The 72,089-nt window shown below is 43.7% G+C and overlaps 1 protein-coding gene across 6 annotated transcripts; it reads right to left on the bottom strand.

Moving 5' to 3' along the window:
* Positions 1-758: 758 nt before the first annotated feature.
* CHST3 (carbohydrate sulfotransferase 3) lies at positions 759-58,901 on the bottom strand. Of its 6 annotated transcripts, none has more exons than XM_072628238.1 (4): positions 58,446-58,901; positions 56,892-56,993; positions 5,426-5,701; positions 759-4,466 (listed from the first exon to the last, which is right to left on the bottom strand). In XM_072628238.1, exons 3-4 carry the CDS (start codon positions 5,563-5,565, stop codon positions 3,227-3,229), a joined length of 1,380 nt encoding a protein of 459 aa, XP_072484339.1. In that variant the 5' UTR covers positions 5,566-5,701; positions 56,892-56,993; positions 58,446-58,901; the 3' UTR covers positions 759-3,226. The 6 variants fall into 6 exon arrangements, with proteins under 6 accessions (XP_072484339.1, XP_072484344.1, XP_072484340.1 ...); XM_072628243.1 differs by lacking the exon at positions 58,446-58,901 and adding an exon at positions 57,950-58,426; XM_072628239.1 differs by lacking the exon at positions 58,446-58,901 and adding an exon at positions 57,796-57,907.
* Positions 58,902-72,089: the final 13,188 nt, after the last annotated feature.

Consider the following 72,089-nt stretch of genomic DNA (forward strand, 5'->3'; position numbering starts at 1 on the left):
GTGATCCATCCAGCTCTGATCTGGTGGGATGGGAGGGGAGCAGAGGAGATGGGAACAGAAAGCAGCCAATACACTTCTTGCAAGATTTCAGGTGTGGCTGGGTGTAAAGTCAGTGGTTGGTTCCTGACCTCCTTTAGGGCCTGGAGAGTTCTCAAAGCATAACTGGTGCTTTATCTTAACTTTATTCATGGCCTTATAAGATGTTCTCCTTTCCCTCCCTACTGGATGGTCAATATATTTAGTCCCTGTATTTCATTTTTTTCCAGATTTTTTTTTTATAAGAATAGGGATTTGAACTTAATCCTAAGAATATCACTTCACTTTTTAAAAGTCCAAATGTTTCTATAAGAACTACCCATGTTTCATAAGCAGGCACAGTGATCAGTGGAAAGCTAGGGATGAGAATATGTGAAGACTTGGGTGAAGATGACAGCAGAAAACCTGGGAATTCAGACTTCTCCAACTAGTGGAACAGAAGAAGAACTGTTGATTTTCCTAAGAAAAGCTCATCCTGGGACCCATCATGGATGAGTCATCGGGGACTCATCCTGGACCAACAGTTCCTGGTATTTTCCTCATTTCTATTTTTAACTATGTGTATCTCTCTCTCTCTCTCTCTCTCTCTCTCTCTCTCTCTCTCTCTCTCTCTCTCTCTCTCTCTCTCTCTCTCCGTCTCTCTCTCTCTCTGTCTCTCTCTCTCTGTCTCTCTCTCTCTCACCCCTCAGGTTTTTTGGTGTATTTATACATATAACACAGACTCCCTGCAAATAAACTATTTTTTATTTTTCATCTTTTCACAAAATAAATAAATTAATTCAATTTGCAGTGAACAATATTCCAAAGATAGGAAACCCTTCCCTCCCAAGTTTATTCTCAATAGAGTTCTCCAAAAACCTCTGATGGGAGGAGGGAGGATGGCTGTGTGGGGAGCAGGAAGCCTGCGGCATGTGCAAGATCAGGCCCCCAGAAAGCAACACTGGAGTGGAGGTAATGTTTCCCCATCAGTCCCTGATGCTTGTGATCGGGATGCTAGTTGGAGCTGGTACCTTCCCATTCTGGGGAACCAGGAGGTAAAGGAAAGGTGAGGAAAGGGAGGATGGGGAAAGTAGTCTCCTCATTAGGAAAAAAAACCATTTCTGGTCCGGCCAGAAATGTCTTCAGCAACACCACATCCTGAGGTGAGAAGAGACTCCCAGACAGTGCTACTGGGTTCTTTGAGTCTCAGTCCAGTTTGTTCAAATTGAGGATCTCCGTTGGGGGAGGGCATTAGAGACACACTCCTGCCCTGCCCATATGTGGAATATGAAATCAAGAAAGGAGATAGCCACGCATGACTACAGCTCCCCCCAGCTAAAATAGCCCCCAACCGAGTTCTCTCTACCTAGGCTGCCTTTAGGAATGTTTTTTCCCTGTTCCCCTGAGCTATGACCAGTCCCCAAATAGAATGTCATCTTTCTCTCACCACAAATGCTGATCTGGGATAACTGGGGTCTGTGACTCTCACTTGTATATGCTGAATTGTCCAGGAGAATATAAGCTACCAGAGGGTAGGCACTGCTTTCTTGTTTTTGTCTTTGGATGCTTAGTCCCTGGTTCAGAGTTTTGGTAACTTGAAGGCACTTTAATAAATGCTGGTGGAATTAATTAACTGTGTGGAACAACTGCACTTTTTATGTGTTCATTTCTAGGCCATGGCCTGGAGGGGAGAGGGGGAGCTGGTCACTGGACCTTGTCTTTAGAACCAAAACATGCACATGGTGACTGCATTCTGAGGCCAGGATAGCTCTCTGAGGGAAGGGGAAGTACTCCAAGACTCCAAAAGATAAATAGGGCTGGTGGTAGGAGGGGAGGTAGTAGGGCTGAACAGATTCAAATTGACTCCAGCTGCCTCGTTTTGTTTCTGGGGACCCCCTGCTCCCTGGGCTAAGGGGAAACCCCAGCCTTTGGTTCCTTCGTCTCCCTCAAGGTCCCAACTGCCTTCTCTACCGACAACCTCCAACCAATACTTACTGCTGAAAAAGAAATAACAAAGGAAGAAACCAAGCCATAAATAACTTTGAAGCCCCAAATAATGGTCCCCTACCAAGTTAAAGAAAAACTGTTTCTCCCCCAAAACCTCAAGGAGGTGGGAGAAGGCAGCTTTGAGGCACTGGTTTGTCACCTTGATGGCTAATTTGTGGTCTGAAGAGGGGGTAGGAAAGGAACTAGTTTCTTCTAGAAAGGAATAGGGACTTTGGGCTGCCCTGTTCCCCTTCCCCCCTGAACCTTCTCTAGGCACTGTTCCAACTTCAGCTCTAAATCCCCTCCCCCAACCAGACAGCAGACCAAAGGGGCCCTTTATCTGTCCCCCTAGGACAAGCTTTGATCCTGCCTTCCAGAGAGAGACCTGGGCAGCCCTCAAGGAGAGAAAGGGTCCATAGGAGCCAAATGACTTTGGAAGGGGCCATTGGGGCTGGGTTGGGATGTCATAAATAAGTTGTATAAGGGTTGGTCAAAAGCCAGTTTAATGCAGCCCATCTGCCCCAAAAGTGAGGAAACTTAGAGGTAAAAGGAGGTAGCAGTGAGAACCAGGAACAGGCAGGGTCCTCACTGGGACCCGGAGTCTGCCATTTTAAATGAAGCCCTCTGGTCAGTCTTATTATCCTGGGTAGGCAGCTGGTGACGCAGGCCATGCATCTGTCTCACCTCCAGGTCCACTATCTTCAGTAACAATTATAAAAATAATGAGAGGCCTCTCTTTGGGTGTTTAGTACAGAAGTACCCAGCAGGGACAGAGAAGTACTTGTGTGGAGATGGGAGGAGGGTGCTGGAGGCAGAGTGTGCTGTCAGAGAGTGAAAGGAAGTCATCGACAGGCCCAGTCTAGCCTCAAACCCTGGGGGAGAATTCATCTTTGTTTGACGGAGATCTGAAAGTCCCAGAAGCCTTCAGGAACCTGCCCAGGTCTCTGTCTGTCCTAGGAAATCTTGGTGGCCAGAGGATAAGGAGGAAAGATAAATGGGGGTGGGGGTGGAGTGGGGATAAGGCCTACTTCTTTAGCAAGAAGGACGCGGCTGGCTCATTTAACTTCTTACTGGATGACCCTGGCCACCACATCCCCACCCTCTTCAGGCTCGCTGTCGTTGCTCTGACTTATCTGTGGCATTTCAGTTTGGCATTTGACATCAGTAGGAGGTCATAGGGCTGAGGGTGGGAGTCGTGGCTAAGGATCCAGTCCCCCTTCCACCATTACGTCACCCAGAAGGTGCCCCGGTCCTCCAGCAGACTGATGGAGCGATTGGTAAGGGTGGCTGGATCAGGGGCCAGCTTGTAGCCAAAGAGCTCCATGGCGGGGCCACAGGCCCCCTGTACCACTTGCGCCAGCTTGAAGGGGATGCTGAAGCGCCACTTGTCAAACTGCTCGGAAGAGTTCTTCTGGGTGGAGTAGATGCCGCTGCTGTCCCGCGAGGATTGGGTGTTCTTACGGATCCAGTCCTCCACTTGGGGGGTAAGGGTGATGCCAGCAAAGCGATACATCTCCCGGGCCTTCTGCAGAGGCAGGCGGGCCACATCCTCATAGCGGACCAGCATGTAGCGGCCTCTTAGCCAGGAGGGCTGGCTCAGGCCCAGCTCGGCCGAGAGGCGGATGCTCTCACAGTTGCCCCGAAGCCTCTGGACCTCGTCCTCCCGCAGGCGGGCCTCCCCTTCCGCCACCCACTTCTTCCAGGTCTCATACTTGCCAGAGAAGGCCACCATTCGGGATGCCTGCACGGCCCGAGGGTCCCGGACTAGTTGGATGATCCTCATGTCCAGGCGGGGGTCTTCAACCAGGGGGCGCAGGAACTCCAACTGGCGGATGCGCACGGCTTTGAGGGCCATGTGCTCTTTGCGCTGGCACGCGTCGGCGGCCAAGGTTAAGTTGAGAGGCCCACAGCGGCGGTTCTTACAGTGGTACTTTTCAAAGACCTTCTTGACAAAGGGCGTGCAGACTGGCTCCTCGCAGAGCGAGCGGCTGGAGCCCCTGCGGAACATGAACTGAGTCAAGTGGTCCTCGGGAAGAGGGGTGATGAAGTGTTCGAGGATGTAGAGGTCGCAGAGGAACAGCTGCTTCAGCACATCCCGATAGACCAGGGCCGAGCCGGCCGCATTGGCTCCCCCAGGCTCAAAGGTCACCGTCCGTTCGATATGCCACAGAGGTTCGAAGAGGTAGAAGATGTTGCCCTGCTGGTTAAAGAACTCCCCCACGAAGGAGGAGCCGGTCCTGGTGGTGGCCATCAGAAGCACGTGCCGCCGTGGGCCCAGGGGCAGCTCCTCTGGGGACTCGCCCAGCTGCAGGGTGATGTTTCGGAGCCGCTCTTGGAGCTGGGAGAAGGAAGAGTCCAACTCACTAAGGGATAGAAGGGACGCATTCTCTGAAAGGATCAGGGCTGGGTCGGTGCTGTTGGCATCCATTAGGGATTGTGGGATTTGCTTCAGCTTGTCGGAGACCCTGTGAGCACAAAGGAAAATAACAATAAGAGTAATAGCTAGAATTCCCATGGCATTTTAAGGTTTGTAAAGCACTTTACAAATATTATCTAATTCTTTCTAAAATAACATCACTACTAGGGTTAGTGGCTATGCAGGCAGCCAAATGCCAACACACAAGCCGTTTCCTTCAGGGAACCTCCCTGGAGCAATTCTCCCTAGTCTAGTTCAGTCCCTGACTCAGGGAAATAGAATCTGAGGATGTTAGGGCTGTTCTAACTCTCCAATTTGACAGAATAAGAAAAGTGACGACCAACAGGGTCTAGTAATTTGTCCCACTTCATACAGCTCCCCATAGCAGGGGCTGCTGGGTGATGCAGTGGAGAGAGCATGGGCCCTGGAGTCAGGAGGACCTGAGTTCAAATCTCCCCTCAGATATTTACTGTGTGACCCTGAGCAAGTCACTTAACCCCAGGTCCTCCCCTCCCAAGATAAAAATTAGTACAGGCAGGACTGGAACTCAGGTGTCTTCTAAATGATTAAAATTCCGCCCCCCCCCCCCCCCATCATCAAGCCATTTTTTCCCTTTCTTCCAATCTGCCCTTCAACCAACTGGAAAAAAAAAGAAAAAGAAAACTCATAATAAATATGTATGGCATTTGGTTTTGTCCCCCAAATGGTGAAGCAGGTGCCAATCTACATTGGCAGGAGTTTCCTCTTTGGGAGTCCATAGATAGATGATAGATAGTTAGATGATGGATGGATGGACAAATGAATGAAACGGGGTTGAAAGGGTTTTTGTGTCATTGTTTTGTCTCATCTCCCTACCAGATTACAAGCCCTATGAATAGGTCAGGGATAATATCTTAGCCAGACACTGGTCCCAGTGCCTTGAATAATGTTTCATATATAGTATGCACTTTCCTTCAATGAATGAAGGAATTTGTGCAGACAATGCATAATGGTTCCCTCATTTCTTACCTTGATATGATTTTATTTTCTTTCTCAATGAAGACAAAAACGATAACCACAAACAGCAGGAAAAGAGCATATTTGCTCCTCATTCTCAGGCTGTGTAGAAGATCCCGAGTGTCCTGAGGCCAAGAATTTCCTCTTTCCATGGGAATTAATTGGGGGAAAGAGAGGGAGGGGCTCTGGGAGCTCCTTCCCCTCCCAACAAGCTGTCCAGCCCCTAACTTTGGGTAGTTAGCTGGACTGCATCTTTGATCTTGTCATCAGGTGGAGAACACCCACGTCCTGCAGAAACAGAAAAGTGATTTCAACTAAACATCTTACATTTTGAAACAAGAAAAAAAAGATTTTGGAGCCAGGAGATGCAGGACCCCATCCTTCTAGGGGTTTATCATAACTACAGTTCCTATGAATTTCAGAAAAACCTGGAAAGACTTACATGAACTGTTGCTGAGTGAAATGAACAGAACCAGGAAAACATCGTATACAGAAACAGCAATATTGTTCAATGACCAACTTTGATAGACGTAGCTCTTCTTAGCAATACAATGATCTAAGACAATTTCAAGTGACTTAAACTGGAAAATGCTTTCCACATCCAGAGAAAGAATTATGAATCCTGAATGCAGATCGAACCTTACTATTTTCTCTTTTTTTTTTTCTTTCTTGTGGTTCTTCCCTTTTGGTCTGATTCTTCTTCCACAACATGACTAATGTGGAAATATGTTTAATATGATTGTACATGCATAGCCCATATCAGATTGCTTGTCATCTTGGATTGGGGGAGAGGAGGGAGAAAAAAATTTGTAACTCAAAATTTTATAAAAGTAAACACTGAAAACTGTCTTTACATGTAATTGGAAAAAAATACTATTAAATGGGAAAAATAATAATTACAGCCTCTATCTGTGGAAAGCCTCAAACCAAAATGAATGACATGGATTGGCTGGAATCTGAAACTGAATTGAACTCAAATATGATTTTTATTGAATATCAGACAGAAGCAACACTATCTTTTTTTTAATGTTTCAAAGAAAGCCTCATGATCTAGGCATGCAATCTAAGGAGGTCAAGGATAAAAAGAAAGGTCCCAGGAAAACCAAAACATTCCTAGTAGTGCTTATCTTAATAGCAAAGAACTGGAGAAAGGGAAGGATGCCCAATGATTCAGGGGATAGCTAAACCAGCAGCGGTAGATGAACATGATGGTACTACAACCAACCAGCTGTGTCATAAGAAATGATAACCATGGAGCCTATTAGGAAACATGGAAAGATTTTTATGAACTGATGCAAAGTGAAGTAAGCAAAATTAGGAAAGCAGTACACACAATGAGTTTAGTCATTCAGTTGTGTTCAACTCTGTGACCCCATGGACATTTCCTTCTTTAGTATGCCCCCATTTTACAGATAAGAAAACTGAGGCAAATGGGGTTGTGACTTGCCCAGGTCACACCACTAGTAAATATCTGAACTTCAGGTCTTCTGAAACATCTTCCCTAAAGAAGAGAAATGAGGATGCACCTCCCCCTCTTCTTTGCAGAGGGGGGGGGGGGTATGGAAGTAGAATACCATCAGATTTGACTGATTTCTTATCACTGTTGTTGCTTGCAAACTGTCTCTCCCCCTTTTTAAATTTTCATAAGAGAGGCCTCTATGGGTGTGGAAGGGAGGGGGAATTGACTGGGGAATGACGGTGACATAGAAACAAGAGTAATCAATACTTTTCTTTTAAGTGAACCAGTTCTGAAGGCAAAACATTTCTAAAACTAGAAAAGCCTCATATCCCCCCACATGCCCTATGCCTACCACGGACCATTCCAAATGATACAGGCACCTTTTCTCTCAGTTGGAAAGGATGACTCCTCAGTTTGTGTAGAGCCACCTCCTCTGTAAGCCCACCGTAATCCAATGCCCAGTCAGTTTCTGCTGAGGACTCCCAGGAAGTGGGAAGATGGCTGCTTCCCAAAGCCACCCATTCCTCTTGTGTTTGGAGTGAAGCATACCTGCCCTCTCAGTAGAGAGGTGGGGAATTAGAGATGTGGAGCTAAGCAGGAGTCAAGCAGGAGGGTGGGTTCTATTGAGGGTTGACTGGAAGTCACAATAATGGGGTTTTGTTTTTAGAAAAATCAGCAAATCGTTTTTAAAAAACTTTTGAAAAGTACTGCCCTCTGAGCAAGTTTGACCTTAGATGGCTTCTGAGGCTTTTAAAAAAATCACCAATCACTTAAAAAAAAAAAAAACCTGAGACAGAGGGCAGCTAGGTGACACAGTAGACAGAGCATCAGCCTTGCAGTCAGGAGTTCTTCAGTTCAAATTGTGAAAATGCCAGAGTTACACGCTAATGAGCATCTAAGGCAGAATTCAAACTCAGAGCTTCCCGACTCAGAGTCCAGCATCCTGCCTACCTGGAGGCATCAGGAAAAGAGAAATGGAACCCAGAAAGAAGGAAGCCTCTAGGAAGAGGGTGCAGTCATCATCCTCAAAAGTTGCTGAGATCAAAGAAGATGGAGATTGAGGAGAAGTATTAAAGAGATTGATCATCTTGGAAAGTCTGTGAAGTGAGAGTGAGCACTGAGGATGTCTCCAGGAAGCTGCTTCCCAGCCTCTGTCCTCAGCAAAACCCAGATGTGGTGCACATCTGGGGAGCTGGAACACAGTGCTGTTTTCCCAAAAGGTGACTATAATTTGGAATGGTCCATGAATCAAACAAGGTGTGGTTGTTTTTCTTTCTAAATGATCTTTATACTAAGAGGGGTAGATTCCTAGAAACAAATTATTACTTCCCTTAACAACCTACATCAGCGACATATTTCCCTTAGGCAAAACTAGTCTTTCCAGAGAAGCTCCCCTCCCTGGCGTTCTTCCTCTCTGGAAGCATCCTACTCACTTCCACCTGTGCAGAATACTCCATGAATTTCATGGGCTCAGGATCCTTCAACACCAGCTGTTTCCCCAGAGGATCCCTGAGGCTTTTCTAGAAACCACTGACTAAGGAAGGGGGCATCCCTATCATAGCATCCCCATGTAAGCTTCCTTCAACCGAGAACCTACAGGTCTCTGAATCCCCATCCTGTCCTGGCCTCTTAGATAGTGGCAAGGAGAACTGTGTGTGGGTGGTCAGAAATGTGGGGCAGTGGACCAGATTTCACACGGAGCTCCGCACTCTGTAGGGATAGTGTTTGCTCCTCCTAAACCTCTGTGTTCAAATATCCTCCCAGGTCACACAGCCCATTATATTTCTGGTCCCTGGAATCTAGCTTTACGGAGAAATAACTGCTCACAGAATCATAGAAATTTGGCCTCAGAAGCCATCTAAGGGCAAACCTGCTCAGGGGGGAGTACCTATTGGGCCAATATGTGATCCTTTCTTTTATCTTCTAATAGTCCCAGTTTAAATTTTTCCTACTCAGTTCTGACTAGAATCTCCCCTTTCCAACAATGGACCCTAAGGACCTTACTATCTACCCTCCTGCTACACCCTAAAGCCCACAGAGCATTTCCATGTTGTGCTGTCTCCCCCAATTAGAATGGAGGCCCTTGGAGAGCAGAGACCCTTATGTGTATCACTTTTTAATTGGTATTTCCAAACTTAAGCATAGTGATTTGCAAATAGTATCATTTAATTGCAAATAGTGTTTTTCCACTGCATTCCATCTAATCCAACCCCTCTCTGAATAAGAATCCCTCCTACCTCTCTACAAGCGAGGTAAGTAACAAGTGGTCAGCCGCCCGCTGGTCAGGCAATAAGCATTTATTAAGTGTCTACTGTGTGCCAGGCACTGTGTTGAGTACTGAGATTATAAAGAAAGGTAAAAGGCAGTCCTTGTTCTCAAGGAGCTAGGGCAGCTGCATGGCACTACGGATAGAGTGCCAGGCCTGAAGTAAAGGAAGACTCATCTTCCTGAGTTCAAATCTAGTCTCAGATACTTGCTAGTTATGTGATAATGGACAAGTCACTTCACCCCCTTTGCCTCAGTTTCCTCATCTGTCAAATGAGCTGAAGAAGGAAATGGCAAACCACTCTTTGCCAAGAAAACTCCAAATGGGATCATGAAGAGTCAGATATAACTGAAAAATGACTCAACAACAACAGTTCTCAAGGAGGTAACGTGCAATCAACAATGTACAAACAAGATATATACAGCATAGATTAGGGAGAGCCTCAGAGGGAAACCACTAAGATTAAGGAAGATTTGGAAATTCTTCTTGCAGAAGGTGACGCTTTAGATAAAACTTGAAGGAAGCCAGAGAATAGAAGAGGCAAAGATGAGGAGGGAGAGAATTCCTGGCCTGGGGGACAGCCCAGTGAAGGTGGTGAAAACTGGGAGGTGGAGTGCCTTGTGGGAGCGACAGCAAAGAAGCTGGAAGATAGATTGGCTTGGGGAAAGACCTGAGGCGGACAGATCCACCAGCACATTCTTCCAGAAATCCAAGTAGGTAAGGTGATGAGGGCCTGCACTAGAGAGGTGGCAGTGTCAGAGGTCAAAAGAGAGCATTTACAAGAGACGTTGCTAAGATAAGATCTACAGGATGTGGCAACAGATTGAACATGGGGGTGAGAGGTGGTGAGTGAGAAGTTGAGGATGAAACCTAGGACGTTCAGTTTAGAGTATGCAATAGGCAACTGGTGATGCAAAGGTGGAGGTCAGGAGACAAGTTAAGGATAAATAAAGAAAATTGAGAATCATCAGCCTAGAGATGAAAATTGAAGTCGTGGGAGATGATAAGACCACCAAGTGATGGGGATGATAAGGGAGCTCAGGACTAAGCCCTGTGGAACAGCCACTCTTAGGAGGTATGACCTAGATGAAGATTCACCAAAGGAGAATGATAAGAACAGTCAGATAAAGAGGACAAGGAGGAGGAGGAGAAGTAGGATAGAGTAGTGTCCCAGAAACCAAGAGGGCAGAGAATATCAAGGAGAAGAGGGGGATCAACCATGGCAAAGGGTACAGAGAGGACATGATGAATGAAGATTGACAAAAGGCCGTTGTCAATTAAGACATAAATTGATAATTTTGGAGAGAGAAATTTTGGTTGAATGATGATGCTGGAAGCCAGACGGAGAGAGATAAGAAGAGGGTGAGAATTGACTATACACTCACCAGCTCCCAAAGCTGTCCTTTCCACTCTTAGATGGCTCTACTTCTTCAAAAGTTTCCCCTCCTGTCTGGATTACATTGAATCATAGGACCATAGATTTTGAGCTGAAAGTGACATCGGAGGCCACCAGGCTAACCCTCTCCTTTTATAAATGAGGTAGCCAAGGCCTACCTAGGGCTTTTAGCTTGCCCAAGGTAACAAAGGCATCAGAGATTTGAACCCAGGCCCTCAGATTCCAGAGACAGTTAACTTTCTACATTTGTCTCTTTATAACTTTTACTTTGACTAGTTACCTCACTGTTCTGAGTCTGTATTTCCTTATGTGTAAAATGGGGGAGGGGAAGAAGAAATCTTGGCATTGTATATGGAGGGCCTTTTGGACTGAGTTAGGAAGACCAAGATTCAATTGCTGCCTCTAACACATACTGGCTGTGTGACTCTGGGCAAATCACTCAACCTCTTGGTGTACCTGGGCAACTCCTATGACTTGAAATTGCTGAGCAGTTGTGGATCTGTTTTGGCAGAAGGAGTTTCCTCAGAAGGTGTACTCTACATAAATGAAGTTGTAAGAGTGGGAGGAGAGACAGAAACAGAGAGAGAGGGAGTAAGGGGGAGAGAGAGGAAGGGGGGAGAAAGAGAGAGAGAGAGAGAGAGAGAGAGAGAGAGAGAGAGAGAGAGAGAGAGAGAGAGAGAGAAGGAGGGAAAGAGAGAGTTACCAATGGAAACATCTGCACTTAAGGACTAAGAAAGAACAACAGGAGTTTGAAGGAGTCAGGGAGTGGAATTCAAGCCCTCCCTCAGGAGGTGATATGAAGAGGGGAACAAGGCAAGAAAATAAATGGAACCTTCTGGGTTTTGAATGTTTTACTACTTTCCTGGAATGCAGGAGAGTCTTTGTCCTTTCCAAAGAAATATAGTTGGCTCTTTGCCTACAGAGTGAGAAGAGACCCTGTGGGAATGTAAGCTTTCCAAGTGTTAAAAACAGCTCATTGATGAATGCTAGAAAAGTGTAAGCATGGGAAGGTGGAGCTTTCCTAGATCTAGTTCCATGTGGATGCTGGCACAGCTTCTGGGCTGCAGGTAAGGGCTTGGGGGGGTGGGGTGCACCAAGCCTGGAGACTGAGACTTTAGCGGGGTTGAAGGGAGAGTGCCCCAATTTTCAGAAGTTGAAATCTATAGTAGAAGAAGCAAGGGAATGGAAGGCTACCATCTTCTACTCTAGACTTGTCCTATGATGAACACGACATGAAACCAAGACATCAACCAACAGTAGCATTGCTTGTCTCAGGATCTTCCAAGTTCAAGTTTAAGTTTCCAATTTTAAGATCACCTAAAAAAAATAGAGCAAACATTGACTTGAACGTCTGGGTGTCCCTGAGAACAGTACTAGGCTCACTTATAGGGTTATTAATAGTATAATTAGCATTGATTGAAACCAAGATGAGCCATGCCTTGCCAAAAGCAGGAGAGAATATGACTCCTGCCTGGAGGGCTCACATCCCAAATGACAGAAGTACTAAACTCAGGGTGAAAACAGGCCACACTTGCCTGAACATACCAATATGCTGTTGGTGAAACAGTGAATTGTTCCAGCAGTTCAGGAAAACAATTTGAAAATGTGTGAGAAAAGTCACTAAACTGTTCTTTGGCAAAGAGGTCTCATTAGGGGGCATATACATATGGAAGTTAAAGGCAAAAATAAAGGAAGATAGAGGAGTCGATAGAGTGCTAGGCTAGAGAAAAAAAGACCCCAAGTTCAAATCCTACCTTACTCGCTGTGGGACCCTGGGCAAGTCACTTAACTTCTGCTTGCCTTAATTTCCTCATCTGTAACATGTTAATAGTAATAGTTCCTACAGCCAGCATTGTTGGAAGGATTCAATGAATGCATATAAAATGTTTTACAAACCTTACACTGCTATATAAATGCCAGTTATTATTATCCTATACCTTGTATTTACTTATTTGTGAATATGCTGTATTCTCCCCCAATAGAGTATAAGCTCCTTGAGGGCAGGGATTGCCTCACTTGTATCTTTGTATTCCCACCACCTGGCACAGTGCCTGGCACCTAGGAAGAACCTGATATAAACCTGATATATATAATGTAGATTTATTAATGGGTTGGCTCTTGGTTGCTATCACTTGGAGTTAGGGTGTAGACATCCTTCCTCTCCCTGCTGGCCACTTCTGGTATATAGCGTCAGAGGAAGGGAAGGAGCTGTGTGAGGACAGTCTACAATTCCAAGGGAGAAGATGGGAAGGCAGAGAGAGTGCAAATGTGACATTTCTGTGACAATAGCTCTACTCAAGTAGATGTACAACCTTCCATATCATGCTTTAAGATTTGCAAAGTACTTTACAAACATTATCTCATTTTTACAGTGCCAAGCACATAGTAGAAGCTGTTAATGACTCATTCTTTATAACAATGTGAGAGGTAGGATTCTCATTTTACAGATGAGTAACCTGAGACTCAGAGAGATCGGCTTGCACATGGTCATAGAGCTACCTTATAGGTCCCTGCTAGCTTATGAGTAAGTGTGTAATGGAAGATTTGAACCCAGGTCTATCCTCACTCCCAATCTGGTGCTTTTCCCACTATATCACCTAGTTCAAGCATTCTTGGGGTCACCGTTGGGTGAAGATGTGTGGCTGGGGGCGGGGGGCTTCCCTCAGTGCTGAACTGTGTGAGGACACATTTGTCAGTCTACTCCTCTACAAACTGTCTTGGTGAAGTACAGAGACAACTGTATTCTGAGAAGACCATCTAACTTCCTTTCCTCAAAATCCCCCCCTAAAAACAGCAGTTAAAGTCACCTGGCAGGAAATCAGTAGAAAGCAGTTCCCATTAGGACATGCACACAGCACCAGTAGTACCAGCATTGTGCCTAGGGACTGTTGTTACTTCTTAGGGAGATATTTCCGCAATACCTCTGGAAACACCCTGTCAGTCAGCTCACAGGAGGCAGCATTCAGGAGGAGACCCCTAGGAGTCCAAGGTCATGTGCCAAGCAAGTTTGGGGGGGAAGTAAGGAGGAATGAGTTCCTACTTTCCTAGCAGGATAGGATCTTTAGTGTGGAAAACACATGGACTTTTTTGTTTAGTTTTCAGTATAGTGGGAATATGCCCAAAGACTGGGAAGCCAGGTGACCTTCAATCAAGCCCCATTTCTGCCATTTGCAACAGTGTGACTATGGTCGTCACCTCAGTTTCCTCATCTGTAAGATGAAGATGTTGTACTAGATGATCCTCTGACATGCCTTCTAGTCATAAAACTAGGAAACCATGTAATTGATTGAAGCAGAGTAGATCCTTCCCATCCACCTCCTTGCCCTGCCAGAAATGCCAAGGGATGGTTTGGGAGTTTTCTGTGGCTTCCCAGAGAGTAAGGAAGAGAAACATCTGGCTGGATTTTCTTGCCTCAGTGATATTTCACAGAAACATGGGACTTAGAGCTAGAAGGAATGTGAACAGTCATCCAGTCCCACCCCATCATTTTATAGATATAGAAATGTTGGCCGAACGAATTCTGGTGCAGCAAAAGAATACAGTGAATTCTTATTTCACCAGAAGAAATTACGAAAGGGACAATCTCAAAAACACTTGGAAGGTCTCATATACCGACAGGGACAGGACCAGAGAACAATTTCTGCAGGGACTACCACAGAAAAACATCTGGGAAAGACTGAGGAAGGCTGATGGGTGCAACGACTGATTCTAAATCCAGAGCACTGCAATAAAGACGCTTTCCCACCTTTCAGCACAGGGGTGCTGAGCTAGACATGCAGGCGGACACTGGCATTTGGGCCATATCCAAGGTGTGGATTTCTTTTCCATGGCTATATTTATTTGTTACAAGCTGGGGGAGGGGGGCTTTTCTTTGGAGGGGGATAACTGAGGGAAATTAAGGGGTAGAAAAATGAACAAATTGTATATAACAGAAGTTCATAGCTTCGTATATAATCTCCTTCTTTGTTTTTCTTAGCCTATGGAATGTTAAGGTTTGTTTATGTTTACTAAATTCATAATAAAAAAAGAAAAAGTAGATGTATATATAATCTGTATATTTACTTTCATATAATACAATATGCACTTATATATGTGTATGTGGAGAGAAGGGAGGAGGGAGGGAAAGAAGAAGGGGAGAGAGGGAGAGAGAGAGAAAGAGGGAGAGAGAGAGAGAAGAAAGGAAGGAGGAAGGGAGCGAGGGAGAGAGAGATCTGTTTTGGATATGGCCAGCCCGAGAGCCAGTGAATGGAGCATCCAGGTGGAAATGTCTGACAGGAGGTTAATAATCCAGAACCAGAGGTCAGGAGAGCTGGATATATGGATCTGGGAGTCACTGAGATAATCACTGACCCCACAGGAGCTGATGGATCCCTGAGAGAGATTATAAAGAAAGAAGAGGGCCTAACACAGAGCACCAGGGGTACCCACAGTTAAGGAGCCTGGTATGGATGAGAAGAAGAGGGTATAGACAAGTAAGAGGAGAAAAAACAAGATAGTTGTATTGCAGGTACCAAGTGAGTGGGATATATAAATGCCATTTACTACCATGTTGTTTCTTAAATCTATATCATGTTTCTGTTACTGCAGGGTGGCCATATATGTTTTTGATACTGCTTTTTGTTTTTTTTCTTAGCAATCTGACTCAGTCCCATGCGTGGTACAGTGGGAAGCATTCTGACTCTGAAGTCAGAGTATCTGGGAATCAAATCTTGTTTTTGACAGTATCTGTGTGACCCTGGGCAAATCACATAACCTCCACAGGCCTCAGTTTCCTCATCTGTAAAATGAGCTGGAGAAGGAAATGTCAAACCACTCCAGTATCTTTGCCAAGCAAATCCCCAATGGAGTCATGATGAGTTGGATATGATAAACGACTGAGCAAAAAACAAGTGAGATAGATTAGATGATTTCCAAAGTGCCTTCCAATTCTAGGTCTTTGATCCTATGATGAGGGTCAAGAACAAGATGAATTGAACTCTGTCTTCATTTCTGACTCATATAACAAGGACAATCCTTCCTGTCCCCATGGCTGCTTTAATTAGAGGAAGATTTCTTGGTGATGTTGTTTTGCCTTAGAAGGGAAGCAAAAGTTAGAGTAGATTTCCCTAGAGAAAAAGTGCATTCCTCTTCCTGTGACACCCTGGGAAATGGGAACAAGTTGTGCTGGGTTTTGTGATGTCACACGTGACCTATTGACAAGTAAGGGGATGATTCCCAGCAAGAGTTATGCCTCAATTCATCTGTGGATATATGGTTGTTACCAGTGTAGAAAATGGTGATTAGTTTAGAGATACAGTCTCTTTTTCTGTTACATCCTGCCCACTGTGGTGTGATGTATAAAAGGTTTGAGAGACACAGTTTCTGGGTAATTAATCATTTTATTAATAATACTAGCATGTTATTAATAAAAGATGTTAGTGGCACTCTCAAATACCAAAGACCCCTCATGGAACCCACTCAAAGCTTATGTGCCCTTGGAAGGGGGTGTTCTTGAGGGTGGCAATGGACTCTGATTGGTTAATAATTAATGAGGAAATGAATATTATAATGAGATGTGGGCTCATTTTAATGAAGGTCTTGAGGGTATGTGACATGGATCACCCAAGTCTTGGTCAAAGAGACATCAATTTCAATATCACCTGTCTGACAAAAGGGAGAATCTGCGTTATTCCAGACCTGTCTGAGTAAACAATGAGCTGGAATTCACCCATTTCTCTAAACTTAGAATTTATTTTACTGTCTGATTAGAGTTTACCCTGTGTAAATCTTTGCCCAAGATTTCCCACACTAGTTGATTTCTGGATGAAGAAGTAGAAAAGAGGAAAAAACCTTGGTTCTTATTCAATAATTAGTTATTAATAGGATTTCTTTACATTCATCCTGCTGTGGAGACCTGACTTAAGATGAGTCAGGATATATAGGAGGACAGATGACTAGACTAGGAATAAGGAAGACCTAGAGTCTAATCCTAGTTCTGCTTCCAATTAGCTATATGACCTTAGGCAAACCACATAGCTTTTCTTGGCACTATCTATAAAATTTGAAATTTGGACTAGATTCATTCATCTATTCATCCATCCATCCATCCATCCATCCATCTATCCATCCATCCATCAATGATGCTTACTGAGGACCAATATCATGCAAAAACCTATTTCACTGATATAAAGAATAAGACATGGTCTCTGTCCTCTAGAAGCTTATAGTATAACAGTAGAAATGAGGTCACATATGCAAATAATTATAATCCAGGTAGGATTACAATTTTGAAATTGTAATTATAATCAAAATCTCTCCCCAAAATGAAAGTGTAGTGGGGGCTTAGAGGAGCAGCAGAACATTTTGGGAAGAGGTACAATCGGGGAAGGATATCTGATAAACTAAAATGTCCAGAGGAAGACAGAATGGTGAAGGACCTTAAGATCACACCATAGGGAGGTCAAGTCAAGAAGTCAACAAGCATTTATAAGAGCCTACTATGTGCTGGAGTGTTTAACCTAGAGAAGAGAAACATTGGGAGGTGGGAAACATGAAGCTTCCCACAAGTATCTGAAGAACTGTCCTGTGGAAAAGAGATTAGACTTTTTCATTTTGGTCCCAGGGGCAGAACTGGTTGGAAGGAATAAGATTTAGATTTTGACAGAGTGTCAGGAAAAGCTTTCAAACCCTTAGAGCTGTCCCACAGTGGAATAGACTACTCCAGGAGGAAGTTGATTCCCCTTTACTGGGGGTTTTAAAGCAAAATTTGACTATTTGTCATGGATGTTGTTCAGGCATGAGTTAGGCTGGGAAGCACTGAGGTCCCTTCCAGTACAGAGGAAGGTGGCGATAAAAATGGTGAGAAGGGGGACAGATGCTAAGGGACTGCTTAGGTAGTCATGATAGGACTTTTTGTAAATAATTGGATGTTGGGTGAAGGGGACAAGAGAGAGGGAGGAATCAAAGATGACAGGCTCTGAGGTAAAGATACCTGAGTAATAGAGGAAATGGACATGCCACAGGCAAAAACAGAGGAATGGGGAAGATGATGAATTTGGTTTTGGACACATTGAGTGGGAAGTGACAGTGATACATTCCTTTCTTCCTTCAGGATTCAGCTCAAGCACTGACTTCTATATGAAGTTTTTCCTGACTTCCCCCATCCCCTGCCCCCAAGTGCTAGTGCTCCCTCCTGAAATATCATATATTCAATTACTTTGTGTGTGTGTGTATGTGTCTGTACATACACACACACACACACACACACACACACACACACACACACACACATATATATGTCCATATTGTCTCCTCATTAGATTGTAAGCCCCTGATGAGTAGAGATTGTTTCATTCTTTGTATCTGCATTCCCAACTCTAACCTAGTGTCTGCCATGTTCTAGGGGCTTAATAAATGCTTGTTGATTGAATGAATGATCTAGGTGGAGATGTACAGACTGTACTGGATGCACAACTATATAGATGTACAGTTGGAAATGAAAATCTGGAACTTTGGAGAGAGGTAAGGGCTAGACACACAGACTGAGATCTCTTCTGAATAAATCTGAATAGGGTGGTCATTGAAGGTCTGGGAAGGGCCAAGATCCCTGAAGGAACAAAGTGTAGAGGGAAGAGAGAACAGCACTTTCCTGTGAAAGGAGGAAGGGTGTCAACAAAGGAGAAAAGGGGAGAACCATGAGGGTGTACTCTTCCTAAATCGTGTTCTTAATCTGAAGGTCCATGAACAGAATTCAGGAGTTCCATGAACTTGGATGGAAAAAAATTACACCTTTATTTCATGAACCTTTGGATGCCTTTGTGATCTTGTGTATTTTATGTTTTCTGTTTATTTTGAAGCAGGGCACATAGACTTCACTAGGTGTCACTAGACTTCACCCCAAAAGCTTATGGCCCCCCACCCTAACTGATCCCCAAGGTTTCTGCCAGTTTTAAAATTCTATAAGGAGGTTTAGCAAGCTGGTCTAGCAGAAGAATGTTTCTCTTCTGTCTGAGCTTCCTGCCCACAGACCAAACTCCTGCCCCTTCTCCAGGGGCTGTTTCTATTTTAGACCTGGTTTCAGAATCCCCAGGATCCTTCTCCTCCCCTGGGGCAAAAATAAACTCCTTCTCAGCATTGCTTTAAAAGGAAAAACAAAAGAGAGAAAACAAGAGAGCTGGCCAACACAACCTCATCAAAACACAACTGTTTTGATGCTCTGCTCTACTGGAGAGCAGACAACCCTGACACTGAGCTGTGTCTACTTTACAAACCTGAAAGGGAAGCAGATTGAGGGACACTAAAGGGTCCAGAAGGAAACTGAAGGCTCCAGATGCCTGGAGGGAAGATAGAGGGGAACAAATGCCGTGGGTCATAGGAGACTCCAGGCCTGCGGGTCATGTGGGTGAAATGGGAACAGTACCAGGATAAGGGACCCAGCATGGAACTAAAGGGGAGGAGATGCTTAAATATTGGTGGTTTCTTCTTATGTGGAATGAGGGCAATGATTCCCAAGTAATTCCTGGGTTGCTTTAAGAGTCAAATGACACATTCACATGTGCAACACACACGTAATTATTGTTGTTCTTGTTCAAAATCTTGTACATCCAAAACTGGAAGGGACCTTAGAGGCCACGGAGTCCAACTTTATTTTACAAATGAAGAAACTGAGGCTCAACTGGGAAAAATATCTCGGTGAAAGTTACAGAGGTGACATCATAGATCTAGAAGGAAGAGGGACTTCATAAGCCATTAGATCCAACCCTTTCATCTTATAGATTTGCAAAGTGAGACCCAGAGAGAAGTGACTTGCCCAGTGTCTAAGGTGGAATTTGAACCCAGGAACTTTGACTCTATAGCAAGTGCTCTTTCTCTCTTTTTTTTCCTTTTTCCCTCCTTCCTTCCTTTCCTTCCTCCCTCCCTCTCTCCCTCCCTTCATCCCTCTGTTCCTTTCTTCCTTCCTTCCTTCCTTTATTCCTTCTTTCCTTCTTCTTTTCCTCCCTCCCTTCCTCCCTTCTTCCCTTCCTTCCTTCCTTGATTTCTTTCTCTGAAGGGCTATAAAGCATTTAGCATTTTTTCATATGAGAATAACTTACAGAGGAGAGAAAAAGGGTAGCTTGTAAACCTTCATTTTGTACCAGATGCACATTCCTCTCAACAGAGGGAAGTTTAGCAGGGAGAAGGGCAGGTGATGGGAGGGTGGTGGTGTGTCAGGCTCCTGGCAGTGAGGGACAGACAGATGAGCTGGGTATTCACACTGGGTCCTGTCCTCAGGTATGGGGTCAGGGGAACATGGGAGTCAGTGTTCTTTCCTTTGTACTACTCTAAGTGCTACTGTTATTGCTGTTTCCATCTTTCCTGCACCTCATATCATCACTCATATAATAAGCATTTATTAAGCACCTACTACTTTTAAGACACCAGGTTAATCCTTGAGGATACAAGACAAAAATTAAATAGTTTCTGCCCTTAAGGAGATAATATTGCCAGATAGTTTCCTTTGGCAGGACCAGAAAAATATCACTGGCTGGTGTTTTTCCCTCCTTTGTTTGCCTCTTCTTGTATCAGATCCCTTATAGCACAATCTACATTAGAACATTGTCTCTATGAGCCTCCCTTCTGTCCTCAGCCTTTAGGGACACAGACAAAGGCATACAAGATCTTCAGTTGGGCACAAGGCTAAGAAAGACGGCTAATACTTCAGGGGTCACAGGAAGTTTTGACAAAACCAAGATTCCAAAAAATCTCAGCAGGTTCTAAGGGAAATCACCAGGGATAAATGTCAAGTCCTGCACATGGGTTTAAAAAATTAATTGCACAAATCCCGGAGAAGGTAAATTTGATGAGGAGAAAGTTCTTGGGGGAAAGATGAGAGATTTTTTGTAGTCTACTGCAAGCTAAATATAAGTAAATACTGTGTCACAGCTGCCCCCAAAGCTAACTCAATCTTAGATCTGTTGACAGAAAGAAGCCCAGTGAGAATAGAGTTAAAGGGATAATTATTCTTCTGTACCCTTCTCTGGTCAAACTACAACTGGAGTATTGTGTTCAATTTTGGGCAACATGTTGTAAGAGGATAAGGAGGATATTGGCAAATTGGTGAAAGTCCAAGGGAAGTAAGGGGACTGGAAACTTGTCTTGTTGCTCTTACTAGACTGGAAATCTCTTGAAAGTAGAACCTTCATATCATGTATCTGAAGTGCTGAGCCAAAGGGTCTGACTCCTCAGAGGGACTCAACCACTCTTTATTGAATTACTTTTGAAAGGAGCATCTCTCACAATTCTGTTCTAATAAAAGACACATGGATAAGAATGTCAAATCCTGTAGGAAGCATAGTGAAGTGGGTGAGACATAAATGGTTTGTTTTATGACGATAACGGAAAGGAGAAAGTTGTTGGGTTAGAGTTTTATGCCTGGCCCTTCCCCTTCTAGGCTAATTGTTGCACTTTCCTCTGTTCTGACCTCTTTTTGTGAACAGGGATTGTAATATCATAGATTTAATACTGGAAAGGACCTCAAAGGTCACTTGACCTTACTATTTCATTTTACAGATGCGGGAATTGAGGACCAGAAAGGGGAAATGACTTGCCTGAGGTCATATGGTCAGTGGCAGAGTAAGGACATTGCCAGCCAAGGTCAGATGTCATTAATAATATATTAGGAGTGAAACCTACAAAATACAACCCATTAGAATATAAACTCCTTGAGGGTAGGCTGTTTTAATTTTGCATTTGTATCCCCAATGCCTGACATATATTAGGCACTTAATAAATATTTTCAGAATTGACTTAAACTCTTCCCTCCCCATTTTTCCATTTGAAAAAACCAAGACCCAGAAGTTATCGCCCCAAGATCACACAACAACCAGAAAAACAGGATTCAAACTCAGGCTCTCTGATACTAGATACAATCTTCATTCCACTAGAAGGGACAGCAGAGACCATCTAGTCCAACCACACATGAACAAGAATCCCTTCTGCCTGCATCACATCCAACTTCTCATTTCCCCATCTCTACCCTCACTCCCAGCCTGAGCCTGCAGGTACAGTTCTGTTTGTACTCATAGAGAAATTATTCGCTAATCTCTCTTTCAGTTCCTCTACCCAGATCTGCAACTCCTTCTCCAGTGCTATGTCTCCATTGTTATCTCTAGGACAGTTCAATATTTAGTCTATAAATAAGCTTATCTTCCTCTCTAACCTTCTGATTAGCTCAAACTCTTTAGTGGGCATCATTCAACCAATTCATGGCACTCCTAGTCTCCCAGGCTTGCCTTGAAGGTCATCTTTTAATTTTCTCTCTTCTTTACCACCCCATCCAGATGCTCTTCCATATCTTGACAATCATTCCTCCCTTGCAACTCTTTGATCCTAGATTCTAGTCATTTCCCTGGAGCTTGCAACATCCAATACCACAGACCTTCACGATATTCTTGTACCCAGCTGCTTCTATTGCACTTTTCTGTCTCTTGGCTTTCCTCTCACCTGACCAACCCCTCCATCTTGGTCACCTTTGCTAGGTTCAACATTGTCTCCCACTCCAGATCATACAGGTGCCCCCTCAAGGATTTGTCCTTGATCCTCTTTTCCTTATATAGTCTCTCCTTTGGTGATCTCATCAGCTCCCATTGTTTCAATGATTCCTTTTACACATATGACTCCAAAATCTATCAATCCACCCTCATTTGATTCCTTGGGCTCCGTTCCTATATCACCTTTTGGACTTCTGAAATTGTGATGTCCTGCCAGCACCTCAAATTCAACTTGTCCTGAACTTGAACTCATCATCTTTCTTCTAACTGCAGCCCTCCTTACAACTTTTTTATTTCTGTTGATGACACCATCATCCTCTCTATCATCAAGGCTAAGAAAGAAAGAGAAGAAGAAAGAGAGAGAGCAAGAAATAGAAAAAAGGAAGAAAGAGACAGAGGAAAAGAGAGAAAGAAAAGAAGAAAGTGAAAGAAAAAAGGGAGGAAGAAAGAAAGAAAAGTAAGAAAGAAAGGAAGGTAGGAAGAAAGGAAAAAAGAAGAAAAGAGGAAGAAAAAAGGAGAAAAGAGGGAAGAAATAAAAAAGGATGGCTACAAAAATGTGCATACCCTTCGACCCAGCAATATCACTTCTGGGACTGTATCCCAAAGAGATCATAGAAATGAGAAAGGGTCCCACATGTACAAAAATATTTATAGCAGTACTCTTTTTAGTTGCCAAAAACTGGAAGTCAAGGGGATGCCCATCCATTGGGGAATGGCTGAATAAATTATGGTATATGAATGTAATGGAGTACTATTGTGCCATAAGAAATGATGAACAAGAAGACTTCAGAGAGGCCTGGAAGGACTTATATGATCTGATGCTGAGTGAAAGGAGCAGAACCAGGAGAACTTTGTGCACAGCAATGACCACAGTGTGCGACAGTTTTTTCTGGTAGACTTGGAATTTTGTAAAAACACAAGAACTTATTAAAAAAAATATCCCAATGGTGGTTTTCTAAGGCAAAATGCCTTCCACACTCAGAGAAAGAAATATGGAAGTCATTCGCAGAATGTAGCAGATCATGTTCGTGTGTGTGTGTTTTTGTGTATCATGTTTTGATTTGTTACATGATTTCTTCCATTTATTTTAGTTCGACTACATAGCATGACTATAGTGAAAACGTACTCAATAGGAAAGTATATGTAGAACCTATACAGAACTGTATGCTGATATGGGGAGCAAGGGGGGGTAGTGGGAGGTAGGTGTGGGGGGGGCATAAAATCTTAATTTTATGGCAGTGGTTGTAAAACATTAAAAAATAATAATAATAAGATAAAATTTAAAAAAAAAGAAATCTTTTCCAAAAAAGAAAAAGAAAAAGAAAAAAGGATGAAGGGAGGGAGGGAAGAAGAAAGAAAGGAAAAGAAAAAAAGAAAGAGAAGAAAGTCATGTTTAGTAAAACTTCAGAGAAACCTAAAATGGTAACCAGATCAAAAGCACTTTTTTGGTTGTGTTGTTTTGTTAATGTATTTGTTTTTATTCTGATAAATAATAAGTATTTTAATTCATCTTTTGATTTTTAGATAAGTAATGAAACCTTACAATCTTGCAGTAAGGAAAATGTTTTGTCAACCTTAAAATGCTACACAAATATGAGTTATCATCATCATTATCATCATCTATCCTAATTTCTAGACTTGCTTGCTGCATATATAGATAAAATTGTAGATTTGTAGGATGAAGATTTTAATAAAAATGGAAAAGAATAAAATAAAAACATTCTATTGCTTTTTTGCATGATTATTTGAGTGTTTCGTTAATGGTTTATAAAGTTTATAACCAAAAATCTTTAAAACAAATTGGATTATATAATTGGATGCTGTCTCTGAAGGATTCCTGGCCCTTCAATCCAACACGTGGTCACTCAGCACCCAGCTCTTTAGCCAAGATTTAGTCCCCAGACTGATAAAAACAGGTGGCATAGACGCCAAAGCTACCCCTCTATCTAGGTACTCTGCCTGGTGCCAGGCTTGCATGTCACCAGGAGCCAGCTCTCTTATAGCAGAACTGGGGACAAGTTTCCCTCTCCCTTTGTACTACAAAGAAAAAAAGACTGGCTTTTTAACAGTTAGTGTATGAATGTGTCCCAGGACTCTGATAAAGTAAGAGAAACCCTGCCAGGCATTGCATCAGTCAAGAAAATTCCTCAACTCAGTCCTAAAGCCAGGAAATACATTTTAGATTTGAGTTATCAGCTGTTGTTGGCCACATGTATCTTTTCCGATGGCCTGGGAAGAAAGATTAGAGAATAGAGGGGGAAAGGGGCCAGAGGGATGATGGAGATGTGTGAGTTTCCGCAGATTCAGGGCCATGTCCATTCCACAAACACTTTCTGGGCCTGCTACAGCCCCTTTGTGAAGTCGTGGGGGAGAAATGACTTGTAGATGTGACGCTGTCCCTGCCAATCTAGTCATACTATACAATAGATATAAAAATAACTATTATGAGCTCTAGGACAAGAGGTTTTGAGTTAGAAGAAAATGAAAGTGACAAAGAAGATGAAAGTGACAATAAGAACTCAAATTTTTATAGAATTTAAGTTTGACCAAACACTTTCTTCGCTGTAAACCCTGGAAAGCTGGTAGTATTCCCTACCTTTCCTTTCATTATCCACCTAAGGATCAAAAGATTATTTACATACCTTACCTCAATTGATACTGACAATGATACTGTGACTGCTGTGAGGTATGAACTATCATTGTCCCCATTTTACAGAGGAAGAAACTGAGGAATAACAAGTTAAATGAGTTGCCCAGAGATGCACAATTAGTAAGTGTCTGGGGCAGCAGTTGCTCCCAAAGTATCTGATTTATTATATCGTGCATCTTATTTCCTATGTTACCAGAGAGAGGAAAGTTAAATGTGTCTCTTTAATACCACTGTCTGAAATGAAGTGAATGGGAATAGTACAGCCAAATGGTTTGTAAACTGAGTTAAAGACAGGGAACTCTGGCCAGAAGTGCAGCAGATAAAGTTTTGGGCCTGGAGTGAGAAGACCCAGGGTCAAACCCTGCCTCAGATACTAGCTGGGTGACCTCAGGCAAGTCATTTAGGTCACTTAACTTTTGTTTCTTTATAAAATAGTGACAATCGCAGCCTCTACCTCACAAGGATTACAGGAAATAACAAATATGAGCACTGCTTTGTGGAGAAAAAATTTTCACTCTATTAATGCTAGGAAATGAGAAATGCTCTGGGTGAGACCAGTAGTTGATCCAGCCTGAATTCTCTCTCACCTAGCAAGGGACATCTAGAGATGATTGAGGGGAAAGGCAGAATGGCTGAACTGGCTCTGTTCTCAGAACCACAGACCGGGAAGGGGGATCATTCAACCTAGCTGCCTCAGCTGGTAAATTCCTGCCTCAGAGAGAAGGAATTTACCTATGAGTAGCACACAAATACATAAGTGGCCCTAATCTGGAATAAAACCAGATCTCCTATCACCAGGGCTAACACCATGTACATTACTCCTTGCTGCCTTAAAATCTCATGGAAGATGGCCCCCTTTTGAAGAGATGGGCCCTCTGAAAGTCTCAGTTTCCCCATCTAGACAGTAGGGAGTACAAACCTTGACCTACCCATTCCTCTTAAGAAAGAATATAGCCATCATAGAGAAGCAGTTTGGAAGAGCTATAAAAGTCCCAGGTCTTTATAAGAAATGCAAGTACCTTTCATTAGGGGATGACGCTGGTAGGAGTCATCCTCTGATGAGACCTGAAGACTGGCTCTATCGGGAAAGTCAGGATGGCTGGTCTTGACCCTTGGAAACAGAGGCTGAGGGCCCCTTGGCCTTCAGTTGAGCAGAGGAAGATGAAAACTGGGACAGCTTAGAGAACCAAGTGGCTCTGAGCTCCCCAGCAAGAGTGCCTGAACTCTGGGCCTCTTCTGTGAAAGACGCTTTTCTAACTGAGACTTTGGTTTGGTTTGGGGGCAGGAGTGGGTGGGACTTTAGGGTGTCTTCTTTCTCTTTGTGGATGACATGCTAGTGGCTTCATCTGGGCCCACTCAGCTGTGGGGGTTTCACATCCTCTGTCAGCCTCAGACCTGGAACCTCAACAGACTATCTCACCACTTGCCAGGGGCCTCAAAGGTCAGGGCCTATCCTGTGATTCAAGAATTAGCAAGAGGCTAGGGGCCAGAAGGAACCTTTAGAGACCACTGAATCCAACCAGCCTCTCCGTTTGATAGATGAGAAGAGCCAGACAGACAGTTTAAGTCATTTGTTCAGAGCCACACAGCTAGTGAGTATCTAAGGTAGGATGGGAACCTGGGTCTTCTGGATTCCAGGGCCATTTCTCTATCCACTGCACCACACTGCCTCTAGCCTAACTCTCTCATTCTATAGATGGGGTAACTGGGGGCTAGAGAGGAGTATGGGTGTGAATTGCTCATGGTCACAAGGGTAGTGATTTTTCTGTAGCTAGAACTCAGTTTTCTCTCTCTCTCTCTCTCTCCCTCTCCTTTTTTTCCTCTCTCTCTCTCTCTCTCTCTCTCTCTCTCTCTCTTTCTCTCTCTTTCTCCCTCCAGCCCCCCTGTATTTCTGTCTCTCTCTGTTTCTGTCTGTCGGTCTGTCTGTCTGTCTGTCTCTGTCTCTCTCACACACACACACACACACACAACTGAGGTTAAGTGACTTGTCCAGGGTCACACAGCTAGTAAGTGTCTGAGGCCAGATTTGAACTCACATCCTCCTGAATCTAGGGCTGGTGTTCTATCCACTGAACTAATGTTTCTTGACTCTGTCTCTCCAGTTGTCTCAGTCCAGTTCTCTCTCCACTCCAATTTGTTAGTTCATCAGGTAAATTGGGATTTCTGAAAACAACACACTTTAACTATGCCATTGTAGACACAGCCCCAAACCATTCTCCATAGCCTCCTCTTTGAAGCCTTTCCTTACCAATCTAATGCAATCTAACAAATTTATTAAACACCCACTGTGTGCCAAGCATTCTGCAAGGCACTAGGAGAACAAAGACAAAATGAAAGGCCATTTCTCTCTGTAGCACACAGTGACTGTGTGGGCCTGGAATTAAGTCCCACTTTTGATACTTATTACCTATGTGATTTTAAATAACGTTTATGAAGCATTTACTATGTGCCAGGTGCTAAGAAAAGCAAAAGACAGTCTCTGTCCTCAAGGAGGGGGACAGGAGTTCAAATCCAGCCTCAGACACTTACTAGCTGGGTGACCCTGGGGAAGTCACTTTAACTCTGTTTGCCTCAGTTTCCTCATCTGTAAAATGAACTGCAGGAGGAGAAGGTGAAACACTGCAGTATCACTGCCAAGAAAACCCCAGTTGGGTCAGACATGACTGAACAACAACTGTATCACCAGGGAGCTCGGGAAGTCACTCAACGTCCCAAGCCTCTGTTTCATTGGATTGGATTCAGTTACCTCTGAGGTCTCTTCTAACAATAATAACTAACCTTTATAGAGCACCTAAATGTGATCACTCAGGGTTCTTACATGTGGCTATTATTATCCCCATTTTACAGACAAAGAAATTGAGGCTAAGAGACATTAGGGGATTTGCCCAGGGTCACCTAGCTAATAAGTATCTGAGGTAGAATTTGAACTTCTGTCCCCCTGACTCTAGTTCAGGCACTCAGTTCCCTATGCCAGAATATTGTGGCCTATCTGTTGCTCCATCTGGGCTTCTTAACCTGTTTTGTGTCATGGACCCCTTTGGGCAGCATCTGGTGAAGGCTTATGGCTCTGTTCTTAGAACTGTGTTTTTAAATGCATAAAATCGAATGTGTAGGTTTACAGAGGAAACTAATGATATTGAAATAGAGTTAGTGAAACATTAAAAAAAAAATTACCAGGTTAAGAATGAGGGGGTTGGACAAAGCGATTTCCAAGATGAAAAGCCTATGATCTGCATGGAGAATATCTCTTAAGATATCTCTATCCCCTGAGGCCATGTGATCCAGTGCTGAGAGCCCTGGTCTGGGAGCTCTCTATCACTTTGCCCAAACAATCATATGTGTTCATGCTCCTATCTGCCATTTGAGAGCCACAAGGGACCTCAAGAGAACATTGGTCCAGTTCCATGCCTTCCGATGGGTAAAATACTATGCCTCTTTTATGGGAAAGGAACTGAGACTCAGGTGGGATAGGGAACTTGCCTAAGATCACACAGTAAGTAAATAATTATAGTCAAAGGCTCCAGAGGTGGAAGGAATCTTTGAGATCAACTTAGGGCAAACCCTTCATTTTATGAATGAAGAAGCCAAGGCCCAGAAAGAGCAGAAGTGACTTTTCCAAGGTCATACAGTAACAAAACAATTGAGTGAGGATTAGAATCCAGGTCTTCTGCCTCCAAAAAGTGATCTGTATACCACACCATGATCTTTCTGTTCAGAAATATTCTGCCTTGTCACCTTCCAGCTTCACAGACATGACCATTCCTATAAAATAGCCCAAGGTTCATGTAACTAAGGGGTCAGATAAATCAATAAAGAGTGAAAAAAGGCTAAATAATGTTGATGATGATGACATCTGGTATTTATATCTTCCCTTCAGGTTTGCAAAATGCTTTACAAATTTTATCCTCGGAACAGCTATGGGAGGTAGGCACTATTATTATCCCCATTTTACCACTGAGAAAACTAAGACACACAGAAATTAAGCTACTTTCCCATGATCATACAGCTAGTGAGTGTTTGAGATAGAATTTGAAGTTAGATCTTCCTAGCTCTAGGTCTAGAGCTCTATCCACTGGGCCACCAGCTGCTTAAAGCTTGGTAAATACTCTATCTAGCAGTCCAGTGTCTTAGCCACTGAGCCACCTAGCTGGACCCTAAGTAATAAATGTACCCCAGGCAGAATCACTACTTGACCACAACAGTTTAGGTCATGGAGTGGCTGTGAGCTGACGGGTCAGGAGCCTCCCTTATCCAACGTTCACTTAACCTTCACTGCCCCATTAGGAGTCCCATTGTGGTCCCATTAGGACCACATCCACCTTCTTCCCAGACTTGGACTTTTACAGATTGCTCACAAATGACTTGAAGACCACCAGGAAAGGAATGCATAGCAAAAACTGGCTCTTACCCATGACTGCTTTGATACGACCATCCTTTCCCAGCTGGCAGTAAACCAGGGTAGTTTGGGGGGAATTCACAGAGTTCACATGGCATTCATTGGCCATATAGGGTCGAATTGATTGTGTAAGCTTGGTAAAGTACCAGCAAAAGCCAACCCATCAGACACTTGTGAGAACTCAGAGTAAACTCTCCCTTCTGACTCGTGGCAGAAGAATGAATTACACGCGGTATTCAGAATGCCAGGTCACAGTCCCCACCCTTCTGGGTTAGGAAGCTGAAATTTGGGGATTTAGGGAATGCTGCTAGTAACAGCCCCAAGACCCATATTTCCAGGTAGCCTCTGGTACTCCATTCTCACTACTCTCCTATCCCAAGAGACAATCTGGAGAGGGGGATGTCTTCCCCCTAAAGGGTTAAATGCAGTATTCTAACAAGTTCCTTCCAATAAATCCTATATCCTGTCACCTCAGTCAGTGGCTCAAAACTCTGCTGGAATCACAGAAACAGAGAAGGACAAAGGGAAACTGAAGCTTAGAGAGCCAAGATGGCTTGCCCAAAGTCACACAGGATGGAAACCAAGCCCTTTGGCTCCCAGGTCAGAGTTCTTTCCTTTGTAGTTCAAATTCAAAATTATGATACAGTGGAAAGTGACTCAGACTTCTATGACCAGGTTCAAGTCTTGACTTTAGTTCTTACTAGCTGTGTGACTTTGGACAGTCATTTAACTTTTCTGATTCTCGATATCCTCATCCACAAAATGGGAATGTTGTTCAGTTGTGTCCAACTCTTCGTGACCCTGTGGACCATACTGTCTGTGGGCTTTTCTTGGCAAAGACACCAGAGTGGTTTGCCATTTCCTTCTCCAGTAGATTAAGGGAAACAGAGATTAAGTGACTTGCCCAGGGTCACACAGCTAGTAAATGTCTGAGACTGGATTTGAACTCAGGTTTTCTTGACTCTAGCCCCAGTGCTCTACCCACTGAGCTACCTAGCTGCCTCCAAAAATGGGAATAATAAAACATAATTCTTTTTTGTACTAATAATAATGTTCAAATACCTTAGAATATAATTCAAGATCCTTTGCATCCTGGATTCTAGGTAATTACTAAGTGTTAATTGACTGATTAATGGTCTGTCTTTCCATGTCCATGTCTGTTCCTTTGCATTAATCTTCTATTTCAGTCAAACTGTATCACAAAAATGTCTTGTATGTTTCTTCACATTAGTGGCTCTTATTACACCCATTTCCCTTGCTTTTTATCATTTTACATTTACCCTTTTACCTCTACTTCACCCATCCAAATCTTACCCATTTTCAGGACTTGGCTCCTGCATGGAACCCTTCCTTACTGCCACCAGACTCCCAGATCACTGCTTTGCTGTGGACTTCATTGGCACTCATCATTTATGGGGTTTGTTTATCGTCATTTCACATGTCTGTATCTCATCTTTGTTACTAGATACTGAGATTCCCAATCTTCTATTTTCTCATATCATTTTTATTATATTTTTGCATCCCCTCTATGCTCAGCATGATCACGGAATCACAGAAGTTGTGAGTTGGAAAGGACCCCAGCATCCATCTTGTCCAGCCCCCACATGAACAGGACAGCAAGCCTCTGCTAGAACGGTGCAAGGAGGGGGAACCCAGCCCACTCCCCTTGTAGGTGGCTCTCACTGGTAAGAAGTTATGCCTGAGACCAGACTTAAATTTGAGTTTTTACAACTTCTGCCCATCGCTGCTGGCTCTTCCCTCTAGAGAACACATCTGGCTACTTTTCCATATGACAACCATTCAATGACTTTGACACGCTAGCAATACTCTTCCTGGGTTTTTTCTTTCCCAGGATCAACACGCCTAGTTATACAATTTATTAGCAAAACAGGCATAATGAACCCCGTTTGCTCCTATAGCTCGGATTGTCTCTCTAGGTTATTATTAATTAGCCACCTCAGTTTTTGGAGAGTAGAACTAGGTCAAGCCAGGATTCTGACCCCCAGGAAGAGAACCTTTCAGGAAAAAACTTTCACTGTGGGACATTCTCACTGAAGACAGAAGGTTGGACTCTTATTCTGGATCCCAGTTTCTTCCAAGCTCTGGTAAAGTTGAGGGTGTAGTTTTAGATTAAGTTTGTCCCAGGGAGTGGGGTGATTTAACTATGCCACGATCTGTACTCAAGTCCCTTCCCTCTCTTGACTACCCTTATTGGATCATTCTTCCTCCATGTCCTCTGTAAACCCTGGGACTCAGAACAGAATACAATATACCCAATGAGGGTGTCCAGTCAAGAACAGAGTACAGTTCCAAAAATCAATAAAGTAGAACTTCTAATGAGTTCTCTTTCATTATGACTGACTGGAATATCTAGACAACTTAAGCCTGCTTTGAATACTCTAATTTTTTTAAAGTAAATGCTCTAGGTCTCATGAAATACTCAACTAAAGGTATAAAGAAGATTTATGGTAACACAGATTGCCCATGACTGTTAGACTGCTTGAAACAAGAGATGGTGCACCATAAAGCAAAGATCACTGGATGTGGCAGAAGACCTGTTCAAGGCCCGGCTTTGATACTGGAACTAGACGAGTGACTGAAGGCCAGTCACTTTTCTTCCAGGTCTCAATTTCCATTTCACAGAATGGGCGCAATGATGCTTAGACATCTTCTTTTATTGAGTTGTTGTGAGGAAAAGAGGATCCCCCCAGTCAGAGGGAATCTCAGAAGCCATCAAGGCTAATTCTTCCTTGACTGATAATCAACAAGTGTTTATGAGGGACCTTCTATATGCCAGGTATTGTGCTGGGTGACACAGGATTCAAATACAAAATGGTAACTTGATGACTTAACTCATGAGTTAAATCCATGTTTCAAGATCTTTAGTAGACTTAGTTGTTGTTCAGTCCCTTTAGTTGTATCTGATTCTTTGGTACCCCGTTTTGGGTTTTCTTGGCAAAGATAGTGGAGTGGTTTGTCATTTCTTTCTCCATGATAGAAGGATAAACAGAGAGATAAAGCATTTATTAAGCCCCCTACTTATACCAGGCACTGTGCTAAGTGCTGAGGTTGCAAATAAAAGCAGGGTATTCTATACCCTTAAGGAGGTTACATTCTGATGGAGAAGAACATATATAGGGGTGCCAGAGTGAGGGCTGTGGAAGAGTAGAGGGAAAAAATGCTACAGGCAAGAAAAATGAGATGAGCCCATTGGCAGGTGAATTACATCTGGGATCCTTCTTCAAGTAGTTGAAGACAATTAACTCTGCCTCCACACTTCACTCTCCACATTCCCCATTTTATCAGTGTCCTTCCTAAAAAATGGGGCGTGAATGGAAACATCACTGAATTGAATACAAACTTCCTACAGAAAAGTCATGATCACTGAATGGTTTTTAGGAGTTCTTATAACCTACTGTGGCGTGAGCTTCATAATTCTCTACTGACAGAGATGGCCAGTGACTGTTCCAGGGACTGTGTTTCTGTCCCTGAGACAAGGAGCAGTCTCTAAGAACTGTCATCCTGTCCTTGGACACTGGAATCCCTCCCTGACTCTCCCTTGTTTCATTCTGTCGATGCTAGCCACTCTACACACTGGAAGAGCTCCACACTTGTCTGTGTATCTTAGCACTTCATTAGTGTAAGTTGTCAGCAAACTTCTCAGATAGAATGTGTGTTTGGGAAGCTGTTAGGAAGCTCTGGGATTGATGGCTTTTTGGCATTCCACCTGAGCTGGGCAGCTATCCTGAGCCCTGTTCAGCGTCTCCAACATGACTACTCAGTGTCAAAATTTTGAGACGACAGGAGACAAAAGCCAAATTGGGTAGCAATTTGGATGCTCCAGCTGGGAGGGGACCTTGTCACAGAAGTAAGAAGTCCTAACACAGTCTAGCTGGAGAGGATGGTAGAACCTATTGTACAGAGGAGAAAATGGAGTCCCAGCAACTGGAAAGGAGCGAGAAGAAATGTTGGCAGGTGATATTATGACAATGTGTTTCTTAAGGGTTTCCTTCACTATTGAACTCATTAAGAACTTAACTTTATCCCGTAGGAATTTCTATGATTTAGGCCCTGTCACTAAAAAATGAGGCCAGACAATGATTAAGTTTCGTCTGTCTAACACGAGTCATACTGTATCAAATTTGTGCATTGTATGATACCAAGTGTCAATCATAACTAATAATGACCAAACCATCAAGGTCACCCCTGCCTATACCCACACGCATCTTCCTATGGGATGATTCCTCCTACGTAGCCACATAGCCTATACCACCACCACCAAGTGGACCCTGTACCCTAGGGAGAATCATGACAATCCTTTTCCCTTACCCAAGAGAGCTACTGATGTCCCTATATCAGAACTCAGGCAGAAAAGGAGCTCCTTGCTACTTACTACCTGAGAGTTGTGAGCATCGGATCTGATACATTTCTCATGCCTCCTTTTTGGTTGGCATACCAGGCCTATCCATAGTTACTTACACCCACCTGACCAATCTTGCCTGTGCCCTCACCAAACCTATCAATCTTACTCCCTCTATAATATTTGCCTTGAGTACAGAATTTGGAGAATTAAGAAGAGCAGTATTAGAAAATAGGACTGCCCCTACTGATTATCTTTTGATCTAGGCATAACCATGGTGGTCAAGACTTTCAGGTATGTCTTACTTCAATATTGCAGATAAAAATCATCTTCCTGAAACCCCCAAGGCATCTACGGCAATTGGCTTTAGGCATCCACCAATCCTCCATTGTTGATCATTGGTGGACCTGCTTCTGGTTACAGCACTGAATGGCATAAACAGATTCTAATAGGGTTTGTGATACTTGTGGGCATATACATTGTGCTTTGCTATTGCTTTCAATGCCTGGGAAATCTCCCTGTGCTGTGTTGTACAGTTATTACCCTGTGCAGTTCTAGGCCTCCTACCTAGACAGCCACTGATGCTTATTTAATCTGATTCCTCTGATCATGAAGCATTGGGAGAAGTTTGTCACCAATATTGTCACTATCCCTCCTTAAAGGGATTATATCAAGCTTTCGACAAGTTGGATAATGAGGATCCTTTTATGATTCAGGATATTTTTTTGAACTCCTTTTGATACCATAACCCAGTTTTTGGTTTCTGTCATTATGCTTCTGCTTATATGAGAGTGTTGGATTTTAATAAGCCCAAATGAGGAAAATTTGGAAAATGCTTTATTTTGTTGTTCAGGAAACTTATTATTATAGTATTTAAATCTAACTTTATGTGACTAGAGGTTGTCTGAACCAAGAATATTGCCCTGACCTCATTAATTCTCCAGTAACTCTGGAAATGGTTACGAAGAATTTAGAGTTCCCCCAAGTCACAGATACACCTAAAATATTTATGTTTTAGGTCCCCTCACCCAGATTTTGCCTTGGATTTACCCAGGCTTGAATTCTGGCCCAAATTTTATTGAATGTCTATACTTATCAATATCCATCTCAATCAACCTTGCTTTCAAGGCACCTTCTGCAAAATTGCTTAACTACATATTTGGGGGGGTCCACATGAAGGTTCCCTTGTCTAAATCCTAAATAATGTAAACCTCCCACCCTTTTTGGCTTGTTGTCCCCTGCCAAACACACATATAAGTTTCTTTCTAAAGCTTTTTCAGGTTTTTGGGTTTTCTCACAAACATGAGTCAACACACAGATGAAATTCCCCTTGATATTGCCCCACCCAACGTCATTTCATGATACAATTGTGAATAGATTACTACCAAGCCCTCATAAGCCTGTTTTAGTCCTTTGACTAACATCCAGGGCTCCCTACTGTCTGCCATCTTACCTGAGTCACTTGGCACACCAGTGCCCAACTCCCCCCAAACCCCACCTTCCCCAGGTGGCACCTTGGAATTCAGGCCTGACGCTTGTCCCCACCCTGGCCATTTCCCATTTCCATCTCTTGCAATGTTGTTTGTAGCTATGTGACCTTGGACGGGTTCTTCCACTTCTCTTTAACTGATTGATGGCTAAGGTCACCCCTTTTCATCATCCTCTGGGAAAACAGGTTTAGACAGCTTTCAACCTCCACTTGTCAGACAAATCTGAGCTGACATAACCGAGGCTGAGTAGGCTGTGTGTTGCTGCTGCTGGAGTGGCTGTTTAATTTCCAACAGGGCTCAGAATCAAGCCTGGCAAGAGCAAATTGTGAGTCATGCCTCAAGGAGGGGCACCAAAGGGGCAATCCTGGCAGGGGGAGATTGAGAATCAGTGCTTGGGAAACTTCTGGGACCTAGATCATTTGGCTACAAAGTGACTCACTTACACCAGACTGCCATACTGAATTAAACCAAGGAGGGCTTTCAAAAACATAAACCCTAGACTTGTGATTTTATTAGTTCTGGTGAGCCCAGTTGAACTGAGTCTGGTTCTAGCAAACTCTATCAATGGAGATCAACTCTGTGACTTAGATGGTGGCCTATGGGTCAGAAGTTAAGTGACTTGCCCAGGATCACACAGCCAAGATCTTGAACTTGGGGGAACTTGAATCTGGGTCTTACTGACTCTGAAAGGAGGTCTCAATGCATAACACTACCCAACCTCTCCAAGACAAAGAATTGTGGAAATAACAATCAGTAGAAATGTTTTCCCGATCTGGCTCTAGGTGTTCCCAAGGGGAAAAGGAGTCTGAGTACTTGTCCGAGTCCAGACAAGACTCGGTTTCTAAGATCAAATTCTTCCATGGAGCATAGGTGAAAATTCCTCTAACAAATCCTGATGGACTGGATCTTAGGCTCAGATGTAGAGCTGGGAAAAAGCTTCGAAGCTGTTAGTCTACATTCCTCATTTTCTAGATGAGGAAAGTGAGGGTTGTGGAGGCTTGCCTTAGGTCACTCAGGACGTATCAGAGATGATATTCCAAATCAGCTATTCCTGACTCCAGGTGTAGCACTTGAGTAGATAAAAGAGGAGCCGTATTAGGAACCATTGGTCCCGTTTCCTATATGAGAAAGACTGGAATTCTTAGCTTGGCATTCAAGGCTCACCACAATCTAGCATCCATCTGCCTTTCTACCACTCCCTTCCGCAAACCATCCTTTTCAGCCAAATGGGCCCAGTTATCCTATTGCCTGGTGAGAAGGTGGAATTCCCTAGCCTTGTATTTAAGGACCTCTGAAGTTCAGTACCTACCCTTACCTTTTTAGTCTTTCTCATTTTGCATCCTATACTCTGGACAACCCCTGCATGTACCTTGTATGGTGTTCCTCATGCCTAGCCTGTGCCTTCTCCTCACTTTACCTATTGAATTCCTTGTTGTGAAGTCATTTTTTGGTCATGTCTGACTCTCCATGACCTCATGTGGGGTTTTCTTGGCAAAGATACTGGAATGGTTTGTCATTTCCTTTTCCAGCTCATTTTACAGATAAGGAAACTGAGGCAAAGAAGATAAAGGGACTTGCCCAGGGTCACACAGCTAGGAAGTGTCTGAGGCCAGATTTGAACTCAGGAACATAAGCTTTCCTGACTCCAGGCCTGACACTGTATCTATGGCACTACCTAGCTGCCCCACTGAATTCCTACCCAGCCATTAAAGTGTAACTCTGATACCATATGTTCTAAAAAGCTTTCCCTGATGCCCTAGTCTTTCTCCCCTTAGGTCTCATACATGTTTGTTGATGTGTGCTTCTTCTGTAGTCCAGGAGAATACAGGTCTATGAGGGTAGGAACAGCGTCTGTATCTTTCCCAAAGCCTAGTAGCGTGCCCTATAAGCCTAGGTTAATGCATACGTCTTACTGGCCTTATCCAAGAGTTCGCTGTACCTGTTAAATCAGGTCAGTTCCCTGTTTTCCATAGCACTAGCACAGTGTTTAACAAATCCTTGTTGACTTAAAGATTTCTAGATTGGGAGAACTCATTACCTTCTGAAGCAATCAATTCAGTTCTGAATAGATCTAAATAATGTTCTTTTCAATATCCCAAGTACCTGACACACAGAAGTCACTTAATCAGTGCTTGTTGATTGACTCATCGTTGACTCCGATTTAAGCTGAAAGTTCCTTCCTCTCCACCTCTCTAAATCCTACCCAAGTCATTTCCTCCTGAAGATTTCCTTTGAACTCCTTCCTTCTGACCTCTCCTTTTTCTGAACTTCTGACACTTCCTGAGTACTTTTAGTCATCTTTTTGTGGGGTTTCCTCTTATCTCCTCAGCTAGGCTTTAAGCATCCTGAGGGCTTAAAGGGAGAAGACTAATGGGGAGTTCTTCTGCCTGGGGTAGAAACACCATCAGCAGCTGAGCTGGGGGTGGGGGTGGGGGTGGGATGGGGATGGGACCTAAGGGAGAGACAAAGCCCTAAGGGGAGAGCTCCCACAAGAATTATTACTGGGGGACTCATTGCCTGAGGCAAGCCTGAGCTCACCTGAGATGGGACCACGATGAGAAAGGAAGGTAGTTTTCCTATTTTAAATAATTACTTTTGCTAATTGCTAAGCTCATTTGTTTCTATCTGTTGAAAGAGTGTGTATCAATCAAGCATTTATTAAGTACTTACTATGTGCCAGGCACCATGTTAAGCTCTGGGGATACAAAAAGAGGCAAAGACAGTTCCTGACCACTAGGGGTTTGCAATCTGATTAATGCTTTCTCAATGTTGGCACACTGAGGCAAAACCCTATTTGCCCTACCCTAGTTGGCTCAGGGGCCAGGTCTTTTCCTTAGTGATTTTTGTATGCCCCAGCCTATGTAAAATAGTGTCTTGGGCATAGTAGGCATCTTTCAATTGATATTTGTCAGTTAAATGGAGAAACCGAGATTAAAAAAAAAACCCAAGCAGTCTCTTCCCTGCTCCTGAGACCCAGACATCCCCTAAGAGGTCATGTTGTCAGGAGTGAGCTAACACTCCTGGGCTCTCTTGGAATGATCAACTGCCGTTCCTTGCTGCTGTCAAAAGGATGAAAGCACAAGGCAAAGGAGACAGCAGGAACTTTCCAAAGATTTAAAGACGGGGAGCTGGACCCCATCCTCACAGCAACACTGCTGCCTGAAGTATGTGGGGAGCAATGGGGAGGGGGAGATGCCATTCCTCCTTTCCTAGAAGTCCATCCAGAGCTCACGGGGACCACAGGGCAGAATTAAGTCATAAATGGCCCATTGTTAATGGGAACAGAGGGTCTCTGTGCACCATTTAACACTCCCCTCCTTCGGTAAGCTGCTCCCAGCTGAGGGCCGGCTCCTAAATGAACAATTTTTAACCACGAGCCTGGGAGTTGGTCTGATGGGAAGAGGTCAGGAGAGCGGGCCCTTGCCCTGGACTGGGAGGGGGGCAGGGGGTTGTGTGCCTTCGTGTGGTGCTGGGAGTGGGGACAGCCAGGCCCCTGATCTCAAGGAACACTGTCATCAGTTGGTGATTTGGCCAGCTTCAAGAGGAGGGTGCTAGCAAGTAAGCTGGAAAGGGGTTACCGGGGGCCACACTTGAGGACCTAGAGGGCTACATGTGGCCTTGAGGGCGCAGGTTCCCCACCCCCGGCACTACCTATAAGGACAAGAAGGCTGAGTCAAGACTCTGAAACTAGGCCTGGCCAATGAACGCCCCTGGGGCCAGTCAGGAACCAGTGTGGACATCTCTGCTCAGGCTGGCTAGGCACACTGTACTCTGCTTCTCTTCAGCCCCCTCCCATCCACCAAAGGAGCAAAACTGAAAATGCAAACTGTACAGCATCAATAGTTACCTTTCCTGTGCTCTTTTTTCTTTTCTTTTTTTCAAAATCCTCTTTTTCCCCAGGTGATCCAGGGCTCTGGCTTTCCACTGATTTCGAATTTGAAAGCATTGAATACAGACAAATCTTTCTTTGTAATACTAGTACTGCCGTTTATTTTTATATTTGTATAACCCTGTACCAAAATGCTTTACAAAAGTGTTCTCAATTCATCCTTTCAGCAATGCTGTGAGAAAGGCAGGGCAGGCAGAATTCTTCTAATTTGACAGAAATAGAAACTGAGGTTCCAGAGGCTAAGTGACTTATCTAAGGTCACATAATAACTGAAAGTAAATACTTGTTCACTGGTATCTCACTCTTTGTGACACCATTTGGAGTTTTCTTGGCAAAGATCCTGGAGTGGTTTGCCATTTCCTTCTCCAGCTCATTTTACAGATGAGGAAAATGAGGTAAACAGGGTTAAGTGATTTGCCCAGGGTCACAAAGCTATATCTGAGACTAGATTTGAACTCAGGAAAGAGGAGTCTTCCTGACTCTAGACCTGGCACTCTATCCACTGTGCCAGCTAGATGCCTCTGCTCCTGAGGGGAGTGAGGCTATTGGATCACTTGCAGTCAAAAGTTCTGAGCTGTAGTAGGCTGCAGTCAGGAGTGGGCACCAGACTACCTATGAAGGGGAGAACCAGCCCAAGTCAGAACCAAAGCAGGTCAAAGTTTCTATGCTGATCAGCAGGGGGAGGAGGTAGCTACACATCCTGCCTGGGCAATATAGGGAGATCCAGGCTTTCCTCCAAAAAAGTAAATGGTAGAGCTGAGGTTCAAAGTGAGGCCTTTTGGTTTTACCCACAGCCTCTATTGGAGAGGTCTCACAAGGATAATGGCATATTAACTATGTAACACTCCCCAAAGAGATACACAACATATGGAATGCCATATAAATATACAACAGGGAAAGGTTTAAGACCTCTGATTGACACAATGACCAGGCATGATTCTTGAGAGCTGATAGATGAGGAGCATGTCCCTCACCTCTTGAGAGAGGAGGCTCACGTGCACAATGAGGCATATGTTTTTGAGACATGACCAATGGAGGAATATGTTTATTTGACCATGCCTATTTTTATATGATTGGTTTTCATTTTCGTTTTCTTTTTTGCAATAGTGGGGGCAGGGGAGAAAAATAGATTTTTGCTAAAAAAAAATTTAATTTTTGAAAAATATTCTATAATTAGATTTTACTAGTGGAAACTCTCCCTTCAAGCATCCTCTTGGCCCAGTTAGTCCTAGATCTGCCATTAGCTACACTGCCTTGGGAGCTGTCCCATCCAGAATTTTTAAGGCCTCTTTCAATTTCTAACATTACATGATTCCCATGTATGAGAGGGTCTTACTGTATGTGTCTGTGAATCTAACAGCTAGCTCAGCCTTTTCCTTTCTTTAGAAGCATCATTCTGTCTATCTTCAGGAAACATGTTCCTTGTAAAAACCATCTAGTTCCATTTCTTTGTATTGGACACAGCTCTGAGAATCGCTGACCAGAAGAGACTCTCCCTTAATCACTGACAAGAACTTGAAGGCTGAAAGGTCAACTAGTTTTTGGCTTCCTGTGGTATTTAACCAACCCCTGGAGCCTTTGGGTTACTGAAAGTTCTTCAGGTGCACTGGAGAGGGTAACCTGGAAAGGGGGTTGGTGAGGGGGAAACTGATCATCAAGTGAGATTGTATGTATAGGAATTGATGAATTATGTTAGAAACTCCCTGGTTTTGGTCTCCTGCACCAGGAAGGACAAGGTACCCTTCTTCAGTCCTTTAAGTAGCCTTATGAAGAAGCAACCTGGGATTCAGAGTCAGGGGTCCCATGTTCTGATGTTAGCTGTGTGACCATGGCCAGCTCATTTATTTCTTCAATTCCTTATGTATGAAAAAGTGGGTTTGGCTCAGGTAATCTATCTCTAAGGGCCTTTCCTACCTCTAAATTTCTGATCTCATGATCCCTGTCTCAAATCGGAGCATGTCACACACTTAAACAAGGAGAGCAGGTTGTAGGAACAGACAAATGCACTTGTTCCTGTGCTAGCCACCCTGCCCTCCCCCCACCCTGCTCTTCCCCCCCCCCCCCCCCCCCCCCCCCCCCAGTCCTGAACACTTTTGGAAAGGGACTTTCCTTCTGGGAAACTGGAGAGGGAGAGATGCCTCCAGGGACATCTCTGGGAAAAGAGATAAAGCATCTGAATGTCATCAGATAGGAAGACACCAGCCCTAGTGATTACTCTTATCTATCCTAAGGGACCTCAAACGAGTTCTTCATCTCTTTCCTCCTCAGTTTCCTCATCTTTAAAATGAGGGGGTGGGCCTTGATGGCCCCTTCCAGCCCAAAATCTGTACTCCCACATTCCTAAGAGTGCTAGAGTCCTCAATTTCTGTCAGCTTTCAAAATTGCCCACAGGGAATCAAGGAGACCCTGATAATTCCAAACAACAGATAGGAAAATAATGAATTTTTACTTGGTTTTGCCATAATGCTCAGTCCTACAGATTCCCAATTGTTGTGCCTAGATAAAATGTTAGTGAATTTTCATTCCTTGAGCAAATGATGACAGTTGAAAGTGGAGATGAGGACAGTTCAGAAGCATTCTGGGTATCAGGGAGAAGTAAGTTCATGATTTAAAACTTTACTTTGACAGACAAAGCCCCTATATGGGATTAAGTCCATTAAAAAAATTGCTTTGCTGAGGTGTCCAGGTCACCTCAGTTTTGAACATAATGCAGACATTAACAGATGTACTTCAACGTGCACATGTTCAGATCAGGATATGCCAACCTGATAAACCTCCAACAGTTAGTCCTAAATGATTAGGGGGCAGTATGATGGTGTAGTAGATACAGTGCTAGGCCTGGAGTCAGGAAGACTCATCTTCATGAGTTCAAATCTGGGCAAGTCACTTAACTCTGTTTGCCTCAGTTTCCTCATATGTAAAGTGAGCTGGAGAAGGAAATGGCAAACCCCTCCAGTATCTATGCCAAGAAAACCCCCAAAGGGCTCATAAAGAGTCAGACACAACACTTAACAATGAGGACAGATTTATTCATGTGCTAACACTGAGAATACCAGTTCACTGTCAGGTCTGCCTCCTCAGCATTCCTGCTGGCTCTCACCATACATGGTCTTGTATGTTCAGTCATCTTGTCATGTCAGTTAAAATTGCCAGCTTTAACTAAACTATAAGCTCTTTGAAGACAAGTCCTCAGATTCCTATTTCTTTGTGCCTAACATAAGGCCTTACATGAAATAAGGACTCAGGAAGCCACTGGATGGAGTAGAGCTTTTAGCTTGGGAAGGGGACCTGGGGACATCTCGTCCAACCTCCTTGTTTACAGGAGGGAACTGAGTCCCAGAAAGGTTGAAAAACCTCCATACAGTTACACATTGGCAGAGTCAAGCTTCCAATTCAATCATCACCATCATTGTTTACAAAGCACTTTGCATGTCATAACAACTCTGTGCATACAAGAACCATATGCCATGACTCATTCAGATCCATGGTATTTCTATTGATGTCGCAACTACTGATGCCACATTAATAGTGATACCACCTTCAGGAAGGATCTGTGATTTCTTTAGCTTGTGGTAATCCTTCCACCGTTGCTGGTCAACTGCTTCTAATCGTTGCTCTCATCTTACAGATGAGTAAACTGAGGCTAGGAGGGTTTGGGTGCCTTGCCTGTGATTATAGAACAAGTTAGCGCCTTAGAGGGGACTCAAACCAAGCTTCCTAAGTCCAGGTCAACAGCGTGGACCCTCTTTCTGCTGGAATAGGCTTCCTCTCTGGCCCTCAAAAGATCAGGCTCAGAGCCTCCCAGCTATGTGTGCATGGATGGGGAGGTATGCACATTGTCTGCTTTCCTCCTCCCCTCCACCTTTCGTCATTTAGAAGAGGAGGAGGAGGAGGAAGAGATAAGCTGGGGAAGTTCATCATGGAAGCCAAGTCAAGCCATCATGAAAACATTACACATGGAAGCTCAGGACTTGTATGGGCATGTGGCTGCATTACCCCTTGTAAGGGTAATAGTGGCAACCTCCTGATGCTTTCCCAGAAAGCATATGGTATTGAGTCCCAGCTTCACTTGGATGTATGGGAAAATCACTTATCCCTATGGAGTCTTGGTGTCCTTACCTGTAAAATGGGGAAAACGATCTCACATTAGACTGTGAACTCCTTGAAAGCAGGATTATTTTTTGCTTTTCTTTGTGTTCCCAATGCTCGGCATAGTGCCTGGTGCACAGCAGGGACTTAACAATGTTTACTGACTTGACTTCATTGTATTTTTTCAAGTGTCAAATGAGACAATGTTTGTAAAGTACCTTGTTACTAGACCCCTACTAAATTGTGTGCCATCATTAATGATGTAAAGACAATACCTAGTGGGTCAGATTTATGATGGGATTGGAGGCAGAAACCTCTGGGTTCAAATCCAACCTTGGAGTAAATCTTCTTGAGTTCCATTCTCACACTAAAAGTCTGTCTTTAGTCTTGGATTTATAAACATACAAGTATATGAAGCTGGGAGGGGAGTAGCATGAGGGTAATGGTTAGAGGGCTGGGCTTGGAGTCAGAGAGTTACGAGTTCAAACCCCATCTCTGATACTTACTAGCTGTGTAAGGCTAGGCTAGGCCACTTTGCTTCTATGTGCTTATGTGTCTTAGGGGACTCCTGAGGGTTTATCTACCAGCTCATAGAAAGGCTGTTGATTGGCCACAGTGGAAAAAATCATAGATTCTTCTTGAGCTGGTATCATCATTCTTATAGTAACACTGAATAAAAACACCATGAATCTGAGTGAGTCATAGCACATGGCAAAAGGAAGGCATGTTAGATCAACATTTCTTATCTATGAATACCCAAAGGGTATGTTAGGAGACTATCAGCTCTGATAAAATCCTTTGAGGCTTAAGAAGTGCTTAAAACAGGCAGCTTGGTGATTCAGGGGATAGAGAACTGTGCCTGGAGCCAGCAAGACCTCAATTCAAATCCAGTCTCAGATGTTTACTAGCTGTGTGACCCTGGGCAAGTCACTTAAGTTCTGTTTGCCTTAATCCACTGCAGAAGGAAATGGCAGAGCACTCCAGTATTTTTGCCAAGAAAACCTCATGGACAGTAAACCTTGGATCAGAAAGAATTGGACACAACTGAACAACAACAATGAAAGTATTTTTAAAAGAGCACCATTTCTGTAGACAGAAGACCCAGGTTCAGATTCTGCTTCCAATTCTTACTGTCTGTGTGATCTTGGGTAATTCATTTACCTCTCTGGTCAAAATAAGGGGGTTGGCTTCTATGACCTTTGAAGTCCCTTCACGCCCTGAATCTATGATCCTATGATTGCCTTTGATCCTTACAAGAAAGATGTTATTATCCTCATTTTACAGATGCAAAAACTGAGGCACAGAGGCTGCCCAGGGTCACAGGCATAGTATTGGTAAAGTGATGAGGTTCTTTTGAAATCAGTCCATGATTTTCCATCCCCCTTGTTATTTTTATTCTTGAGTTCCACCAAGTTGCTACATCAGAGTTAAAAGGTTTGAGTTCACTTCTCAGCCCTGCCACTTACTAGCTGGGAAGCCCTGGGCAAATCAGTTGCTCTCTCTGGGCTTCAGCTTCTGACCTCATCTGTAGAATGAGAGCCTTGGCTAAGAAGATCTCCGAGGTCCATCCTTGCTCTAAATCCCATGATCCTCCACTCTCTCAGGCTCCTCTTTCTCTCTTTCAAGATCCTCCTACTCTGTAGAACTAGCTACTAGATCATGCTTCTTTCCTCCCCAGTCCTTGATTTTCAGCCAGGTACAGTGGAGCCTGGACAAGCGCTGGGTTTGGTCTCTACCCCTTCAGTAACTGCTGCATCACTGAATTAACTTTTCAACTCACAACAGGATTTCAAGACCATGGCTTTGTTTCTTCTCTCCCCCATTTTGTCTTTAATGGATCATGAAATATTAATTCTCCTGTTCCCCCAGGGAGACTCATGCTGAGCATGCCATATAGTCTTATGTAACCCGCTACTGTTGCCAGAAGACCTTTCTCTTGTTAAGTCACACTTCCAATGTCTGTCTCAGTTTCTACAGTTGTAAAATGACTATATCGATGGAATTCATGCAGTATACTTCTAGGATTTGTTTCAGGGGGGAGGGTCTCAAGGCACACTATCCCACTATCCACCAATAGAATGCTAGGCCTGGTTAGAAAGATCTGGGTTCAAATCTGACCTCAGACACTTGCTGCTGTACGATCCTGGGCAAGCCAGCTCCCATAGACTCAGTTTCCTTTTTTATCTGTAAAATAGAGATCATAATAGCACTACTTCTTAGGGTTGTTGTGAGGATCAAATAGGGTAATATCTGCAAAAGGCTTAGCACAGTACTTGGCACATAGCGAGTGCTATATAAATGTTGTTATTTATTCTCATTATAGCAAGCTCCCTCTCCTATGGGGGCAGCTAGGTGGTCCAGTCGATTGATTGCCAGGCCTGGAGTCAGAAAGATCTGTGTTCAACTCTGGCCTCAGACACTTAGCAGCTGTGTGACCCTGAGCAAGTCACTTAACCCTGTGGCTCTGAGATTGAAGCTGAGGTAGCTGTCACTGTGTCCTTTGAGGGAAAAGGGATCTCATTCAATGCCACCTTCCTTCCACTCTCCCTGGCAAACTCTGTGGCAGCAGGAACTTCCCAGCCAGTGAGGTGGCTTCTGCTCACCTCTCCACTGCCTGTCAATCCATGGAGGGAGCTAGCCTGGGACCTCATTTGTAAAAGGAGTTGGAGAAGGAAATGGCAAACTACTTCAGGATCTTTGCCAAGAAAGACCCAAATGGGATCGTGAAGTTTTGGACACAACTGAAAACAATTGAAACTTCTTCTCTCTAAGTTACATATTCTTGGGTCAAGATTTCTAAACGTTTTTTTGTGTGCCATGAATCTTTCTGGTGAAGCCTATAGGATCCCTTCTCAGAATCATGTTTTAAAATGAATTAAAATAAAATACATAGAACTTCAAAGGAAACCAGTTATATTGAAATATAGTTATCAAAATATTAAAAATGAGACATTCATGCGCTCGAGGTTAAAAATGTCTGGGCCTTTTTACATTTCATGAGTCCTCTGCAGTCCAACCCTCAGGTTGGTCCTATTTCCCCCATCTCACTACCTAGCCTGCCCACCTCTCTTTCTGATCCCAGAGCTCCTCAATAATACCTACTAACCGCATTTCTGGTACGCAAGCCGTCCTTAGTAAAAATCTGCAGCCTTCAGCCTACAGCTGTGCTCCTTTCAAACAATCACTTTTTAAAAGAGAATTGAAATCCCAAGCTGGCAGGCAGCCTGAACTGGCTTTCATGGCCAACCCAAACCCCAACACGAACTCAGATTTCTCCTGCTTTCCCTGCCCTGAAAGAAATACTGCAGAACACTGAAAACTGTATATGGGCCAATGTACCATTTAATTCTCTTCCATCCCTACTCCTTGCAGGGCCTGGAAGGTTTCCAGAGCCTCTTTGTAAAGAGAGCCCCAGCTTGGCTATCTAGCCCTATTTCTCCCCTTCCTGAAAGTTCCAGGCCTCAGCTCTTGGGGGACATGAGTAGGGGTGGGGCCAAGGAATGCATTAGTACCAAAGGCATGCAAGATGGATGTCACCTGCCACAGATGACAGCTGCAAAAAAGAAGTATGGGAAATAATGAATGCTCTGGGACAGAACCAAGAAGATTTGAAAGACAAGAGAGGGGGTCCCTGGCTAACTCCCTCTGTGAATGGACAGTCAGCAGAGTGGGGAGCAGAAGCCACCTCTCTGACTGGGAAGTTCCTGCTGCCACAGAGTTTGCCAGGGAGAACAGAAGGAAGGTGGCATTGAATGAGATCACTTTTCCCATAAAGGATGCAGCTACTGCAGCTTCAATCTCAAAGTATCTGTCTCCATCCCTTCCTTCTTGTGGCCTTGTTTCATCTCCACTTTGCTCAAATCCAACTCAAGGGTGGGGGAGGGAGGAGTACAATCAACAAACCACTGACCTGAGAGCCAAAGGAACCAAGGATCAGACATTTAGAACTGGGAGATATTACAGAGGTCATCAAATCCAACACCTTTATTTTTCTCATTTTAAAGAGGAAGCTGAGCTGTAGAGGCTAAGTGACTTACTTCTCACAGTCACACAGGAAGTGTTTGAGGCAAGATTACAAAGTCTTCAAGTCTAGCTCTCTAGCACTGAGGCTAAAAGTTCCACCTCCTCTGCTTAAGAATCTAAACGACCTTGGACAAATCTCTTAACCTCTCTGGGTCTCAGTTCCTTATTCAAAAACTGGGAGATTGGATGACTTCTAAAATGACTTTCACCTTTAGTTTGTGACATACAAGAAGAAGCAGATGCAAGTCTGTAACACACACAGCTCTCATTTCCAATCCTATGAATGCCTGTACTTGGCACAGTAGTGTTTCAGGACCACCAACTATACCTTGAATTCTCCATGGAATGGAAGAACTAACTAGGCACGTAGATGGCTCAGGAAAACCCATCACTGCTTCCACAAACACAATTCAAAGGTGACTGTCATGCTTGACCAACAGATGGTGGTTTGATAATGTCATCTTTGTAGACAATGAATGGTATATTACTTCCTGTAGACTTCCTTCCCACATAACAGAACAAAGAACCACTTTAAAGTTTCCAAAGGAAACATATCTTGGGTAGCCAAGGTATGCTGTCTGAACAACCCAAAGTCAAGTGAAGCTACCAAGGTCACTTGAACAAAGGCTGGTGCAGTGAGCATCATGGCAATATAGTGGAAATAGCCTGTGTACCTCTGTCACTTAGTACCTATGTGATCTTGGCTTCTATCAGAGGCAAAAGAAAAAAAAAGAGAGATGGTAGGGTGTGGGGGTGGGAAGTGAGAAAATCTCTGGGTGTCTATATCCCCATCTGTAAAATGAGAGTGTTTGACTAGATTGCCTCTAAAGTCCCTTCTAGCTCTATGAATTGGGTTTTCAACATTCTAGATGCCTTGACTTTAAGTTCACAAGAAGCCTTCATCCAGTTTGAGAACCCCAAATCTGAAAGGGTTCCAGAACAGACTAAGGTGCCTTCTGCTAATTCTTCAGGGAAATTTTACATTGCTATCAGAGATCCTCTAAGGATATGTAAACCCCCATATTTACATACGATATTCATGTTGGTTAAAATTCTCCAAACTTCTAAGATTTCTTAATTGATTATACCCATAAATGGCACCAGAGAGTGGCAAGCAAACAAGATTCAAGGCAAGGGAGTGGACCCTGGCAGCTACTGCCTTTGCTTCTCTCCAATTAAAGAGGGGAATATTATCCAGAGACTCTTTGGAGGAACTTCCCACCCCTAAATCTATTTAATCTTCAGTTACTAAAGGGTAAAAGATGCAGCCTAGCTTAATGTATAGAGAATAGGCTTGTATAGACTTCAAGTCTTGCCTCTGACACATACTGTGTGTCCAAGCACAAGTCGCTTAACCACGCAGTGAGTCATGAAGTTCTCTAAAACTAGAAATTAGCCACCTGTTACTCTCCTACATTGATGGAAGGAGTTTCCATATGGGGAATACCACACATTGGTGAAATAAAAAAATCTGGACTAAATCTTTCTAAACAGATGTACAGGGAAGTTAGGTGATTTGTCCAAGGTAAACATAAGAGGAAGTAAACAAAAGAGGAAGGAATTGAACCCAAGTCCTCTGATTAAAAAGCCAAGGCTATTTCCACAATACCATATTCCCACCTTTAGCCTTTTGTCTTCCAAGATCAGGAGATTTTTATTTAAACTGGAAGAAACTTCCTGCCACCCCTCCTAGGTGCCCATACTTCAGACGAATGTCACTCATCCTGCACATTAAACCCATTTCCTTTGGTTTGTCCTTCTGAGTGCACATGAGATAGAATGAAGATCTTACACAAGAAAAAGTGATTCAGGCATTTGGGGCAGGGTCACCCAGGGGGCACCTGAATCAAGCTCAGGAAAAGTTCAGTTTCACAAACTTCCTTCTTGCAGTGTCCTAACTTGTAAACACTTCATACCCTCAGTGGTTCCCCCTTTCACAGTTAGATCCAGCTCTCTGATCTCCAGATCTCCTGAAGCCACATGGGTCCAGCCATAAATAAGAGGGGTTTCCTTGTTATCTTAGACACTTATCTTCTCAGTAGGCTGTGCATTCTTCCTGTATGCTCTCAAACACAGAAGAGAATTCTTAGAAACCTTTTCTGGGTCCCTCCTTCTGCTCCACCTCCCTCTGATACTTCTGAGAGAGAGAGAGAGAGCGAGAGAGAGAGAGAGAGAGAGAGAGAGAGAGAGAGAGAGAGAGAGAGAGAGATTGAGGAAGAGAGAGAGGGATGAGGTGTGTGGAAAGGAATAACATGTCTAGAAACAGCCAAGGAAGGGATGGGGATCTGCAGATCAGTTGTGGTTACTGAGAGTTTTTCTTCATCAACCAGAAGATAGCTTCCAGTTCCTGTAATCTTCCATCCCTTTCATGTATATCATTTATCCCTTCAGAGCTGGGCCTCTCTCTTCCTTTCATCTCCTCTGGCTCCCCACCCCCCATCTTCCCTGCCTGGCTTTGCCCTTCCTGGTTGTCCCTTACCCTGGAAAGCTTGTTGGAGTTGTGAAATTCCTGGCAAAAATCACACAAGCAAGAAAACAGTCAGTCATTTGCTTCTAACATATTTCCTGAACTGAAGTTGGCTGAGTTGGACATGTTAGCACATTTCAGAGCCTTGCAGACTATGAGAAAGGAGGGAAGGGGAATGAGAAGGGAAAGGAAAACAGATCTGACGGAGCTCAGTTGTGTGTGAAGCAGGCGTGTGTGGGCATGTATGTTCACATGTGTGAACACCAATGTGGAAGACAAAAAAGCAGCCCAAAGACAGCACTCAGCAGCAGATTAACGCACTGGAAAAAGGAAACCTGAATCCTGGCTCAGACACTTAGGAGGTGTATAATCGTGGGCAAACTAATTTGCAACTTAGTACCTCAGTTTCCTCATTTGTAAAGGAGACTTCCCCTAGTCCACACACATATCTGGCATACTTTGCTGCATAAATACCATAGTTAATTTAATTTAATCATCCTTATGTACATTTAGAGAGGCAGTTAGGTGGCACAGTGGGTAGAAATCTGAGCTTGGAGTCAAGAGTTCGGTCTCAGGCACTTACTAGTTGGGTAATCCTAGACAAGTCTTTCAACCCTGTTTGCCTCAGTTTCCTCATCTGTAAAATGAGCTGGAAAAGGATATGGCAAACCACTCAGGTATCTTTGTCAAGAAAACCCCATAAGAAGTCATGAAGACTTGAACATAACTGCAAAGCAGCTAGGCAGCAGCAATGACAGATACATTTAGAACTAACTTGTCATTTCATCGGTATAAGGAAACCACCTCTCCCAATGCAAGGCGGAACCTACACTGCAATTTTTAATCTTAGAAAACCTGCCTAGAGACCAGAGTGGTTGTGACTTGCTCAGGGTCACGCAGCCAGCGAGGCTGAACTAGAAATCTTCCTGATGCTGAGTCAGTAGTATCAAATTCAAACAGAAGTGGGGGACCACTAAAGCCATAGATAAGGATCCTGGTGAGCCACATGCTGACTTGATTCTAAAATGTGATGTAATCTATTTTATTGCATCTTTATTTATTTTGTTAAATGCATTTAACAATTACATTTCAAACTGGTTCAAGCCATGCGATACTTCTGCCCTACCCTACTCTCTCCTCTCTGCATTGATTAATTTAAATAACCTTTTATTTTCTGTTTGAAAATAATCCTTTACTTTATCTGACATAGCCCATGCTGTGTTTCAATATCATAATTTTGTGGGGAAAATATTTCTGAACCTTAATTTCTTCATATTAAAGCTTTAAATAAAATGGGGGTGGATTAGATAGTATCTAAGGCCTCTTCCAGTTCTGAATCTATGACCCTATGAATTCTGAATAATTATATGCATCTAATATCGCACATCTGAGAGCTTCAAAAATACCAACTTATTGCTCATATACACTGATATCAATTCACAAGATCCTAGATCCAGACCTAAGAGAGACTGAAGAGGTACCCTAATCTACCTCCACCCCCACTGTTTTACAAATGAGGAAACTAAGACTCAGAAAGGTAGAATGATCTACCCAAGGTTACACAAGTATTAAACATCAGAGAGAGGATTTGAACCCTGGACCTCTGACTCCTTTCAGAGTCAGCATTCCATCCAGTTCACGTTGGCCCAAATATATCTGTGCTGAGAATGTTCATCTCTCTACTCTGTGGACCAACTAGTCCATGAGAATGTTTATGAATGTTTATGTTGGTGGGTATCCTAATACACATAGGACACTACATGTATTAGCATCTGCAAGGATGTGTACATCTGCAGACGTGTGTCTATGAGTGAGGTGAGTATGTGTATGCATATTCCCTCTCTCTATGCCTCTGACGGGTCAGGCTATATCTGACATTCCAGGTAGCCTGGCAATCTGGTTGAACAAGGTTGGGGCCATCCCTGAGATTTCCCCTCCAGCTTGAACTGCCTTTGTTACTACAGTCCACACACACCTGGGGCTGTCCAGTAGTTTCCACACTTGGGTTTAGAGGGCTTAGCAGAGTTACTTAGACCAGATAATAGGATCAATGAGCCAAATTATTTTTCTTTTCCTAGGGAAGGACTGAGCTCCCTATGGAAGTCTTTGAAAGGTCCAGAATCTTGAGCCAACTGCATGAAGCTGGAATGTAGGAGAGTGGGAGTATTCATGACATTTGGTGTTCCAGGTGTTACACCATTATATTCTTTTGCCAGAGACTAGAGTGAGGAGGGTAGATGCTGATAAATGGGGCATTTTCTTTATCATCCTGAGGGCTCCTGGGCTACCATGCCTGCCATAGAGGTGAGTCCAACAGCAACTCCAGAGAGATGTGAGATGTGAATGAAGGAGAAGTCAGCAACCCCCTGAATTGGAGATAGGTTCTCCCAGGGTCAGCCTGGGTACAGCAGAAAGAATCTTGGCTTTGGTGTCAGAGATTCTGCCTTCATTAATGCCTCTGGGGCTCCATCCTGTGTGACCTTGGGCAAGTGACAACTTCCTTGAGCATCAGTTTCTTCATATGTAAAATGAAAGGGCTGGGCTAGAGGGTCTCTGAAAATTCTTCCAGATTTAGATCTATGTTACTATGACTCCCCACCCCGACCCTTCAAAAGACAAAACTGAAGAAGATTCAGATGATTTCTAATCTCTCTACCCATCCAACCTCAATCTTTTATGAAACATTTAGATGTTTGCCTGTGTGGCCAAAGAAGGATTCTTCTCTAGATTCCAGAAAACCAAAATTTTGAAAATAAAAGAAAACAAAACTTTGCCCCAAATCTTTCAAAGTCAAACTCACAAACAAAGGCTTAGAGCAAACTCTGTCTGTCTTGAGAAGGGAGAGCTCTGAATGACTTACCGGGACCACCAAGAAGGCCAGTAATCCCCATCGTCTATTTCCAACCCTTGTCTTCTGCCTTGAACATACTGGCCAGGGCAGCCTATTTTCCAGCTGGAGGGACTGAAGTCTGTGTTACAAGAAGAGCAAAAGAAGGACTTGCCCCCTCCTCAGTGTGGCCCCCTGAAGATGAGAGGAGCCACCGAAGAGAGAGCTGGAACCCAAATGCAGAACTCCCAAGCTGGGCTCTGAGGTTTTCTTCCCTAGACTGTTTACTTGGGGAGGTCAGGCTGGGACTGGCTTGTTTATTTTCCACACTTTCCCTCCAAATCCTTTTCTGAGAGCCCTCCAGATCCCTCCTTGATAAATTTCCTGGGAACTGGAAAAGAGGACAAGCTCCTGAATAGACAAGCAACCTTTGTGAAAAGAAGGAAGGTAGGTGGTGTGTGTGTAAAAGCCCAGGAAGAAGATGGTGGATGAGAAGAAAAGAGAAAGGAGAAAGGAAGGGGAGGGAAGGAGAAAAGATGGGAGGACAGGAAAGAATGAAGAGATAAGGAGAGAAGAAGAGAGGAGAAGAGAGGACAGGAGGGGAGAGGAGAGGAAGATAACTACATAAAATAAAGGGTTAGTCTTAATCTCTAGACTTCCTCCCCTCCAACCCCAGAAGCCAGAAGAGATCTGAGTGTGGATGAGCTCCCTGGGAATATGAATTGTATTTGCTTGTCTTTACTCCCTATAAAATTAAGTGCATACAACAAGGTACAATTAGAAAGAATATTCATTCCAGTTAGAGGACCAGCGTTAGATTCCGATCTCTGATGCTTACTACCTGGGTGACCTTGATCAAGTTACTTAACTTCTCTAGTCCTCAATTTCATTATCTGTAAAATGAGGTGACTGGATTAGATGACCTCTGGTGTCTCTTTGTGAACTCTCCTTAAAAGAGGAAGCAGATTCAGTTTGATGTGGTTCCCTTTGCTTGCAAAAACAACTAGAGTCAAAAAATGATACTTTGACTAGGTCCAGGGGTTGGAGGGAGGTTCCATTTCTAAACTCTCTTTAGGCATCCCAAGACCCCAGAAATATCGACCCATCCCATTTGTAATGAAAGAACAAGAAGGAAAAAGAAGGCAGATCTTAGCAACTCTGCTTCTCCCTGGTCCCAGCTGGGGCAGCGCTGCTAATGCCCATTCTGGAAAGAAATGAGAGGGACAGGAGGGGTTTGGAGTATCTCTACAGCTGGGTTCCCACAGTTCATGGGGAGGGGGTGGAGAAGGGGGAAGGGAAACAGGAAGCTGCTTGATAACAGTTCCTCTATAGTAGGTCTTCAAACGTGACTTTAAGGGCCATGATTGTCCCTGGATGTCTAGTGCCTTTTTTTTAAAACCAGCACTATACTGGTAAATGTTTAACAAGTGACTCTCTGGTAGTTGGGGGGTGGGAATTAAAAGTATCCTAGCACACTTTTAAGTTTAATCTGCAGGATTCACATTTTCTCCATCACTTTTAAAACTCCAGACAATTAACAAAAACCAATAGCATCCCGATTGTAGTGTGGGGATTTCTAAGGGGTAAACACACACCAAAAACTGACAGTAGGCTCCTGAGCACAAATTCAACAACCTGCTTTTAACTCAGGATCTAGAGGCAAAAATATCTTCCATTTACATGACACTTTACTGCTTGTACAAAGCACAGCCTTCAAGATAACCTTGTCAGGTGCAGCAACATGTCTCATTTGCTTGAGGCCACACTCAGAGAGAATAACTTGTCCCAAGTCACACACCTAGGAAGTGGTAGATTTGAACTCAAGTTTTCTGTATCAGCATGGGGCAGTAGAAGAGCACTGAATTTGGCACGAGTTTGATTCCCAGCTCTGGTACTGCCTGTCTGACTTTGGGCAAGTAACCTCTCTGGGCCTCAGTTTCCTTATCTGTAAAATTAGTGTCAAACTAGATGACCTCTAAGGTCCTTTCCAGCTCAAAATCTGTGATTCCATGACCCTACACCCAAGGCAGCTCTTGCTTCTATATTACGCTGGCAAAGAAAGGCGATATGTGGATGGAGGATAGCATGGAGACCTCCCTGCACACAGCCGATGAATAGGACAAAGCCTGGCATAGCACCTGGGCTATAGGACTTACAGTTAGTAAGACCTAGTAGGGTCAAATGCTGCCTCTGGTGTTCATTAGATGCGTTGAGCAAAGATGACCTCCTGTCCTGCTCTAAAATCCTAGAGTCAGGAAGACCTGAATTCATATTTGGCCTCAGACAATTATTGACTGTATGACCCTAGGCAATTAACTTAATTTCCTATTTGCCTCAGTTTCCTCATCTGTAAAATGGAAATAATAAAAGCATCTGCCTCCCAGAGCTGTGAAGATCAAATGAGATACTAATTTTTAAAGTGCCTAGTACACAGTAGATGCTAAATAAATGTTTGTTTCCTTCCTCCTCCCTTCCTTTTTCTTTTCCTCTTTCCCCTCCTTCCTTTCCCTCCCTCCTTTCTTCCCTCCCTCTTCTTCCTTCCTTCCTATATTATGAGGTAACCAGTTCAAGACTTTTTAATTGCTAATGGATACCTCTGAGGAAGTGAAAAAGATCTCCAGCCTTGGGATAAATGGGATAATGGGATAATAGTGATGGTCTAAAATATTGGGTTTTGGCAATGGGTGTGGGTGTGGCTGCCTGTACTTTCATCAAGGACTGAAGATTTTGCCTCTTCCTAATTTCAGCTCCATCCCTGAAACTACAAGCAAATCCCAACAATTCTTTGCCAGGGGAGATGAATTCCTTGTATTTTCCTACCCAAGCCTCCCACACATCTGGGGAGTCTCTGGTCCAGTGTTAGGAAAGAAACACTCCTAAAATCGCCTGCCACCCAGGGTCCCTGAGTTTGGAATGTTTCTGTTTCTCAGAAACTCTCCTAACCCCTCCTGAAAAAGCTCTAGGGAATGGAAGTCAATGCAAGGTCTGTTTGTTCCCCAGAGCTATGCAGGCTAGTCTCAAGGCACCTCCTTCCCCGCCTACTCCCTTGCTCTGCCCTACACCAGTGGGGCTGGATGCCCCAGTATAGATGTGGCAAACTCCTGGGACATTCCTGTCATTTTGTTGTTAGTAGGGAGGGCCAGAGGTAGGGACTATCTGTCTCTGACACATGATCCTGGGAAACCTCCAACCTCCTAGTGCCCATAGGCAATGCTCAAAAATCCCTCTGTGAGAAATGGATGGCAAGTCTTTATCAGTGAAAGGAATTTCCATACATGGAAGTTCTCCAGGACCAACAAAAATGAAAATGAGAGAATATTGGAAGGTTTACAAAACACTTTCCTCCCAGCAAATCCACTGAGGCAAGATATGAGACAAAAAATTTCCTGCCCTCAAATTCCTCAGTAAACACTCACATAGCACCTGTGCCTCTAAGACAAAGCAGCCTAACTCCCTCTTTCATCTCCTATTTTAAAACCCAGTGGGCACATGGGTGGATCTAATAAAATTGATTCCTTTCCTCCTTCGAATCAGTAAATCAGTCCAAGAAGTGGTAGAGATGGATGGGTCCTATTTATAATATTAATAATATTCTTCCTGCCTCTCTGTTGGGACTGGTCTCTGGAGCCTGTCCTAAGAGCGCAACACACCTTCATAGTGGTGTAGCCCAACCTCTGAATTTTGCTTCACCCTGAGAGGTGATGACTTGCTGAAGATCACACAGCATTTAAAGCCCTTTACAATCAGCTCAGATGCCCACCTATCTTTCTGGGCTTATTATTCCTCACCTCATGCACTTGGTGTTCCAGGTAGATTGGTTTACTTGATGTTCTTTATTCAAAATAGTTCATCTCTCACCTCTGCACTTTTGCCTAGGCTGTCCCCCATACCTACAAATGCTCTCTTTTCTCAGCTCTGCTTCTTGGAATACTCAGCTTCCTTTAAGGCTCAGCTCAAGTACTACTTACTCCAAGGTTTTTCCTCATTTCCCTAGACATTAGTTCCCTACCAAGTGATTCTGTGTTTATCATGCACCCCTTTGCCTGGCACACAGTAAGCATATAATAAATGTTTATTGATTGACTGATTTTGTATTTACTTTTCTGTGTACAAGTAGTCCCCACCTCACAGTAAGACTTTTTTCTGGTCTTAATTGCAGTAGATGTTTAATAAATGCCTATTGAAGAGGATGGCTAATAAATGGCTGAGCGAGAATGTAAGCCATGGTCTTGTGACTCTAACCTCTGCATTTTTTCAACTATATCCACACAGCAACTAAATCACAAGGAATGAGTAGTTGCCTTTTGCCTTTGGTATACAATTCCTAGATGGAGGACTCACCTCCCCAATCTACAAGAGGGCTATTCAAACTCCAGAATGGCATCCTATCTAACAACCATTTCCCTGCTTCCCCCACTGCTTTAGTCACACAATGAAAGGGTCCTTCCCTGTGTCCAAGAGTATGAACAGGAATGAATTGAAGAATAATTCCAAACACAAATGACAAGGCTCATGTCAAATCTTCCTGTTTACGTTTTTCCCCTTCTCCCTCAGATCCCCACATCAATCGAGTTCAGGAGCAGCACTGGATAACAGGAAACCTTAACTAAGCTTTCTTCTGCTAAGGAACCTTTCAGTTCCTCCTCAAAATATACTCACAAGAGAGCTGAATTTGTAGGCCCCACTCTGGCCTGGATCGATGCATCAGTCCACTGAGGCAGCAGAGACAGGAGATGCCAAGTCCCCAAGGGAGTTCTAAATCTGGTGAACCAACAGGGAAACAGAGGAAAGTCAGGATAGATGTATACTGACCAGGGGTGCAGATGTTAGGATAAGAAAGGAGGGAGAGGAAGGGAATAGATCTACATGGAAAGCCTCCAGTGCCAGTCTCAAGGTATGGACTTCCCCAATACTGCAATCTTCAAGGGGAGGCTGGAAGTCCACTGACCAGATGTCCTCCAAGGTCCCTTTCAACTTAGAGATTCTGCGATCTGAAATCCCGTGATTTGCCTTAGAGTAGCTACTAGAAGGAGATAAGAGCCGTGATGATGTCGATAAGGTGGTGACTATGAAGTATTAGAAATGCAGTATTTGTTTCTTGGCTGACCCAGCCCTGACTGACCCCAGAGGAGGAGTCTGGCCCTTGTCCTCCAGGTATCATAAAGTCATTGGCAGAAAAGAGAGAACCAGCTGTAGGGGCTGGTCAGAAGAGCAAGAGGCCAGAAGTGCCAGTCATGGTCTCTGGCCAAGACCAGACTGGGCCTCTTTCTGTAGGACCCTGTGCTTGCAGGGCTCCTCTCCAAAGCCAAGGTCCCCAAGTCCCCCAACTTACTCCCAGCCAGGAAGACACTAACAGGGGAGGGATTGAGGCAAGGCAGGGAAGACGACGGAACCTCTCATTTGCTCCAGGTTTCTGCTTCCATGGCCCAGCATCAGCCCTCCGGCTCTGCCTGCCTTCCCCACTCCGCAGACGGACCCCAGCTGCCAGGCTCTGGGATTTGTGAATCACTCCGTCCGCTCCCCTAGTTCCCCTCCCTCTCTCTGCCTGCCTGCCTCGCCTCACCTCCGGAAGCGCTGCGCACACCCAGACACATCGCCCAGACACCAAGTTTCCAAGACCCAACTGCAAGTCCGAGGCCCGGCCGAAATGCTTCTTTTTTCCCTCCACCCACCAGTTTGGAGAATTCTGGCCAACTCCTCCCCTCCTCGGCACCCACCTCGTTCCGAGCACCTCCCCACTGGCTCCAGCCCAAGAAACCGGCTCGATTGGGTGGGGAGGGGGTTGAAGAGGGAGGAGGAAGGGGGCGGGAACGTGTGAGGGGTGAAGATCTCAGGACTCCTAGCTCCAGGGCGCCAGGGTGTGCTAGGCTGGGCCAGGGGGTGCGTCCTGAGTAGCGGGAGGCTCGCCTGCTCCTGGCCCCAGCCCCGCAGCCCCCTCCCCTCTTCTCCAGTCTACCCGGGGCCATAACACTCGTCCAGTTTGGAGGTTTCGAGCCCCCGGGCCCAGGGGACTAAGCTGGGGGTGGCACCGAAGGGGCACAGGAATGTGAGGCAGGGGGCGCACGGATTGGCCGCGACGCCCTCTCTCTGACTGACACGGCAGTGTTCCCTTGGGAGCTGGGGCCCCCTCCGGTCCCGCAGCAGCAATGGGCCAGGGAGGGAGGGAGAGAGAGAAGGAAGGAAGGAAGGAGGGAAGGAAGAAGGCTGCCTCACCCTGCCCAGCCCCTTCTGGCCGGGAGCGGACGGCTGGCTCTCTGGGGATGGAATCGGGATCTGGCAGCATCCGCTGGCAACTTTCTCCTCTAGGCTCCCTCTGGAAGGAAGGTCCCCCGGGGCCTGCCCCCTGCGCCCGGAGCCCGGGAGCCCTCCCTCTCGCCTTCTCTGTCCTGGGCTCCTCCCGCACCTCCCGGGCCCGGGGGCCGGCTCGGGCTGGGCGATCACCGCGCCAGGGGAGGAGGCGCAGGCGGCGGCGGGGGAGCCGAGGAACGGCCGCCTCGCCGGGGTCCCATGTGCCCGGGGCTCCGAGGGGGTGCCGGAGCCCGTCCGTCCCGCGCAGCAGCGTCTGCTTCTAGCTCCCCGGCTCAGGCCGTTACTGATCTATCTCCGGGCGGTGGATTGTGGTATCCTTTCCAAAACGCCCGGGGATCCCTCCTCCACTTCCTTCCCTCGCCCCCACCCCCAACCCCTTTCGCGCCCGGCAACTTGGAAGCGGTTCGCAAAGTTGGCGCTCCGGGATGGGAGCTGCAGAAGCCGAGGCGGCCGCTGCACAGAAAGGAGACCAGAAAAGGGAAAGAGTATCCCAGACCCTTGGCACCCCCCGCCCTAGGCCTCCCCTTCCCTCCCTTCCCCTGAGTCCTGCGCCCTAGCTCCCCCCCAATTCCCGCCTCCGGGGAGCGGAGAACGAACAAGGACCCCTGTGTGGGCCTTTGTTCTTGCACGCCTCCCGGCCCGCCGGCCCTGCACCCCCCTCCTTGGGTTGCCTCTCTGTAGCCTCTCCCTGTTCCTCCCCGCCCTTCAACTGCACATTCAGCTCCTTCGACGGGTGCTGGGGATCCCTCACGGCCAGGAAAAAGGGGGGTCCCCCTGCTCCTTGCCTCCTACTCCCTTCTCCCGAGCCTCATTCCCTGGGTCCTTGCGGAAATGCTTAGGGCTCTTTGAAAGTTTCAAAGTATCCCCAGTCTGAGTCATGCTCTCCCCTCTACCCCCCCACCCCACTTTCCCTATACAGAGGCCTGAGGGTCTCTGCCCAACTCTGTGACCTCCTCTTTCAACCGGTAGGCCAGAATCTAATTGTCCTCGGCCAAAGTCTTTTTCTCAGACCTGAGTGTTTGAGAGGTGACCCTGGGTTGGTGAAGGTGAAGGTTACACCAAGAGATCGTAAATTCAGGTGGCTTCCACCAAACTGGAAAGTACACTTTCCTCATAGCAGGTGCTTGAATAAATGCTGGATGGATGGATGGATGGATGGATGGATGGATGAATGAATAAATGAATGAATGAGCTTCAAGGCCAAAGCTCACATATGTGCCTATTAGTCCAGGCCAGCAGGTTCACAGAGGCTCATCACCAGATGTTATACAGCAAAATGATTTTTTTTTCTGGCCACAGCAATTTACTTTTAGTCTTGGAGAAGGGAGACTAAGTCAAATTTCTGGACTGGAAACCCGTCTCTGTCACTTGCTTTCTATATAACCTGAAGCAAATCACCTAATATCTCTGAGGCTGTTTCCTCCACTGTAAAATGAGAAAGTTGATTTAGAGGACCTCTGAGACCTTTAACTTTCAGCTCTAAATTCATGATCCCCTGCCCCCACTCTCCCAGAGCACCCTTTGTCCCTCTGGTCTCCAGGTTCCAATGCTTGACTGAACAGCTCTCAAGGTCAGCCTTCCTTAGACACGGGATGAGAACAACGGTTCAGCATTTGGGTTCTGAGGTTCACAGTGCATTAGCTGAACTGTCGAAAGGCTCCCAAGAATTAGCAGCCTTCTTTGTATGTTTCTCCTTAATGCCATCAGCATCAGGGTTAACATCAATGATTCATTTTGCTCATATCCGATTGATGTCAGGGGAATTGTAGACAGACATGATCTAATTCATCCTTCTATTGAGGATTCCTGCCATTATTTACTTCTGTGCATCTGAAGTTGCATGGTATAGTATAGGGTACAGTGGTAATAAGTCATAATATTGTCTATCAGAAGTACCAAGAGTAAACAACAAATTAGTCAATACTTTCCATCCATCAGCATAGTAGAAATGAATTCCATTTCAAAAAAAGTTCTCTTAATGCCTTTGTTTTTTTACATTTAATATTTCTGAATTCACCATTCTCCTTCCCCCATATCAAAATGAATCCTTTGAAGAGCTGACAACAAAATAATGAAGGAAAAATAATGCAGTGACAACTGATGCAGTATCTGACACTTTGCTTCCCAAAGTTTCTCCCTCCATTCTGCTGAGAATTGGGAGGCCCAGTATCATTATCTGTGACTTATGATCAAGACTGGCTTTTCAGTTACTGTTCCTTTCCTTTACATTTTTGTAGTCATGGTATATATTGTTCTTTGGCTTCTGTCTATTTTGTTCATATCGGTTCATGCTGATCTTCGCACATTTCTCTAAATCCTTCATCATCATCATTTCTTATTGCACAAAAACATTCCATTCAAATTCCCCTATTTGGTTCCTCATTCCTTTTTTATACATTCCTTGTCTCACAAGAAAGACATCAGTTTCCTCTTCTAGATGGGAATTTTTGAGCAAAACACACTTTTGCTAAACTAAATTAACGCATGGGACCACAGATTGGGAGTGAGAAGGGGCATTAGAATTATTTAGTCTAGCATCTTCATTTTACAAATAAGGAAACAAAGGCTCAAAGAGTCCACAGGTAATAAGTAGCAGAGCTCGAACAGAATAAAGGCAAGCCTGTTTTCTCAGGTTCTGAGTTCTCCAAGTAACCTAGGGAAAACTGTTGGTGATTTTGTTCTAAAATAACACAAGGCTATGACTAATGACTGGAAGTGGTGCAGCCTAATGGAAAGAGCAATGATTTGTTAGGCAGAAAACTTAGGTTTTACCCTTGACAAGTCATGTGAATCTGGACTCAGCTGCTGACGACTCTGTGTCACCATTTCAGAAGCAAACAATCATGTTGAGACAATATGGCGTAGTGAAAGGAGAATTAGCTTTTGGAAAAAAGAACATAAGTTTAAATCCTGACTCTGCTCCTTTCTAGGTGTCTTCCCTTAAGCAAGTCATTTTAATTCTCTGAGACTCAGTTTCTTCATCTGAAAAGTGGGGATAATAAAACTTAGTTGATGTCCCTCCCTGGATGGCTCTGGGGAAACCAAATCAAAACATTACTATTCTTCACTTTTCAGCCTCTTTTCCATCAACTGGCCAGGCAGAAGGTGGAGAGGGTTCTCTCCCTTCAGGCCAGCTCTAAGTGGCAAGGGTGGCCTGGCAACTGAACCTCACTCACTGCAATGTTGCCCAGGAATGACATCAGAAAGGAAGCAAAGGGTATGGGTTCCTATGGTAACCAGAATGCCCTGGGCTGCTTAAAAAAATAATAAAATAAAATAAGCCATCTGATTCTAATTATCACGCTGAAGATTTAGATATCTGCATTTTGGTCCAAGATGGTGATGTGTCTACTGCGTCATTATTTTTTTTCTTAAGATGGGAAATTAACTCTTACATTGCTGGTGTACTGGTATGCTATTGCTAGTAACCACAGCAATAACGGCCAGAATTATATAGTAGAGAGGCAGTTAGGTAGAGCACTGGCCCTGGAGTCAGGAGGGCCTGAGTTCAAATCTTCAAATCAAAATACTATGTGTGAGACCCTGGGCAAGTCACTTAACCCTGATTGCCTCCAAAAAAAAGAACTGCATACTAGAGGTTCACTAGTCTTTGTAAATAATGAATAGCAAACCCTTGAACTACAAATACACACCTCACAGGCAGCTAGGTGGTGCACAGGGCAGTGCTAGATTCGAATTCAAGTCCTGGCTTAATGCTTAATTAGCAGTATGACTATGGGCAAGTTATTAACTTCTTTGAACCTCAGTTTCCTTATTTGTAAAATGAGGAAGTGAGACTCAGTGGTTTCCAAGGTCTCTTCCAGTGTTATGGTCTCATGACCCAAAATATCCCTCAAAGTCAAACAGATAAAATCTTCTGGACTGAAGCCCTATCAATATTCATCATTGCTTAGACACAGCATGGATATGCAAAATTTTTAAAATATTTTAAACAGATGCTACCATATTGAATACTTATATTCTCCAAACTATGTGAAATAAAAAGCTCTAAAAATACAGAGACTTAGTAAAGGAAACCAGAACTATGCAGGAAAAGAAAGATGGTATACAAATGCTTGTCATCTCATCCATTACGGAAGTTGTCCCAATGGTGCTTTCCTGAAGTCTACAGAAGAGAAACCTGTATCCCAATACTTTAAAAAACCCATCATATGATTCACCTACATAATCCAACATGAAGAATGATGGTAGGATATTGATTTGTCCCAGGATGGTTACTCTTTGAACTCTGTTGAATAGAGAGAGAAAAGGAAATAATATATAATTCATATTTATATATTATTTATGATAAATAAATAAGAACTGGCATCTATATGATGCTGAAAGGTTTGTAAAGTGCTTTCTGTGCATTGTCTCATTTGAGTCTCACAACAACATTGTGAGTTAGTTGCTACAAGTATTATCATCTTCATTTTACAGATGAGGAAACTGAGACCTACAGAAGTTAAGTGAAATGTCCAGGGTCATACAGCTAGTGTTTGGGATAGGATTCAAATACAGGTTTTCCTGACCCTAGCCCTTTATCCACCATACCATGTTGCCTTCTCATCCCCATTTCACATCTGAGGAAACTGAGGCAATGTGGTCATAAAGCTGATGTCAGAGGTAGGATTTGAACTCAGGTCTTATTTCAGTGTCCAGACTGACTCAGAAAATACTGGTTTCAAGGACTGGTGGTCCCAAGCACACAGAAACTTATTTCTCCAAACTCTACCCAGAGCCTAAACACCTTTGTATACTAAGTGGGTCTAAACTGCTGAGAGGACATAGTCTTACCTTGTTCTGTGTTTAACTTTTAATAATAAATGCTTTACCATAGACAATGGTAGTCTGAAACAGAGAAGGGCCCTGGAAGATTAGAGGCACAGCAGAAAAAGCAGTCTGGATTCAGAAGACATAAGTTCAAATCCACTTCTGATGCTTCCTACCCATGTGACCTTGGGGAAGTTTCTTAATTTCATTTTTCTTATCTATAAAGTGGGAGTGATGATTTTGATGGCCTTGGAAGTCCTTTTTTAGCTCTATGTCAAGGATTCAAGCTCAATTTTGCCTTTTCTATAGCTCTCTACTGCCCCCAATTTCTGGCCAGGATGTTGAGAACTCAGCCAGCTCACCCAGGTCATTCTACCTTTCTTGTACTGGGCATCCCAGCAAATCCTTGCAAAATCCTTGAGTTATTACATATTTTCCTTTCTCTGTGGTACTGGCTAGTGTAGGCATTCTGTCTCATAGAGAGTAAAACTTAGGTTAACAACTTGGATTGATGGGGTATGAGAACTAGAAGAGAATGTTGAGGTCAGATAGGGCAACTTCCTCATTTTGAAGAGGAGGAAATGTGCTTGGTGTGATACAGCCCACCAATGAAAGAGAAAGATTCATTCTCATGAGCAGATAGGGCAGAAAGGTCTGCCCTTCAGGGCTGGGAACTGGACATCAGTCTGTTACCTCACCTTTCCTCTATCCTGTCTGTTCCTCTAGCGTGAATGATGAGAATCAATCAATCAGTTATTATTGGGCACTTTCTATAAACCAAAGCTGTGCTAAGTACTGGGGTTACAAAGGCAGAAATAAAGCAGCGCCTGCCTTCAAGTAGCTTATACTCTAACAGAAAAAACAATGTGTGTAGCAGTAAGTATGTACATGTGGAAGAGGAGATGCCTCTGAACAGATTAACACCTGTTAAAATGCTGGCCCCCAACCCTCTCCAAAAAGGTATCAAAGAAGAAATGCCCATTTTTTCATGGCTACAGTACATCAGTGAATCTCTAGAGAGACTAGAGAAGATCTATAACTAAGGTGGAGCAATGGGGCTTTGTACCACAATGCAAAAGTTTAGAAGGTGTTGATAGCACTTAGACTTCTTCAGCCATGTATAAACAACAGTGCTTAGCTCAAACTAGTTAGGAAGAATAATTTGTTAAAATAGAAACTGGAGCTACCAGATGGAATGCTTTCCTCCCCCTTTTCCTGTGTGAGGTCACTGCATTACAGGAGAGTTCCTCTCCTCCACTTTAAAAATAGTAAGGATTGTGTATTTATTATTCTTCTTGGACAGTCAGTCTACATTTATTAAGCACCTGTGTGTAGATACTTGCATCAGAGTTAGAATACGGAGAAGGCCAAGGTCTTTAGAAATAATACTAAGTTCCAGAATCTGAAAAGGCATAAAGTTGATATTAGTTAAACAAAGGCCTTTTTGGCCTCTATTGGGAAATTTGTGTACCCCTGCAAGACTCATCAGACTTACAGTTTTGATGGAGGGGCACAATTGATGGGCATTTCTTCTAGTTGACCAGAGAACTTCATGGATGACCAATCAGGAAGTGGCTATCTGATTGACTGAAAATTATTTGACCCAATGTATACAAAATCACCCCAGAATAAATTCTCTCTTTTTTTTAAAGATAACCAGATTAAGTGACTTGCCCAGGGTCACCTAGATGTAAATGTCTGAGATCATATTTGAACTCAGGTCCTCCTGACTCTAGGGCCAGTGATCTAACCACTGTGCCATCTAGCTGCCCCTGTATAATTTCTTTAAATCACATTGTTGCTCAGTCATTTTTCAGTTGTGTCTGTCTTTTTGTGACCTCATTTGGTGTTGTTTTTTTTTTTTTGCAAAGATAGTGGAATACTTTGCCATTTCCTTCTCCAGCTCGTTTTACAGATAAGGAAACTGGGGCAAACAGGGTTAAGTGACTTGTTCAGCATTACACAGCTACTAAGTATCTGAGGGCAGATTTGAACTCAGGAAGATGAGTCTTCCTGACTCCAAATCTGGTGTTCTGTGCACTATGGTGCCACCTAGCAGCCTCCCTCTAAGCCATAGGCTTCTTCTGGTGCATTGAGCCAGGTAAAAGCCAGTCAGTCTGCAATTAGATTGGGTAGCTCAGTGTGGAGTTGTAGAACTGTTTTATTTAGAATGAGGGCTTGGGTTCAAATTCTGATTCCACCACTTACTGCACTTACTATCTATGTGACTCGAGGCAAGTCATTTTACTTCTCTGGACTCAGGCTGAATTACATGACCTGTAAGGTTCCTCCAGGCTCAAAATCTTTAATGCTATAAAAATGGAAGAGCATTGGCTAACATTCAGTTGAACAGAATGTTGAGGAATTTACTTGTTTATGAAATGAAGCAGACCTTATGTACAAAACAGATTCTGCATGTAGAAATGTAGGGGCAAACCAACTCATTCAATCAAGAAGTATTTATTAAGAGCCTACTGTGTGCTGAGCACTGTGCTAGATGCTGGGATATAATGACAAAAATTGCATAAAGGAACTTATATTCTATTGGGAGACATGTAATATACTCAATATAATGAATACCTTTTTATTTATTTATTCATATTATATAATATTATGTTATGTATTATAGATGTTACACAGTGACTTGAACAATGGATTGGGAATCAAGAAGACTTGAATTCAAATCTTGTCTCTGAAACTTACTAGCTGAGTGATCCCATGCAAGTCACTTAACTTCTCTGGGCATCAGTTTCCTCATCTGGTAAATAAGAGGGCTGGACTTTATGACTTCTAAATTATCTTTTCCATTTGAGATTTATAATTTTTTTCTTAAATATTTTATTTTCCCCCAATTACCTGTAAAAACCATCTTAACATCACTTTTTAAAAATTTTGAATTCCAAATTCTCTCACTCCCTTCCTCCCTCCCCTTTCATTGAGAAGATAAGCAATTTGATATAGATTACACATGTGCAGTCATGCAAAACACATTTCTATATTATTCATATTGTAAAAAAAAAACACACAAACCAAAAAAAATCTCAAGAAGACAGTTTTTAAAAAGTATGTTCTTTCTCTGAAGATGAATAGCAATTTTTTTTATCATGCATCCTTTGTAATTGTCTTGGATCATTGTATTGCTGAGAGTAGCTATGTCATTCACAGCTGATTATCCTTACAATATTGATGTTACTATGCACAATGTTCTTCTGGTTCTGTTTGCATCACTTTGCATTAGTTCATGTATGTCTTTCCAGTTTTTTCTGAGAGCATGCTGCTTATCATTTCCTATAGCGCAATAGTATTTCTTTATAATGATATACCATAACTTGTTTAGTCATTCTCCAATTGATGGGCATCCTTTCAGTTTCCAATTCTTTGCCACAAAGAAAGAGCTACTTGTAAGTATTTTGTACATATAGGTCCTTTTGCTTTTTGTCTTGTATATCTTTAGGATACAGACCTACCAGTGGTATTGCAGGATCAAAAAGTATGCATGGTTTTATAACCTTTTAAGCATATTTCTAATTGCTGTCCAGAATGGGTGAATTAGTTCACAACTCCACCAGCAGTGCATTAACGTCTTGTAGATTTACAATTCTATGAGTACAAAGTGTTGGCATTTCCCAAAGTCATAAGCTCACTTGAAACTTTAACCCTGACTCTTCTCTTCCACCTCTCCATCCCGTGGGAAGCACCAAAGACCAAGTGAAAGATGTGAAACCCAAGGGAAGGAGGAGCATCTGCTGGGAAATTATAATGTCATTGTGGCCAAGGTTACAAATCACAGGACTGACATACAGACTGGTGTTTGGGATAGATAAAAATAACCTTCTGATTAGGTTGTTTACAGTTTCCTTTGAAGAGCTAGTGGTGAACATAGGGAAGTTACAAATTTGTGCTTAATTGGGAATGGATGGACCTCATACCACAGGAGGAAGTTTCCATCCCTTCAGCTTAGAGCATCCACTGTCAAAGAGGACAGGCACCGCTGTGTGTGTTCCTATTTGAGCCAGTGGAGCCTGAGCCCCTCTGTCTACAACCATAAGACCGCCCCCCCCCCCAATACAGGCCATTGGCACTAGCAGCTGGTAGTTTTGGTCAGGCTAGCAGAGAGCCACTTGCTGGAAGAATTTGTGCCTGGCTCAGAATGCCAATTTTATTTCTCTAACTACCCAAGAGAATTTCCTGTGTCTGTTTTTGTTTGCTTATTTAAAGATCCTTGGGGTTTCCCTTAATAAAAATTGAGCTCTGCATGTGGAAATGCCATGTACAACCAGTCTTTTATATAGTAAATTCTTTTTGATTGCTATGATGATGAATACCCATTCTTTGGGGTAGCCATTAAGATTACTTGACATTTTTGTTTCCATCCATCCAATGACAATGTTCTGTCTCCCCTGAGATGAGCCAAAGAGTGGTCTTCATTGGCTCAGTGTCAGTCCAGAAAGAGGTCTTTAGTTGGAATGCCTAGGAATTCATGGTTGGTACTCTACTCTTTCTTTTTCTTTTTTTTTAATGATTCCAATAAAGGTGTTGGCATCACAGAGTCATAAATTTTGAGGTGAGAGGGACTTCCCAGATTGTCTAGTCTAACCTTCTCATTTTATAAATGAGGAAACTAAAACTCAGAGAGGTTAAGTGCTCAAGGCCATGCAGAGGAGGAGATCTAGGATCTGAATCCACATCATCTGAGTCCAAATCCAACAGAGCAGCAAGCTGTGCTTATCACATTTTCAGATCCCGCAAAATTAGATGACAGAGTCAAAATTCAAAAGTGACCTAACAGACTAGAACACTGGACTGAATCGACTAAAGTGAAATTTAACAGGGATGAATATAGTCACCAGCATTTGGGAGTTGGAAGGGATGTCAGGAGTCCCTCTAAGGCAACCCATACTCAAATATGAAGCACCACAACCACACACCTGGCAAGGGGACATCGAGTCACCGTTCAAAGACCTCCAATGAAGAGGAACATTTGCAGTACCCTATCCTCAACAGCATAAACATGCATGCAAACACACACACACACATCAAGCATCTCATTCCAAATCATGCTAACCTTGGTTGTTGGTAAATTATTCCTTATATTCCCAAATACACGGCTTTCTTCTACCCATTGTTCCAAATTCTGCCCACTAGAGCCCAGAAGAATAAGTTTAATTCATGCTCTGTGTGGCATCCCTACAAAATACTTCAAGGATCCAAGGCAGTCATCAAGTCCTTTCTGAGTGCTTTCTATTTTTTTTGGCTAAATATCCTGAGTTTCCTCAACCAGTCTTCAAAGGTCATGGGATTCAAGACCCTTCATCATATTGGTTGCCTTCCCCAAGAAGTTTTTTTCCTCCAGCTTATCAGTGTTCTAAACTATAAAGCCCATAATTGAACACAATGCTCTATCTGTAGCCTGACCAAGGCAGAGTACATCAGTTCAATTTCTGGAAGCTATACCTTTCCTAATGTAGTATTGGCTCTCAGTCTTTTTGGTCTCATCCTGTTCCCCTTTGCTACTGGTCAACACCAACCTCTCTGCTTGTTCCCTGTATCTCATCTCCTCCTGGCTCCTCAAGGATCTTGTTCTTTTTATTATCATGCCTCCTACACTCAACTTTCACCTTCTCCTCATCCACTGACTCCTTCCCTGCTGTCTATTAATATCATCAGAGCTGCCCCATTCTTAAACAAAACAAAACAAAAACAAACCTCTCACTAGGCGCTCTCATTCCCTTAAACTGTTGTCCTATAGCTCTTCTTCCTTTTATAGTCAAATGACTGGAAAAAGGTATCTATACTCAGGGACTCTACTTTCACACCTCCCACTAACATCTCAGCACCTTGAAATCTGGCTTCTGTCCCCACCAGACTGAAATGTCTTTCTCCAAGATTACCAAAGCTCTTTTTACTGCCAAATACAAAGATCTTTTATTTAGTTCTCATCCTTCTTGACCTCTCTCCGTGTCTGACACTGTTGGCTATCCCTTTATCCTGGATCTTTTCTCCTCCCTAGGTTGCTTTGTCATGATTGTGTTTCTACCTTTTGGACACAGTTCTTTTTGGTTTTCTTTAAAAGTACACCATCAATGTATTCTACACCAACCCCCTGCCATGGGGGCTTATCCTAGGCACCCCTACTCCTGCTTTCTGTCTCTTGGTGATTTCATCATAGTCCATGGATTAAACCATCATCTCTTTGCAGATAACTGCTAGATCTACATATCCATTTCTCATTTCTCAGTTATAGTCCCATATCTCCAATTGCCTACTAAACAATCATATTTCAATGTCCCATAGGCCACTCAAATTCATCATGTCCAAAAGAGAACTCATCGCCTTTCCCTATAAACCCACTCCTCCTTCCATCCCCCCTATTTACATTTAGGGTACCAACAGTCTTCCAGATCATCCAGTATCACAATCTAGGAATCAGCTTTGATACTTTATTCTCCTTCAACCCCCTCTAATTCATTGCTACATCTTGTCAATTCCACATCCTCAACATTGCTTGCATCTGTCTCCTTCCTTCTGCTCACACTACAACTAACCTAGTCCAGATTCTCATCACCTTTGTCTGGACTATTGTAATAAACTCCTAATTGATTTCCTTATATCTAGCTTTTACCTTCTCCAAACCATCCCTCATACCATTGACAAATCAGTATTCCTAAGGCACATAAGACCAAGTCACTCCCCTACTCAAGAAGCAACAGTCCTGCAAGCATGACTTGTGCCAGAGTGATGTTACCTACACTGAGTTTACCAAGAGGAGAAAGAAAGAAAAGGGAATTGGTATAATCTGATCACAGGTATCCAAGAAGAAGACAGTGAGAAAGATCTGGGGAACAAACCCTTTAGATTAGACATTCACTGGGAACTAGATTTCTAGTCACAAGACCTGGGTTCAAGTCTTAGCTCTACCACTTGTTACCTGTATGATTTTGGATTAGTCATTGAAACTCCCTGGCCTTTGTTTTTTCTGTTGTAAAATGGACTAGATGCCTCATAAGATTCGTTCCATCTCTAATTCTAAGATCCTATGAACATAAGATATTTCCAGGCCTCACAGACATCTCAAAGCAGTACCTGCAGGTCTTATGAACATATATTCCCTTTCTCCCTCTTCATGTGCAGCTGCTGAATGCAAAGGCTTGTGATAGCGATAACTGATGAGCCATAAACAATGAGGTACAAGACGAAGCAAGTTCTGGGCTGTTCCCGAGGTTACAGTCACTGGTCACTCACACATTCCTCCCTCCTGGTGTTCTACCCTATTGTCTTCATATATTGGAAGGAAAGCAAACAAACAAAAATGAGATTGCTCTACTCCGAGGCCAAAGGCCATAATAATACTCTTTGGAACTTATCCCAAAAGACAACTCCAGCTGTCCCAGACTGTTTGTCTTGGAAGCTCTCATTCCTCTGTTTAGCCTAGATTCCTTTTCAACCCTGGCAGCTTGGCAAGGCACCAGCAGCACCATGTTATCAGGGCAATGAATGGTTAGAGGACATCATCTGTGACTGTCAGATAAACCAAGGGACTTGCAGGGTCACCGTGGCAAAAATTTACCCTGATAGTCTGGGTAGAACATAGACAAACCTTGCAAGCTTTGGTCTCAGGCCTATCTTAGAAGGGGCATGTGTGGTGAAGCACTTCATGTATGTTTTTTGGGATGAACAGGAATAGGAGCAAAAAAAAGGAAGAGAAAGAAAAAGAATAGAAAGAAGAAAAAAGAGAAAGGAGAAAGAGAAGGAGGGAAGGAGGAGGAAAAAGATGGTTATATAGATGTCAAGTGTCCTTGTGAGGAGAGTTGGTCCAGAGGAAGATGTTCATGCAATCGCTGGTGTGAAATGAGCACTTCTAGGGGGCCCGAGGGGTTTGGAAAATATTGGGGAAAGTTGGTTAGAAATGCTTTAAAATCTTGGCTGAAGTAGAAATAGGGTAGTGAGGTTAAATACAAGTCTACAAAACAACAGCATTGACTGGAAAAGTCTCAAGCAAAACACCTGAGACAAAAGACCCTCTCTAAAGGGGTCAAAAAAGCAACCATCACATTGACGCAAGTTTGGGCAAGACTGTCAAACTCAGAGGCTTCCCATGCTCCCAAGGGAATGGCAGGGAGAGGTACCGCTTTGAGTTAATCAAACACTGCAGATAGAACCCCACAACCATGACTAAACAGGTTACTGGTCCAGGTTAGGGAAGACGGGCTGCAGCAGGGCTGTGCTGGAGCTGACTCCAACCCTCTTGGGAGAGCTGATGGTTACATTTTCAGGCTGAGTATTTACAACTCAGAGGCTACACATCAGGGTTTGATTTGTTGGTTTGATAATCATCTAGACTTAAGAAAGTGCTGGAGAAAATGTTAATAATTTAGATTAAGCTTAAAAGCATTGCCTGGGTACATTTTCTTTTTTTTTTTCAGAGACAGTTGTTTGACAATATCAGAAATTTACTCCATTGAACTCAGAGGCAGAATCTTGTTTGATCATTTCCTCAGTTAAAGAGTCCTTTAGAATAAAGAAACAAGGCATAGAAGATAAAAAAAAAAACACCAACTCAAAACAAAACGTCAACCAAACAACTAATTATGAGCCTATAACATCCACCCCTTTACAGTTATAGAAAAAGCAACAGGTCAAAAGACCCATCCATCCTGTAAACAGGCTACATAAAGCTACCTGTAACTCATTGTTGAATCATAGGCAATGTCTTGCATTTTTTGATGTTAATATGCATTAGTATTCTTGTCCAGTTGTGTCCAATTTTTTGTGACC

The sequence above is a fragment of the Notamacropus eugenii genome, chromosome 1 (genome assembly GCF_028372415.1).
Source record: "Notamacropus eugenii isolate mMacEug1 chromosome 1, mMacEug1.pri_v2, whole genome shotgun sequence".
Taxonomy (NCBI): Eukaryota; Metazoa; Chordata; class Mammalia; order Diprotodontia; family Macropodidae; genus Notamacropus; species Notamacropus eugenii.

Bases quoted from the DNA above. Each gene is read 5' to 3' on its own strand.
- CHST3 (XM_072628238.1), bottom strand. From the start codon at position 5,565: ATGGAAAGAGGAAATTCTTGGCCTCAGGACACTCGGGATCTTCTACAC. The intron at 4,467-5,425 runs GTAAGAAATGAG...TTGTGCTCACAG, and splicing joins GAAAATAAAATCATATCAAG to GGTCTCCGACAAGCTGAAGC.